We start from the raw sequence: 72,089 nt of genomic DNA, 5'->3' as shown, positions 1-72,089 counted from the left end.
TTAATTATAAGTAGAAGAAATGGTAATGCTGCCAACCCCAGTAATATGCTCCCCAGTATCTATAACCTCGGGTGGGAGGTTGGTATAATGGTTAAGGTGCTTACCTTACAGGCACATGATGCAGGTTTGATTCTTACAGAGGGTAATTGGCTAGGCTGAAAATGGCCCACAAGGGCATTTAGCCTAGTACTAATCTATGAACCTATGAACCTCTAAACCTGATTAAACTTTAGTCAGAATGCCTTAGAAATGGACCTACATTAGATAATTAACAGCTTGAGAAAACCAAAAACTCTCGAGCTAAGTCTCTACCCTGAATACCTCTCTTCAGATTACCTCAGATCTCATTTTCTGCTCTTCTATAAAGATGTGTCAGCCAGAGTATCATCAGCTGTGTGTATTTTTCCTTAGTTTTTTCCTCTTGAGTACTTTAAATATTATCTAATTACATCTGTACTTTATATTTCTACCCAGTTTATACATCTGTACTTTATCTATATTTCTACCCAGTTTAGCTTTAGTGTGTTGAATCAATCCTCTCTTCCAAAATAATTTTTGTAAACAGTTTCCTTTCTGTACCCTCTAGTTCCTTTCTACATGTGAGTGTGCTGATTTTACCTCATGGTATTTCTCTCTACCATCGTTGGTAGTTCTTTTCTTTCCCCTACCTTTTGGTAGTTCTGGCCTACCATTGTTGGTAGCCCCTTTCGCTTCTAGTGTGTGTGTGTGTGTGTGTGTGTGTGTGTGTGTGTGTGTCTATGTGTGTATGTATGTATGAGTGTGCTCTCTCTCTAGGTGCGTGTGTGTCTGCAGTTGATAATTTTCTTCTTCAACATGGCAGAAAAATCTAGGGAAACAACTGGCTTCAAATTATGTCAGGAACGTAGGAGGAAGATGCCCAACTCTGATGGGCACTCCCCTTGCATTTACTGCTTGGGCCCAGTGCATTTGCAGGAAGAGTGCACTATTTGTGAAGCCTTCAGTCACTGGACCATTGCTGAAAGAAAAAAATAAGCTGATTTTAAAAGGTCTAATTAAAACTTCCTTTGAAGAGGCATTATCTAAGTCTGATGTATCTTCATCATTTTCTCCCTCTTTTTCTAAACCTAGACATCGGCATAAGAGGAGTCAGTTGGTGTTGGTGTCCCCTTTGGCCCCAACATCCAAGAAGCACAAATCTTTGGTTCACATGCTTCACTGCAGGACTGAAATTGGCAATTGACAAATCTAAGGATCTGACTTTTTTGGCACCATCTGTGGTAATGACATTTGTGCTGCAGGTCTCTGTGACAGTCACCATGTTACCGATGGTTCCTCCTGCTCCATCAGTGCCAGTCCCCTTGGCAGATCCATCCAAAATTTTGGAACCAATACCTTCCCCGGTGCTGCCTGTAACTTTGACACCAAGTCTCAGGACAAAGTGTTCCCCCTCTATTGATCCCTTTGTGGATCACCTTCAAGCCCCTTTCTAGACAGACCTTAATCTCCCTCAGCCTTTTGCATACATTCCTCCAGGAGTCTGACAGAAGTTGATGGCATGAGGCTGGAGGACCAGCTCCTCATGGGCAGGGGTCATACAGTTTCCTCTTGAGCCTCTCTCCCTCCTGGAGATGGGACTTCCTCTCCTAGGACTCCACCAACTTTTCCTCCTCTAATCTCCTCAGAGAGTTTAGAGATTATGACTCTAATTCCTCTGGTTCCAGCTGCTCTAATGCTGACAGTCTTTCCTTCCTCTGTTCCAGACTCTTCATTGAATTTCACAAATCTTTGGAGCCCATGGACTCCCAGGATCATAGCTGCATTGCCAGATCTGAGGAACTTGGATTGGCTCCAGTTTTTTATTCAGAGCCACACTTGGCTCTTGGAGTTTTAGTTTTGGCACATGTGGGTTCTTCCCCGGTTCCAACTTTGGGGCAGCTTCATCAGACCAGGGTGGGACCATGGTTCTGAGGTTGTCTTTCTCAGTTCTGGGTTCCCATTCCTCTTTGGGGGACCTGTCTTCCAGGTGATGGAAAGGGCATTGGCCTTTGCGGGTTGTCAGCTGGCCCCCTTCCCTATCAGAGTTTCATCCAGAGACCCCACCTTGCCAGAATTTCTTCCAACCTCCACCCCCAGACAGTGAGTGCCAAAGCTGCAGGATTCCCCTGCAGAGGATCTTTCTTCTTCTGAGTCTTCCATAGAGATTCTCACTGAGGATGTGCCCTGGAAGAAGACATATAAGAAGAAACACCTGGATTCCCCAGAAGAATCCATACCAGAGGACACAGTGATGAGGAGGGTTCCACACAGTCACCCCCAGAAGACATCTCATTTAGAGACATTCTGGAAATTTCAAGCAAAGGGGTGATTGGAAGTGCAAAACCCTGCCTCAGAGGAGTCGGTGTGCCTGCAAGCCTTTGGTGCTCACACATGTACTTCTTGGGTGACCCCACCTGCTGATGATCCCAGTATGTTGATCGCACAGTGGGCCTGGAAGGCCCCTGACTCCATAGAGCCTATCCCAGGAGACCAGACAAGATTGTATCAGTGCCAGAGGACCATCAGCACTGGGCTAAGGGTTTAGCAGTAGATGCCATGGTGGTTGCAGCAGCCACTAAGGAACTTGCAGAAGAGAATTCTACTATTCATCTCCCTAACCGAGTCCAGGACGATGGACAGAGTTGGAAAGTGGGTGTATGCCTCATCGACCTTCACTTTAAGGTCCTTGAATTGTATGGCATATTTTACTGGACTCCAAAGGGATTTGATCCAGGAACTGTCAGATACCCTTGTAGGAGCTGTGTCTAAGGAAGATCAAGACAAAGTGGCCTGCCAACTAGCTATCCTGGAGTTTATTTTCAACTCGTTCATGATGCAGCTGAAGGGATGACTAGGGCAGTGGGATCCAGTGTTACCATTAAGAGACATGCCTGGATGCACTTGTGTGAGTTTGTGGAGCCATTTGAGTCTTTGTTCATTAGTGTTCCTTCTGATGGATCGTCTTTGTTTGGCCCCAAAGTCAGAAAAACCCTGGCCAGGTGTGAGAATGAGGGCATACATTCTTCAGCTCCTCAGTCATCCTATTCCAGGAACCAGAGGAGTGGGAAGAGGTGGTTCAAAAAATCCCAAGGGTCTTTCCCCCCCTCAGGGCAGAGGGGTAGCTCCAATGGAAGACACCAACCCCAATGCAGAGGTGGCCCACAAAATCAGCATTCCAGAGATTCTTTCTCAGAGAAGCCCTGCCAGCATTCCTAAAAGGGGGGCCCAATTGCTTGCCTCTGGAGGCAGCTGGGGGAAGGTTGTCCTTGCACTCAAGATCCTGGTGACAAATAACCACAGATACTTGGGTGCAAAGGATTATTGCCAGAGGATACTACATCCCTTTCATGCTCTTTCCCAGATTATACAGAATAATCCCTGATGTTCCACCCAATCAAAGGGATCAGGCAGCACTGGAAATTCAAAAGCTGCTAGAAAAAAGAGTCATCCAAGAAGTTCCACCAGACCAAATGGGTTCTGGGGTAGCTGCCCTGCTAGTTCTTCAAGCCCCGGGGTCCATGGCAGCAGCCATCACCCTGGTCCCACTGGCAAGGTTCCTTTTGGTGCCAAAAAAGACAGAGGACTTGAGACCAATTCTGGATCTCAGCCTTTTAAACAAATGTGTTACACAAACAAAATTCTGGATGGTCATTGTTCAGTCTGTCCTACCATTCTCAGAGGAAAAATGACTGGATGTGCTCCATAGACCTTCAGGATGCATATTACAACATAAAAATGGACCAGCTCTCCAGAAGGTTGCTCCGCGTTTGGCCAGGAGCAAGTCACTACCAATTCAGAGTGCTGCCCTTTGGTCTCACCACAACCCCCATGGTGTTCACCAAGTGCACGGCAGCAGAAACAACTCACTTGAGACTGCACAGATTCTGGGTGTTTCCATACTTAGATGACTGGCTCATCACCACTCCTACCAGGCATCTACTAAATCAAGCAGTGGATTTTGTTCTGCAACTCTTTGCTTGTCTAGGCATTACAGTGAGTCCAACAAAATCACAGCTAAGTCCAATTCAAGATTTGGAGTTTATAGGAGCCCACCTGAATACCACCACTTGTACAGCTTCTCTACCTCTTCACAAATTGCTAAAGATAAGGTCCCAAGTGCAAGCCATTCTTTCCTATGATGGGGTACCTGCTCTACTAGTTCTTCAAGCCTTGGAGTCCATGGCAGCAGCCATCACCCTGGTCCCACTGGCAAGATTTCACATGAGACTTCTGCAGTGGCTTTTGGCATCCCAATGGTCCATTCTGATTTATCCCTTGTTGCATCCCATTTTAATCACCAGTTGTTGCAAGAAGGACCTTTCCTGGTGGATGGAATAAAAGGAAATTCTGTTAGGTTGACCCTTTATTTCACTTCGGTCCAAGGCCATAGTGACCACAGATGCCTCCCAGATGGTGTGGGGGCATTATCTAGACAGAACAGACCAAGACAATTGGTGCCTGATCGAGGCCAGTTTGTATGTCAATATTCTGGAATTGAGGACATAGTGTTTAGCATTGCAGCCTTTCAAGATGCTCTCCCTCTAGGAACTATTGCAATTCAATCAGACAATATGTCAATAGTCTGGTATATCAACAGACAGGGCAGACCCTTTGTCGAGAAGCTCTCAGAGTGTGGCAATGGATGATTTCTTCCAACAATTTTCTAACAGCAACGCACATCATGGGGAGTTCAAATATGACAACAGACAAGTTGAGCAGATGCATTCTCTTGCGTCTAAGTGGTCTCTCAGTCCCATCAGTGGGGCTGGCCTTGTTGCGATCTGTTTGTGTCTCCCCTAAATAAGTGCAGTAGCTAACTCAGGACCATTCTATGCCTTTCCCCCATTAGCATTGATTCCTCTCTTCTTAAAGAAAGCCATCAGGTTGATGAGCAGTGATCCTCATTGCCACCTTCTGGCCTTGACAAGTCTGGTTCACATTTCTGTGGCCTCACCTAATTCACTGTCCGTTAATGCTGGACACAGATCTGGATCTCCTCTTCCACCCTCAGGGACTGGTGCACCCCAATATTCAGACCCTCAAGCTTACGACTTGGTTTCTCCAATTCCACTAATCGCCAGGCAAAATAACCTATCATCACTAGTCCAAAAGATTTTGTTGGCTTCCCATAAATCTTCCACCAGGAAACTATACCACAGCAAGTGGAACAGATTTTATATTTGGGCACTCAATAATGGTCTTAATCTCTTTTCCGCTCCAGCTGAAAATGTTTTAGAATTTTTAGCAATGCTTTTTGAACAAGGAACTTCTGCTTCTACTAACTGGCTGCCATTTTTGATTCCACAATGGCTTGAAAGGCTGCTCATTAATTTTGCATAGGCTGTGTAAAGTAGTTATGAAAGGAACTCTGCAATTAAAGCAACCTTATAAAGATCCTGTGGCTCCTTGGGACCTTACTATGGCTCTGCAATCCTTGGTCTTTTCTCCCTTTCAGCCAGTAGCTACTTGTGACATGAAGTTTCTGTCATGGAAGACCATTTTTCTGGTAGCCGTTACCTCTGCCAGAAGAATTTCAGAGATTCAAGCATTATCTTTAAAATCTCAATATTTAACCTTTCATAAAAAGTAGTTATGTACTCACCATAATGTTCCATCTGAGTAGTTAGACTTCATTTGTCATCAACCTGTGGGTTACGGATCCGAACTGGATCCCATACAGCAGCTTCACCAGCTTCTGATCTGAGCTCCAAGCTCCTCCCCTTACCCATAATACACGTGTCTCTCCTACCTTTCCTCAGATCGAGTTTGCCATACCATAACTGAAAATCCACCTGACCAGAAACCTGACCTGAACACTAACTCAAGACAGACTTGATTAGCTAGATAAATAACTCCAAAAAAAAGGCCAAGGGGAAGGAGGGAGGGATGGTTGATGACAAATGAAGTCTAACTACCCAGATGGAACGTTATGGTGAGTACATAACTTCTTTATCTGAAGTAGTTAACTTCATTTGGTCATCAACCTGTGGGACAGAGTCCCCAGCTACTATATTCTTTGGAGGCCCTCATGGAAGGATGTTTCGGAACACCACGGAGCCAAAGGATGCTCTACTCCTAGAGACCATATCCAATTTATAATGGGTAATGAAAGTGTGAGAAGAGGACCATGTAGCAGCAGAACAAGTATCATCCATGGGTAGCCTGGACCAAAAAGCAGCTGATCTAGCCATAGACCTGGTGGAATGAGCACAAAGTTTCCCAAGAATAGGAATACCTCTATCTTTGTAGACCTGTAAGATGCACAGAGAAATCCACTTGGCAATAGTGACCTTAGAAACTGGTTTACCAAGGAAAGGTTTAGCGAAGGAGACAAACAATTGATCTGATTTATGGCAGGATCTTGTCCTGTGTAAGTAAAACCGTAATTGTCTATGAACATCCAATAAACATAATTTGTATTCCCCCTTGTCTTGAAAATTGGGGAAGAATACAGGTAGGTTAACAGATTGATTTATATTTGATTTAAAGGCAACTTTAGGCAAAAAGGAAGGATTAGTTCTAAGAAAAACCCTGTCTTTATGAAAGACCATGTAAGGAGGTTTAATAGACAAGGCTTGAAGTTCCGAAACTCTCCTAGCTGAAGTGATAGCTACTAGGAAGGCCTTCTTCCAAGATAGAAATTTTAGGTCTACTGAGGCCGCAGGTTCGAAAGGCGGAGCTACCAAAGCCTGTAAGACCAAGGTTAAGTCCCAAGGAGGAGTAGGACCCTTAACTGGTGGCCTCAAAAGGAAGTTGCCTTTAATAAAGGTTTTGCAAAGTCTGGAGGAAGCTAAAGACCCATTCATTTCTCCCACATGAAAATGAGAAATAGCCGCGAGTTGAACTTTAACTGTCGAAGAGCTGGCACCTTGCTGAAAAATGTGTTCTAGGAACTCTAGAACCATCGGGAATGGAGCTGTAAAGGGATCCAAGGCCCTCTGAGAAGCCCAGATAGAGAAACGCTTCCATTTGCTGCGGTAAACCTTACGGGTAGATGCCTTATGAGAAGCCACCAAAATAGATCTAACAGGAGGAGATTCCGGGAGTCCTCACAATCAATGGAACTGGAGCAGCCAAGCTGTGAGCTTCAGATTGTCCAGGTTTGGAAAGGGAATCCCTGATGGGTGTGAAATAAGATCCAGAATGGAATCTAAGATCCAAGGAGGAGCTATCAGATGAGACCATAAACAGGGAAACCAGATCTGATGAGGCCAGAATGGGGCAATGAGGATGATTCTGCTCCCCAACCGACGGGCTTTCTGTAAAAATTTTGTCATGAGGGGTAACGGAGGATATGCATAAAGTAGTCCGGGAGGCCAAGCATGGACCAGAGCGTCTCTGGGGGGGTCTCCCCCCGAGGGGGATCAGAGCGTAGAACTTGCTGCACTTCACATTGGAAGGAGATACAAAGAGATTGCAAGGTTGGCCCCACTCGAGGAAGATCTGCTCCGCTACATAAGGATTCAGAGACCACTCGTAAGGCATTAAGATTGTCCTGCTCAACTCGTCCGTCAAAATGTTGGATCGACCCGGGATGTGCGTTGCTATCAGAAAGCGATTGGTGACGATCACCCATTCCCAAACTCTCATGGCCTCTTGACATAGAGGGCAGGATATGGTTCCTCCTTGTTTTTTGATGTACCAGACCACCGACATATTGTCTGTCTGAACTGCAATAGTTCCCAGAGGAAGAAAAGCATGAAGGGCCTGCAACACCAGAAGAACCGCTCTCATCTCCAGAACATTGATATGCAAATTGGTCTCGAGCCAGGACCACGTGCCTTGGACAGTCCTTCCCAAACAATGCCCCCCCCACCCCAGTCGGGAGGCATCCGTGGTCACCGTGGTTTGGGGAGCATCCATTACAAATGAGCATCCCTCCACAATCTCTTGGGAGTGAAGCCACCAGAGAAGGAACTTCTTGTATGCCTCGTTTAATCAAATCAGATGTGTCAAGGGCTGATGCAGTAAGGACTACTGAACCACCAACATCCACTGTAGAATCTGCATGTGAAGACGTGTGCAAGGAAGGAGGGTGATGTTGGCTGCCATCGATCCCAGAGCCCTTAAGGCTACCTCAGCTAGAGGACAAGAAGATTGGAGAAGGGCCAGAACATGGAGAGTCAAACTTCGAATCCTGTCCGGAGTCAGAAATACTTTGGATTGTAAGGTGTCTATAGGTTCATAGGTTCATAGGTTGGTACTAGGCTAACAGCCCTAGGGCCTATACAAGCCTAGGCATAACAATTCCCTGGCTATTTCTTCCCACATTGTTTACTTTCCTGGACCCCTGTCTAGCAGGGTGACTGACGTGATCCCTGGGGTGAATTTCCTTTCTCCCATCCAATCGTCAAGGTTCCTCTTGAAGAGGTCCAAAGAGGCACTCTGCTTGACATGTATGGGCAATCTATTCCAGAGTCTGGGGAGTCTCTGGGTCAGGAACCTATCCCTCCAGCATGTTTTGTTTATTGTGATGACAAGGTTTAGATCCCTGGAGCGTGTAGCTCTGAGGGATTGGGATTTCTTTAAGTGTAGCATGTCCAACAGCTCTGGGTTTGACATGGCCTTGTATGTTAAGCAGAGATCGCCTCTGAGTAGACGATATGCGACAGAGTATAGCTGGAGTTTTTTAAGGCGGTCAGCGTAAGGCATCCGCTTTAGGCCTGTGATTCTTTTAGTGAGGTATTTCTGAGGCCTTTCCAGTTGTTGCAGATGTCTTGAGAGGTACATACCAAATGGGGCGTTGTATTCTATAATGGGTCTAATGAGGGATGAGTACAGTGGGACAATGACCTCCTTTTTTCTGGATGAAAAGCCCTTCATGATGAGGTGTGCCATATAGAAGGATTTCCTGACTGTTGTGGCGATGTGGTTATCGAAGGTGAGACCACTGTCCACCTGTGTCCCTAAGTCTCTTATCACACTTTCTGTGTTTAGTGTACTGCCACCTATATGGTAATTCATGGATACATGTTTTTTCCCAAAGGGATAACAATACATTTCTTGGCATTGAGCTTGAGCCCATGGCTCTGGCACCAAGCATCTGTTTCTGTAAGGCCCTTTTGTAGAGTATCCACATCATTTGGGGATTCAATAATGGCTCCCAGTTTGCAGTCATCTGCAAACTTTGTTAGCCAGAGTCCCTTAGTGTTGACCTGTACTTCAGAGAAGTAGATGCCAAACAAGAGCGGCCCCAGGACTGAACCCTGAGGTACTCCACTTGTCACTTGTCTGGAGCTGGATTTGGAGTCGGCTACTTTTACAGTGTGGGTTCTATCAGTAAGCCATTTAGCAACCCATTGGGTGACATAGGGATTAATGCCCAACTTAGTAAGTTTATCTATGATTCCAGAGTGGGGGATGGTGTCAAAGGCCTTGGCAAGGTCTAGATAGGCTGTGTGGACCACCTTACCCTTGTCCATGGCTCTGAAGACTGATTCAAAGAAGTCAATCAGGTTCAGGAGACAAGATCAGCCCTTCACAAACCCAAACTGGGTGGGGTCCAGTGTTTGAAGGTTGCCAATGTCTTTGTTTATAAGTTCCATGATAATACGCTCCATGGCCTTGCAGATAAGGCTTGTCAGACTGATGGGACGGTAGTTTCCGGGATCCAAGGTGGATCCCCCCTTGTGGATTGGGATAACTGTAGCTCTGCGCCACTCAGTGGGCACGAAACCTGAGGTGAGGCTATGATTAAACATGACACTTAGGTGAGGTGCCAGTTCATATTGTAGTTCATGTAGTACACAGCCCGGGATGTCATCTGGTCCCATGGATGCTGTATTCTTGGCTTTAGAGAGTGCGTTTTGTACCTGTGTGGCCGTTATTACTGGAATTTGGCAATCTTCTGGTATTGAGATGGGCCATTTAGGGGGTGAGAGGGGAGTGAAGTTGGCACTGAATCGATCTGCCAGGATATTGGCAATATCCTTTGGATCAGTATATTTAATGCCATTCTGTTTTAGCTCAGCGCAGATCTGAGCATTGCCATTTAGATTCTTGACATAGTTATAGAATGCTTTGTGGTTGTCTTTGGAATCTTTGGCAATTTTATTTTCGTAACTAGATGTAGCCCAATACTTGTACAGGTTCCAGAGAGGACTTGGCTACATTTATGGTGATGCTCAGTAAGGTTGTCAACCTTTGAAAGTAGTCCTTTGCTACACAAAGTAGATGCTTGATGGGAGTGGTGAGGAGCCAATCATCCAGATATGGAAAAACCTGTATCCCCTGAAGCCTCAGGTGGGCCGCTGCTACTGCCATGATCTTGGTGAACACACTGGGGGCTGTGGTGAGACGGAAGGGTAGGGCCCTGAACCAGTAGTGATTGGGCCCTAGCCAAAAGCAGAGAAACCTCCTGGATCATCTGTGCATCTTTATGTGACAGTGCACGCCCTGGAGATCTATCGAGCACATCCAGTCATTTGCCTGCAGATAAGGCATGATGGATTGTAAGGTGACCATCTGGAACTTTTCCTTGGCAACTGAGAGGTTTAGTGAGGATAGGTCGAGAATTAGCCTTAAATCGCCCATCTTTTTTGGCACCAAAAAGAACCTGGAGTAGATGCCTGATCCAGGCTGATTTGGGGGGACAGGCTAGATGGCTCTTTTGCTTAGTAGCCTTTTTATTTTGAGTGCTGCTGTCTCCCTCTGCATGGGTGGAATGTCCGGGAGGCATTTTGGGGGTAAGCAACATGAAATAAATGGAATTATGTAACCTCTGGATATAATTTGGAGCACCCATCGGTCTGTAGACATGGACTCTCATGTCGACAAGCGCCTTGAAAAACAACCCCCGACTGCCTCCAGAGTCAAGCAGTTGGGCAGCCCTTCAGGGCTATTGCTTGGGCCTATCCGAGAAGGATTCATGGGGCCCAAAGTTTCTCGGACCCCCCTGCCTCTGGGCCAGTGTCACTCTTGTCCCCCTCTGCCTCTGGGGGAGAAGGAGCCCTGAGCATCCCAGGAGTACTGAGACTTTCAGAACCACATCTTCTTCTGTCCCCGTTGATTCCTGTAGAAGGATCTTTGGGGCCGAGAGAAGCAGATCCCAATGGCAGACAGTGTCTTCCCATCCTTCATGCTGTGGGCTAGCGTGCCACGGACTGTCTTCCCAAACAAAGTAGAACCGTCATAGAGGGTGTTGACAAAGGATGCCTTGAAGGGTTCCAAAAAATCACATAACCTGAGCCAGGCATGACACCTCATAGCAATGCCTGAACCAGCCACCCGTGCTGCTCCTTCAGTGGCATGTGATAGGAGCCACATGGAAGTATTCATCACCGCTCTAAGAGTGGCCATACACAAAGAGAATATTTGCTTATCCTCTAGCGACATGGACTCCAGGGGAGATGCGGAGTATTCCTTGATGAGATCCCTCTGCAGTCTTGTAACATGGGCCATGTAGTTCAGCGCCTTTATGCAAAAGGTAGCTAAAGCATAAGTCCACTTTCCTAAGAGGTCCACTGCCCTGGACTCTCCGTCCAGAGTATGGACTGTGGAACTTTCCTGCACCAGTTCCTTCCTAGTGGCAGCCACTACCATCATGGCATCTACCTTATTCCTGCTTGGTCTGTCCACTGGTGGGGCTCAAAATTTTATCTGGTCTTTTGGGCACTGGCTTTACCATGTTTGGATCCCTCCATGCCCTATTAGTGATAAGGTCCACCATAGGGTCCACAGGGGGGACACGCAAGAAGTAGATGGGCCCACTTTGAATGCCTCTAGAAAAACCACCTTGTCCAAGGAAGGTTTGAGGGCAGACCACCCCCACTTTGGCATAGGATTTCTATGATGTCTCCAAATTAGACATCCTCGGGGTGACCTTGGGGAACCTTCCCCTTCATCCAAGTCAGTATCCTCAGTGAGGAACTCAGGGGAGTCCAGGTGCCTCCTCTTGCACTGCCGTTTGTGAGGAACCTCCTCGGTGGGGTCCTCCCGAGAGGACTCATGAACAGCTGGAGGTTCCAAAGGTGGAACAATCTGTGGCACATTGATAGCAGGCTGTCCCTGAATGGACAAACTAGGAGAAGTCGCATGCAGAATAGAGGTGGTCAGAGCAGAAGCTGAGGAAGAAGCCAGAGATCTAGACTCATGGGCAAGGACCCTCTCCACCACACCGAATGCCGAGGGAGAGTGTGCCCTCCCTGGATCTGACACGGGGATTAGAGTAGAGCCCGAAGGAGCTAAGATTTCGAGGGGCAAGCCTGGCCCCTCAATATAGTTGGAGCCAAAGGGGAAAAGACCAACCACTCAGATCCAGCACCCAGGCTATGGCTCCGCGAGTTCGGATCCGACATCATCAGATCTGACATGCTCAAGGGAATAGTAATCGCTGGCGTCGAGGTAGATGGTACCATCGGCGCTGACACTCTGGCTCTGGATCTCTCTGATCCGTAGACTCTGAAACTGAGAGACGGATCGGAGAAGGAGCAATTGGGGCAAAGAGCAGCAAGGAGCTATCCACTCCAGAGGGAGAGGGTGCTAACAAGACCCCCATCTGGATCTGGGCAGGGTTGAACCTCCTCATCAATTTGTCCAAATCCGTCTCAGAAAGACTTTGAGTAGACCTTGAGGAAGCTACCGATACTGGCCTGGAAGATCGATGGGTAGAAGCCCTGGACAAGGGCCTAACATCCTATGGCTCTGGGGAGAACCCTGGGGATCGGAGTCAAGGAGAAGATGGTCTGGATGGTGCCGGTAGCTTTGGAGGAGGTCCCGCCGGAGCTGACCAATCCGGAGATTTTTTCCTCTTATCCTTCCCTCTTTCTCTCTCCTTTTCTCTGTGTTTTTCTTTCCTTTTCTCTTCTTTATCTCCAGACAGAATAGCTGGAGGTTGAGTCCCAGCCTGGGAAGAAACAGCTGATGCCCCCAGAGGGGAAGACACGGTCACGCCTGTGACAGACACAACCAAAGAAGAGGCAGCCACCTCTTTAGTGGGAAGGAGACCTTTTAAGGCAAGTTTAGCCCTCCAGTCCTTCAAGGCCTGAGGGTTAAACCCAGCACAGATGGGGCACCCTGAGTCCAAATGGGGAACTCCCAAAAAAACCACGCACAGAGTGTGGCCATCCGCCGGGGATAACGTATAGCCATACTCTGTGTACTTTCTAAAGACCAACTTGGGTTGATCTGCCATGGTGGGAAAAGAGATAAATGACCCACCCCAACACACTACAGGATGGGAGGGAAAGGAAGGCCTACACTGAGAATCCCACACAAAAACAAACTACCTTTTTTTTATATATATAAAAGGATAGACGGAAATGTGAGGGGAGGATGAGGGAAATCTAACCGTCACACAAACACACCAAAAAATCCACAAAAGCTAGAAAAATACCTCAAAGTACCTGGAGCTTGAGATCACACTGTCAGGCGAAGCTGCAGCAAATGAGATCTGAGGGAAGGTAGGAGAGACAGGGGCATTATGGGTAAGGGGTGGAGCTTGGAGCTTGGATCAAAAGCTGGTGAAGTTGCCGTATGGGATCCAGTTCAGATCTGTAACCCACAGGTTGATGACCAAATTAAGTTAACTACTTCAGATAGATAGGGTTTCACTAAGAACCAACCCATCTTTTCTTCCTAAGGTAGCCTCAGAAACAAACAATCAATCCATTGATTTACCTGTCTTTTTCCCAAATTTTTCTAACAAGGGTGAATACTTTACATTTATTGGATGTTGTCAAGGTAGTTAAGAGATTGCATAACCTTCATTTACAATAAAAATAATTTCCAATTACCAGGACCAGTGAGGGCACATTCTACTAGAGCAATAGGCACATCTGCTGTCTTTCATTCAAAGGCTTCCATGGATGAAATTTGTGCAGCAGCAACTTGGCCTTCTCCACATACCTTCATCACTCATTGCAAATTGGATCTGATCTCCAGGGGAAGAGTGTCCTTTGGCTCTGTGGTGCTCAGGAAAATCCTTTCATAAGGCCTCCCAAGTTTTATGGTAGCTGGGGACTCTGTCCCATATGTCAAGGATAAAGGAAGACTAACAACATCAGATAAAGAAGTTATGTTTTTACCATAATGTGCCATCTGTGTTGTCGATCATCATTTATCCTTGAATTCCCACCCTCCTTTCCTCTCCTTCAGACTCCTTGGAGGACTGGACTCTTGTCCTGGGTATCTATTACTTAATTTATGACCATGGATATAGCCTCTTCAATTTCTATAGAGCTGTTTCTCTTCCTTATATAGCTGCAAACTCAATCTGAGGTAATCTGGAGAGAGGTATTCTGGGTGCAGTCTTAGCTCGAGAGTTTTTGGTTCTTGCAAGCTGTTATAGTGTCTGAGCCAGTTCCGAGGGGTCGGAACTGATTCTCTTATGTCAAGGATAAATGTAGATCGACAACACAGATGGAATCTTATGGTAAGAACATAATTTCTTTTTTACCAAACTTCTGTGTGGTTTTGTGGAGGGGGTCAAACATTTGATAAAGGAGAATGCCAACCCAAAGAAAGTTTTCTTTACAAAAAGTGATTGTCCTTCGATGTTTTCCAATACTAAACATATCATATACAGAAAAAACATAATTTAATAATTATTCCATTTGTTTTATTTTTGAACTTATTTCTGTTTGCCTTTCTCTCCTGCATTTGCCTCATCATCCATTATACTACTAGCAATGGCAGCGTACTTCGGTTTGATCACTTATTCCAACTACAAAGCCATTAAGAAAACAATGGCTCTTAAACAATGGCATTTAAATGTGCCTTTTCAGCCACAGATTCCAGCATCACACATCCAATAACTTGTATAACCTGGATTCTGAACAAAAGTAAGGCTTTCAAGCTTAGTTTTTGGATGCAAATGAACAGGAAAACAGAACCTACACTTATTTTCTTGTTTTCTTAGTATAAATTTGTTGTCTTTCCCTTAATCAAATTTTGAGTGCCCAAAGAAAGAAATATTTTCTTATGATTTTCTATCAGTATTTGATTTTACATTTGTTCAACGCTGTATTTTCTGTAAAAGTGCATGTTTTTTTCTGGTATTTTGTTAAACCATTTTAGCACTGCATACAGTGTTTTGTTGAGACCTGTCACTGGTTTGGGGGAGAGAAGATTAACATGAAAGACTCTAATTCTAGCTACAGTATTAAAAATTGTGACTGTACCACAACCCAACTCAGCCCAAGTAACACCTGTTAATTATAGAGGTCAGATTAGTGTCTCTTGAAGTACAGTTATTACTTTGAAAAGGACAATTAACTCAGCTACATTTTCACGCTTGTCCTTCAAATATTCCTTAAAATGTATTACAAATGGACTCTACTAAAAATCAATGGAAGCAAAGTAATGAATAATACAGATTGATGCTGACAGTCAAAATAAGGCAGTCACAGTACTGTTGTAAGCTCATCAGAGAGAGAATCACAGTAAATGATCCTCACATCATAGCGGTTTCTCTCTGTCTCTCTAAAATGACATCAGGGACGTGAATATATTAACCATAAAGCAAAATCATGCTATTCATGTTATTTTGGGGGTATAACAAATTATAAAATAAAAACAGCCACTTAATTTGATACAGAGATGTTAGTAATGTAGAATAGGTCAAGATATGCTGTTTTTGAGTGTAGTTTTCCTTTAATTTAACAATGTAATCCAGAGCAAAGCAGAATATTCTATAAGAAAACATTTATCCTGTTGGTTTTCCTTAATGCAGAGAAAACATTCAATAGAGTTATCCAGGATTTTATGAATAAGGCAATCGTAGTGTTTACATTCCCTTATATAATAATAGGATTAATATTGAGACTATTTGTAGGATTGGAGGCCAGGATTAAGGTGGGAGGGCTCATCTCTGAGAAGCTGTGTTTGAACAAAGGAACTGGGAAGGAATTTCCTTGTTCCCCTCTGTTATTTGTTTGATATTTAGCATCATCAACAAAGAAAATAAAGGCTTCACAAATTCAAGGGTATAACTGGTATGGTAATCGAGAAATGTTTGCTTTATTTGCATGTAATTATTTTCTACTTGATAAATCGAAAAACAAAGCATATTTTGGTGTTGTGGAACATTTTCAGACAGTTTCAGTTCTTTTGGGCTAGATTACAGTGTTTCCCAAACTTTTTTGATTCTCGGCTCCCTTGCTGAATCCAGGTTTTCCGAAGGTGCCCCCCCCCCACCTCGGCACGCATAAAGTGCATATTTCAGGGGCTCCCAAAGTGTGAGCTGTGGTGCCCTTTAGAGCAAAAAATCTGGACAAAGCCTAAAATGATGGGGGAACAAATAGGGGCATATTTTAAACATTGCTCTTACAAACTTAGAAAGTTGATAGAATAATAGGTTTTGTATTAGCATGAATTCTTCGAAGGATGTGGAGTCTTAAACTCAAATGTTTGTCATTATTTAATTACTTCAATCCTCAACTATTTGCCAGAAAAGTACAGATTTTAGGAGGAACAGACTAAAAATATAAGGCAAAAATCCGGACATTCAATCACACACACACACAGTCACTTTCTCATTCATACCTGCATTCACTCACACATCGCTCTCTCTCTCTCTCCCGATCAAACTAACACACAGTCATTTCCTCATTCATACCTGCATTCACTCACACATCACTCTCTCTCTCTCTCTCTCTCTCTCTCTCCCGCGCTCTCACACACACACACACACACACACACACACACACACACACACACACACTCACACAGTCACTTCCTCATTCATACCTGCATTCACTCACACATCGCTCTCTCTCTCTCTCTCTTTCTCCCAATCAAACACACACACACACACACACACACACACACACACACACACACACACACACACACACACACACACACACACACACACACACACACACACACACACACATACACAGTCACTTCCTCATTCATACCTGCATTCACTCACACATCGCTGTCTCTTTCTCCCGATCAAACACACACACACAGTCACTTCCTCATTCATACCTGCATTCATTCATGCATCACTCTCACTGTCTGTCACACCCACATGTCACACACCCACTTACGCATTTATTCATACATCGGTCTCACTCTCCCGATCTCACACCCACATGCCACACACCCACTTACGCATTCATTCATACATCCCTCTCACTCTTCCGATCTCACACATGCACACACACACACACACACACACACACACACACACACACACACACACACACAGTCACTTCCTCATTCATACCTGCATTCATTCACACTTTGCTCTCACTCTCCCTATCTCAGACATACACACGCACATCCACTTCCTCATTCATACCTGCATTCACTCACACATCGCTCTCACTCTCCTGATCTCACACACACACACACACACACACACACACACACACACACACACACACACACACACACACACACACACACACACACACACACACACACACACACACACACACACATCCACTTCCTCATTCATACCTGCATTCACTCACACATCACTCTCACTCTCCCGATCTCTCTCACATGCACAGACTCTTTTGCTTTCATGTACACATTAATTCACACAGGCAGACAGACACACACACACTCATACAGGCATTCACTTACCTGACGGCCCATACAATCAGCTGCTAAGCTTTGCAGTGCTCCAGTGAGGAAGCCGCAGCTCCCCAGGGCGCAGCGGCACACAGTTTGGGAACCTGTGGACTAGAAAATAAAAAAAGATAAAACAAAAGCTATACCAGTAAGCTCTACACAGACTGGTCTCCTTCATATGTTCAAACTTTCAAAAGTTCGAATTTCATATGGCCGAGACCATATGATCAAACTTTTGAAAGTTTGAATGGTTATAACAGAGATCTCCATACAGTGCAGAATTGGAAGATTTCCCTTTTCCACACTGTAGTACGCTCTCAGAGTTGGTATATATAAATAGCAGGGGGTATGGGGGGTGCTTGCCTCCCCTGCTTAAACCGTTCAGGTATTTTTTATTTTTTTTTACATTTTTTATATGATGTTCAAACTTTCAAAATTTCGATCATATGGTCTCGGCCATATGAAATTTGAACCTTTGAAAGTTCGATCATGTGAAGTAGACCCGCACAGACATATTAATTGGTTCAGCAATACCCATACTTAATGGGGACATGGAAAATGAAGTATTTAGTTGAATGGAGTAGAAAGGATTCTGTTTTGACAAATAAAGATACGTGGGAAGACACTAAATATAATATAATATAAATATTAAGAAAACAGGCACTCTTGATCATGGTTAATAATTCACCCAAGACATGGTACTTTTAAATTAGTTTTAACAGCATTTTACCACAAGAGTAAAAAAAAGTGACTGTCCCATTTAAAAGTAATTAAAATTCACATGACAGTCATTCAAATCACTTTTTTTCTAGCTTTAAAAATAAATTTCACAGATGAAGTACAATTGTTACCATTTCCTCCAAAGGGAACTTACCCGCCTGCATTGAAACAACATTAGCTGACTGTCAGTCTTCAAATACCATCAAAAGGAACAATCTTCAGTGTCAAGAAAGCTCCAAAGGGTTTGTCACTCAAACCTGACTTTTTAATCAGTTCAGCATGAGCTGCTACTCAGTTTGGTTTGGGAACATGCCAGGTGCCCTGAAAGCTTTGGAAGATTGTTGGCTGTTATATCTTCAGGTGAATACAACCCACATAGCTAAGACTACTGCAGCAGTCATCCACATGAAGAACATCTTGTATTGTGAAAAATAAGAACGTCCTACTCTTTCTGACTCTCTACTATGATTTTAATTGTCAGTGCTATGATTTTTCAATGATTTTGCGTCATATTTTGATCTACTCCTAGTAAGGTTTGTGTTTTTGTGCCAAGTCAATGAGGACTGCATTCATTAAATACTGACAGATTTCAATTTCAGACTTAGTGGGCCCCAGGAAAACTGTACTAATGCAAAGCCTGTTATTCTATGAACTTTTTAAGTATATAAAGGCAATATCTGTCCTTGATTTTGATCATTTGGCCGCCATTATTTTTTTATCTATCTTTTTGATTATTGAGCTAAGAAATTAAAAGGTACTGGGGGATTGCAGTGATTTGAACAACAGTATACTGAGAAGATAAATTCCTATGTGATAGTTACTTACAGTGGCGTAACTACGTTAGAAGCGCCCTGAGGCAAACATTTCCTAGGAGCCCCAACAACCCCCACCCCCCCGGGAAACCCAAGCCATCGAGATGACCGAAGCCAAAGAAATCACATATAGTCACGTTCGCTTGACCTATGACAGTGGCATAAAACACTGAAGACGTGCTATTTCAGCAAAAAGTAAAAAAAAAAACAATTACAAAACAGTACATTATATAGATACCAGAATGTGAATTGTACCTCCATTGTTCAATCCTACTCCTAGAATGACTTCTTGCGGGCTTTGTTATCAGCAAAACTATCAATGATCTTGTCAGTGTCCACGTCTTCCAGGCATCGGCTCTCAATCAACAAAATGGCTAAAGAACTAAGTCGAACCTCAAACATTGTACTACGCAAGAATGTCTTTATCAACTTCAACTTCGAAAAACTTCTTTCAGCGCTGGCAACTGTCACAGGAAGTGTCAGATACAGCAAACAAGCAGTGATTATATCCGGAAAGCTGGAAGATGATTCTGAATGAGTTATCAAGATGAATTCGGCCAAGTCCTTGATAGATTTCAGCGCTGACAATGTGACACTGAAAGTAATTTTGAGCAAGAGCAGTTGGTCAGACAGCTCATCTGAAATGTCATCTGAGTACTCCGTGATCAGACTCTTTGACATCTTCAGCAGTTCGTCATCATTCGTTTCAGTAATTGTCATAGGTTTCAAGCATGTGAAGACTTGGTCAGTATCTCGCAGTGACTTGAATCGTGTTGTTATCTGGACAATGGCATAGTCGATGATTCTGTTGAACACTTCGACCTTATAGTGCTGTTCTGCTGACTCCAGTCTGCACTCATTTGAAAGTTCATCGTGAAACTTCTTGACACGAGAAACCCTCTCTGGACTGTCAAACTCGGATGGCATGCCCCAACTTTGAGCTAGCTCCTTGGCCGAGAACAAAACAGTCTCCCAGTTGTTGCGAAGTTCACTCAGGTCCTTCAGTAGTGATTCCAACAGAACACAAACAGATGTGACATCGGATTGTTGTGACTGCATTTTCTTGGAGATAATGTCTAGTGGTCCCAGAATGCGCGACAGTAAAACAATGTTCATCATTGATGAAAAGAGTTCAAAATATTTCTGCAGTGACGATGCCTCGCCTTTCTCATTACTGTTCTTGCCAGTCAGTGACAACACAGTCAACAGTTTCATCATGTCGACAAACCGGCTGCGAAGAGCTATCAAGGCTTGATTCCGTGATGACCAACGTGTAGGACAAAGTCGCTTTAATGTAATTGAGCAGCAGCTACTATCTTTCTGTAATCGATTCCATCTGCTAATAGCACTGAGGAATACATACAGCTTTTCCAGCATGTCAAAAAAGTTCCGAATGTCCTTCACATTCTTAACAGCATCATTTATGACTAAATTTAATGCATGAGCACTGTAGTGAACATAACGGGCCTTTGGTGCTTTCTGCTTCATTAAAGACTGGACACCCTTGTAAGCACCACTCATGTTGGCGGCTCCGTCATATCCTTGACCGCAAATCTTCTTCAGGTCAGTGACACTTTCAATTTCCTTTGTAATTACGGATGCCAAATCTTGACCCTTCTGGCTTTCAACATCGGTGAACCCCAAGAACGATTCCTGGATATGCAAGCTTACCGGCCTCCCTTTGTCATTCTTTTTGACAGTCACATACCGAAATATTTTGCTCAACTGATCCATCTTTGAGCAATCCACTGTTGTATCCATTATAAGAGATGCAAACGGTGCGTCGGCCATTTCGTCTATGATCTACTGCTTTACCTCTCTTGCCAGAATGTAAATGATTTCATTTTGAATTGACCCACTCAAGTACTTGGTGGTTCCTTTTGGCTGCTTCAGCAAGTTTTCCAAAACAGGATCGTACTTGGCAATTAAGTGAATGAATTCCAGGAAACATCCCCGTGAGCCGGGCCTGTCATCGTTGGTGTAGCTGTCGTTTTCACGGTGACCTCAAAATTCGATGTTGCATTTTGACATGGTAATGATCAGATTCACTATGCGATCCAGAACACAGCGCCAGTACTTACGGTCTTGCATAATCTGTTTGTCGGTCAGAACATCGACAATGACATTGTTCTTCCAATTAGTAAAAATCTGACAAGCTTTTGCGTGGGTCACTGAATTTTCATGTATCTGTATGGAATGCGACAAATTCTTCCAGTTACAAGTACCGTCAGTCCATGAATCACCAGTTCTTGTCGGTGATGCAAACAGCCAACATGGAATGCAGTAGCACTTGTCACCAGCCATGCTGTAGGACAACCATGTTCTTCTGAAACTCAAGCCAGACTTCATTTTGCGTGTGTAGAAATGTTCCTGGAAGCTGTGGCCTTTATTAAGACCTTCTGTCTGTTTCGGGAATGGACCAGGCGGCTGCAATGCACCACCCATCACAACAAATCTCTTTTCAAAAGCGCTTAATGTCTTGCTTCCAAAATATGCTCGGTCAGCAGAGGGCGGTAGCAATTCTGTCGATGCACTTGATTCTGGTAGTTGAGCCTCATGTTTAGGAAAATTCTGTTCATTCAGGGCATCATCGGATTCGGAGTGAGTACTGGCATTCTTCTGATCATCCTCTGGCTGCCAAATATCTTTGTTCGTTATCCCTTGTCCTTCTTCCTGCTGTTCCAAAGTCACACTACAAGACGCTTGTGGAGCAATAAAGTATGCGCTCAGTTTTGGTACTTTTTTCAGCAGTTCACTCTCTGCAACCTCTTTCTGTCTCTCTCGCTTTCTACGCTGAGCACCACTAAGCTTTTTCTTGCCACCATCGCGGGAATTCATACTCATCCTTCTGTCTGGATGCAAAGCAGTCAGAGCAACATACCACTAGCCAAATCAGCTGCTTTGTGAAAGAAAAATACTGTGTTACCACCATACATTTTACTACCAAGGTCCCTGTGCAAAACAGTCAGAGCAACATACCACTATATATATATATATATATATATATATATATATATATATATATATATATATATATATATATACCTGAATGAGGAAATCATGTGTCTCATCCAATATTTTCTGTTGTGTAGAGACAGTGACAGTGCACTGTAGAAGAGAAGCTGGATGATGCAAGATAAGCAGCCCCCCCCCCCCCGATATATACTATGTCACCTCATCTCTGCTCTCTTGTAAATAAAATAATGCAAGGATAATGCAGTTGATGCTATCAGATGCACAAATATCATAAGAAGACTGACCCACATTCAAAGAAAATACATTTTGCCAGTGGCAGATAAATATTAACTCTGGGCTGTCTTCAAAATCATAGGCCCCTTGAACATGAAACATACACATGCTCTTTGATACACCTTCCTGACTGTATTGCATTATATTCCTTGTACAATATAGTACAGTTGTTAGAGGGCATTTTAAGTGTATTGTTTTGAACATTTTTCCAGTAAACAATGAAACAAAATGCATACACCAATGACAAAACTGCCCAATTCAGAACATTTCCATCATAAAAAGTCTACTCAACCTTCTATAGTCCACCAGTATCAGTAAATATGCACAATCTTTGAAGTAGTAAAATCCACATTAAAGAAATCTGTAACTAATAAAGAGATTGCTGCTAGCAAACAACTTTATGTCATTATTTCATCTACAAATAAAGTGCCTGTTGCCCTTGAAGAATAAATTGCCTTTGTTGCATGCATTAAAACATAAGCTAGTAATACCGCAATAGGGAATGGATAGCAAACTGATAACAGGTTCATAGTTACTAGGTATCTTTGCCAAAAAGGACTGCAGCATCCACCCCCCTTTACAACACAGTACAGTATCAGCAATGCATCTACCTACTGTGGGAGTAGAACCCACAGCCTTCAGCATCAAATATAGCCCCCAAACATTCAGTGAATTCAGTTTTCAACACAGCTCTCAACCTCTTAGCAAAAAACACCCGGACAAAGCCAGTAATGGGGGAATATAGCCCCCAAACATATTCAGTGAATTCAGTTCTTACCATAGCTCTCAACCTTAGCACAAAACCTGGATGAAGCCAATAACAGGGGGAATACAGTCCCAAAGATAGGGATAAATTTCAAATATCCATCTTATACACTTAGAAAATTGCTAGAATAAAAGCTTTTGTGTTACCATGCACTTTCTGAAGAATATGAAGTCTGATATTCAAATGAGTGTCATTTGTTAACATTTGTTAACCAGGAAAGTCTGGCTTGGAACAAAAGCTAATTTTTAGCAGAGGCTCAAGGAGAAACACTCCAGACACACACACACACACACACCTCTCACACTGAAATCCCACACACACACCTCTCACTCTGAAATAAATCCCACACACACACCTCTCACTCTGAAATAAATCCCACACACACACCTCTCACTCTGAAATCCCACACACACACCTCTCACTCTGAAATAAATCCCACACACACACCTCTCACTCTGAAATCCCATCTTCCACACATTACTCACTGTGAAATCCCATCTTCCATCCTGTCCGTCCATCTGTTTCAGTTCCCGGACCCGCTCGCAAGTTACTTGAGTAGTCCTCGACTTAACCGAACCGCTTGCTCGCAAGTAGTCCTCAACCATCCATTTCGGTTCCCGCTCGCAAACTTGATGTACTGCACTGCACGCGATGATGTCAGCACGCCCGCGACTACACTTCTTAAAGATGAACGCCCTAAAAAAAAAACTTTTTTTTTTAATTAAATGCCCTGCCCAAAGTGCCCTCTGCCGCTTGGCGCCCTGAGGCAATTGCCTCACTTCGCCTCTCGTAGTTACGCCACTGGTTACTTATGCATTTATTCATTCAATTGATCACAATCAAGATTTTGAGGTGTACTCTCACAGGCATACAAGGGGCTGTAATTGATGGTACATGTGTGTTTGAAATATATGTATATGCCCTACAGATGCTCTCAACTGTCCCTTATTTTGCAGACTGCATCTGATTTTGCTTCATATTTCCAACTGTTCTTGTAACATTTGTGTTTTGTTCTGACAAATCAATAAGGACTGCAGTCACTAAATAATGACAAACATTTGAGAAAAAACATATAACACAAAACCTCATATTCTAGCAACTTGCAAATCTGTGTGTGGTCATTTGTCCATCATTATCTTTTGGCTTTCTGCTTGATTGTTGAGCTAAGATGCTGAGAGATGAGTTGGGGGGAGGGTTCAGTGGGTCACACACTGTATTCTGGGGGGGGGGTTCAGTGGGTCGCACACACTGTACTCTGACAGCAGTGAGCTGTGTCCAAGTTATGTATGATTTTATTCAATCATTTGATTATAATCAATCATTTGAAGATCTGAAGTGTATAGTCACAATCATACCAGTGACTATAACTGATGTTGACGTGTGTGTGTGTGTGTGTGTGTGTGTGTGTGTGTGTGTGTGTGTGTGTGTGTGTGTGTCCATGTGTGTATAGATGGGTTAAATTAATTGCTTTGGCCATTTTAATTGTTTTCTAAACTCATTTCTGAGATGTAAATCAGTCAGTGGATTTGGTTTGAATTGTTGGGTGTGGTGCTGTTGGTGAATACAACTGACTGACCAAGCTGTCATTTAGTTAAGTAGTCATTATTCTGGCTTTGCAACTGTAGTGCACCAGTTGAAATACCTTACTGTGGTTGTTTTTTTTTTTAATGCAGTCATAGATCTCACATTCACAAATTCAGTGAAGTCACTGTAATTGATTGGTTTGGGGGTTGTCTGTGATAAAAATAACTATGTGCTTGGTGTTCTACATCTAAAAGGACCAAATTGATCACATGTTTTTCCCTTTTCATCACAAACATTAAGGTTGTACACAATAAGTGACTGCCAGTGCTGTTATAGGCAAAATATGTATGTCAACTGACGATCATTAGCACAGTGGTAGATCAAGTAGTGTTTCCATCTCACAGGTCTTAGTTCTGTGGTTGGGGTTTGTCTGTGATTTCTTCTGTCTGCATGTACTGCCTCTCTCTGTGTGGGTTTTATCCAAATACATGTACTTCATTTCCCCCCTTTCTCTAGGTTTTATTCAGGTTTTCAGCCTCCGCTGTATAATGTATGGCTGTGGTCATTTGTGCTTTTACTTTCATCCCAATCTCACATAATGGGAATACACAGAAGGTAACTCTTTTTTTCTAGTGGGGTAGACAAACACTTTTCCCATATATGATTAGGTTTATAGGTGAGTACTAGGTTAGCTGCCCTTGTGGGCCATTTTAAGCCTGATCAATTTCTCTTAGTAAGAATCAAATCCTGTATCTCTTGTCTTTGAGGTAAACACCTTAACCATTATGCCATCCCCCAACCTTGCCAACTCCTAACCCTTTGCAAGCATTTGTCATCTCATATTAATGGGATCTACTGTCTGTTACATTTGAACATTACATTTTAGACAAAACTTGTTTTCTTTGAAATAAATACTTTTTTTCCTTACTTATAATTTTTGTTGAAGTTGTAACTGAATCAAAAGGCCCTGGGAATGACAGTAATTTGCTGCACTTTTGAGGTGAATTTCTTGAACCCACATTTAAACCACATAAATTGGTTATGATCAGAAACCTAAAAATAATCCTCTGTGTTAAAGACCAAGAATTAGCTGTTGGGACTCCTCCCTTATTCCAGCCTCAGCTGCTCTCTGATCTGTGACTTGACACTGCAAAGTAACAAAACTAGGATTCCCCAGAGACTTCACAGGATTAAGGCATCAGAAGAATGGAAACAAGGCAGGGTTACAAACACATTGCTCTTCAAAGTAATGGTCAATAAGAGGTAAGAAAAAGGAAACAAATTTCTAGAGAAAGTATTGTGAGATTTCAGGAAGACCCAACATTGTGTGTACTGAAGAAACTGAACAAAATAAAAATGCAGCATAAAGTGAAAAACAGTTATGTAATATTTTTGTTTACATGTGACAATGTTGGAATAATTTTGTAGGAAGGAAAATATCTCGTGGAATGTGATGAGGAAATGTTATGTTCAGGGTCTTGTCCTTTAAGCTAAAAAAAATTAACTTTATTCTGCTTGAGTCACAGCACAGAGCAAACTGGTGAGATTATCTGAGATATAAAAATTGTTTTATTCTAGGTGATTTTAACCTAAACTAACTAGGTCCCCTGAGCAATGACATTTCTGAATTCCTAGTCAGTATCAACCATAAAAAGTTAGTCAGGGATGCTACTTGTCCAAAGCTCCAAACAGACAACCACTCCCTCCTGGATCTGCTCATCACTAACAACTCTACCATCAACTCCAATATATCTGTTCTTCCACCTTCATTCAGTTACCAATGCCCAATAACCTTCCAAATTATCAGTCACCAAAACTGCCCCCCAAACTAGTTAACCCCATACCTAGATCCACCATCAGTATAGACAACCTCAAAAAACACCTAACAACTTTTGAATGGTCTCACATTACCAATTTACAAAACCCAACTTGGCTTCAACAACTTGACACATACCCTTTTTCAGCTTCAAGACGAATTCTTCCCTCTCAGACAGCAGCTTTTCAAATGCTGCAAATCTCCCCATCCAACTACCAAACTGAAAGTTCTGCAAACTTAGGGACAGTGTGTGGCTTTATGGGGACAAAACCCCTCACCAGAAAATCATACTCCCTTTACCATTCTACATAACCTAGCTAAGCAAGCCATAATCAGGCACAAAACAAACTACTTCAAAATCAAACAACTTGCTCTTCTAGGCAAACACAAGCATTTTTGGCAGGAAGTAAATCTCACAATCCGTAAATCCACTGATCCTACCTCCTTTCCTATCACCATCCAGGCCTCTCAAGGCCAACTCTCAACCTCTGACTTTCTCAAAGAATTTATCCACCTCTCTAGTACTGCAACCTCTACCTCTCCCACTAATTCACTTAGCCTCCCTTCCTTTAGCCCCTTCTATTTTAAGAAAATTACACATAAAGGACTTGTTCCCCTTCTAGGAAATGCACCCCCTGGTACAGAAAACATACTCCATCGGTTTATATCAATCTGCAAAGACTTCCTTGTCACACCTCTTCTACATATTTATAACCTCCGTTTAATTCAAAATACAATGCCAAACATATGGAAAACTGCTCTGGTTAAACCCCTTCCCAAACAGCTTCAGCCAGTAAATACCTCACACATTTGCCCTATCTCCATCCTCCCCACACTTGAGAAAATACTTGAAAAACTAATCTAAAACCAACTGTCCACTTACATCCAACATTAGCACCTCTTCACTCTTAAATAGCATGAATTCTGGGCTGGCAAGAGCACAATGACAGCAATGAGGTTACTTACAGATGAGATCATACTCAACATGGATAAGGGAAAACTTTCAGGAGCTCTCCTCATTGACCTTACTAAAACCTTTGATCTAACTGACCACTTCCTGCTCCTTCACACCCAAGAAATCAGGGTTAGCCCCAATACTACCACCTAGTTCCATCGTTTCTTAACAAATAGGTATTTAGGAGTCAAATTAGGCCCATCCCTATTGCCACCAGTACCTTTTACTAGAGCAGTGCCCAAGGGATCCATACTTGCTCCTCTTTTGTTTTCAGTATTTATTAACAAGCTGCCCTTTATTTCCCTAACATTCCTTTTACTCTTTATGCATCTGATATGATTGTTCTATCTAGTCCCTCACATTCAATTATTCAAACCCAGTTTCAGTCTGACTTTCACTCCCTTAAACTCCTAAACCCCTCTAAAACAAAAACCATGATATTTGGAATCTCACAAAAGCTGAAAGACTCCTAAAAATGTCAACATCACAGATCTCAATGGTTGCCCAACAGAAGCAGCCACATCCTTTAAATTACTTAAGTCTATGGCTAGACCAGTCACTTAACTTCCAAAGCAACACTGAAAACACCAGGAAACAGCTCAGTTCTATTTTATTCTAGTCCTGGAAATATCTCCCTTTCTCTCCAGACCAGCTAGAGCTGCAGTAGAAAAAAGGAATCCTTCTTGTTCAGCTTGAATATGGGCTAACCATCATAGCCACAGCCTCTAAAAAATTCATCCACTCTACAGTCTATTGAAAACAAAATTTTCCAATTCATTTCCAGTTCCTCCCCTCAGGAACACCACTGCATAACCCTCTCCAAGGCCAAATGGCTACCAGTCTCTCAGAGAGTTGAGCTACTCCTAGGGTCTCTTGGTTTCAAACTACATAACCCAAGTGCCTTTCCACCTCTTGCAGCCAAACTCCATAATAAAACCACCCTCTACAACTTCTTCCCAATTAACTCCTTCGCTCCAGACATCCCAAACTAAACTGCACAGTACCAACCATTCCTTCTCCTTTCTTGTACCCAAACTCTGGCAATCTCTCTCCCTTCACCTTAAAGAAGTCTCCTCTTTCCCCACTTTTAGAACTCAACTCAAAATATACTTTCATCAAAAATCTGACTGCAAGTGCTTTCCCACTGGATACATAACCTAATTCCCTCCTCACCTGCATCACTTTTACTTTGATCCTCTGTTCTCATCTGCTGCTTCCTACTCATATTTACTACTAAAATTAATTCACATTTGATCTTCTACTCTGCTAATATTATCTTCTTCTTATTTCGGCTTTTCCCGGTTAGGGGTCACCACAATGGATCACCTGTCCGCTCATGATTGGCAGTGGAGTTTTACAGTGTCAAGTTGCCAGCCCGGTGCCCAACCTTCCACAGAAGGCACACACACACACACACACACACACACACACACACACACACACACACACACACACACACACACCTAGGGCCAATTTAGAGTGTCCAATCCACCTACTGCATGTCTTTGGGATGTGGGAGGAAACCGGAGCACCCAGAGGAAACCCACGCGACCACAGGGAGGACATGCAGACTCTGCACAGAAGGCACCCCAGCTGAAGATCGAACTGGAGAACCTCTTGCTGTGAGATGACAATGCTAACCACTGCACCACCGTGGCGCCCACTCTGCTAATATTATCTACATACTGTATAAGTTTTCTATGGGATAATCTACCTTCTGTGATTACTCTGTTTGTGAATTTGTTCTATTTTCTGTTTTTTTTTTAATCTGTTCACCTGGGCTGTGCCTGTAAATGGTCAGTGATCAGTGTACTACCCCAGTAAACAAACTAAAATAAATTAATTGTTGTTGTGTCTTTTGGCTTTTCCCGGTTAGGGGTCACCACAGCGGAACTCTGGTCCGCTAATGATTGGCAGTAGATTTTTTTTTACGTGCTGGCTTGCCAGGCCTAATGCACAACCTTCAATGAAGGAACACCCATTCACGCATGTCGCCACACAGAAGACGCTCTAACTGAGAATCGAACGGGCAATGTCTAACTGTGAGGCGACAATGCTACCGCAGCACCACCACCCAAATAAATTAATAAAATAACTAAATAAATCTGCCCCAAAACGTAAGTGTAATGTAGTATAGAAAGATTAGTGTACTGGTGATTCAGCATGTATACATGCACTGACCTCATAGTATGAAAATAATAGAGGTGTGAAATGTATCATTATACATTATGATGATTAAAGAAATCACAGATATGAACATTTAACTTTTTAAAATATTTTATTTCTAGTTACTTCTTTCTTAAGGCTTCCATCCATTCAAGGAATATTTTGCTTAAACTAAAACTAAATGCTAATTCCTAGAATGTTTTTGTCCAAGTCCAAAGATGATTGCAAAAGTAATCGGCTTTGTCCTGCAAACAGAAAAAAAAAATTATTATCAGTAAACTGTAAGAGGTCCATTTTAAAAATATAACTACTATACACTTTACAATAAACTTTGTTTTTACACTTGTATATTTAGGAATTTTCAAAAGGTGTGAGCAGGCTCTGGGATATAAGCGCTAAAGACTAATGCTAATATCTGAGACAATTAACATAAGGCTCAGGCTTATTTACACCTTGTGTTTGGTTGCATATTTGAATTAAAAGTTAAGTTACCGAGATACTGGTGCCATAAATGACTATAACCTTGAAAACTAACTGATCTCTTTAATATACAGTGTGTATTGCAACTATACAGACCAAGAGCAAAAAAAAAAAAAAATATGTGTCTTTGACAGTAGAGATCCATTAACTTTGACAACCACCAACATAACCATCTGTACATTATGTTATAAAAAACTTCTCCTACAGTGCTATCAGGTGAATTTTCTTAGGGTGTTACTGAACACCTAGTCCATAAGTGTGTGGTTCCATGAGTTTTTAGGCCTTCTTTGCAGTGTTACTATTTGCTTTTATTCGTAACCAGCAATAAGGGCTTCATACGACTAAATATTCATTCAAAACTGCAGCCTTGTATATGTTACTGTGACCAAAAAGTATGATAAACATGAAGTCACGCCTTTCCATATCTTAAACCTTTATATCACATTATTAGCCTGGTAACAAATGTGTCATTAAGACCAGGTGCATAATGAGCGCATTATGCTACCTCCTAACTTTATTATAAGAACCTACTTACCCATAATTTCTTCTTATGCACACTAACTTATTCCAAATTTATGTTGTAGCATCATATCTGTATCTATATCTGTCCACCTATCTATCTATCTATCTATAAGTGTGTGTGTGTGTGTGTGTGTGTGTGTGTGTGTGTGTGTGTGTGTGTGTGTGTGTGTGTGTATCTTTGTAAAAACTAACCATCTTCTTTACCTTGGCCTTTGGTGAAACAGTGGATCTAAAAAAAAAAACTAAAGCAAAATAAATAAAAACATTTAAAAAGTGCAACTAGCTTCTTTGGGATTTTCACTCTTAATAACTTCAGAATTTCTTCTTATTGACTATAACACTTAATTAGGGTTCATTAAATAAAAATGAGAGAAATCCCACAACAAATGGAACCAAAAACAGCATGTAACTTCAGTTTAAATTACACACTGGACAAATGAGTCATTAGTTTTTTTAGTTTTGTCTAATATAAGAGGTAAGAACTGAAAAGAGGCTTTTAAAAAGGGGAGATTGTTATCAATGACAACATGAAGTCGAACAGGAGGTTGGGTACATGTGTGTATTGTTTCAGCAAACAATGCAGATCTGTTAGTAATAGTCCCAATTATTTTGATGCATTATAAAATATGACCTAGACAGTTAAGTGGTGGTACCCCTGCAATTGTCAGAATGTGTAACATGCCCTGGCTTTTATGTTGTTAAGACCATTATGAAGCTTAATTACAGAATTTATGAACACCAGCACTAAAAAAAAAAAAAAAAAAAAAGAACTACTTGAATGTACTTTACAGGTACTCTCTCTCAATGTGGAGATTTTAAGAATGTATTTTTCATGTTGTAGACCTTGTCCAACTCACTGTAAGTCATAAATGGAGAAAGAGAACTCCGGTAACATGTCTTTTTAAATGCTTGTAATTTCCCTGGCATCAACAAGGCTCTTAATTTTGAATATATATATATATATATATATATATATATATATATATGTATGTGTATATATATATATATATATATATATATATATATATATATATATATATATACATATACATATATAAAAATAGGTTTACTATTGAAAGCTTGATTAGTGTTAGGTCGATTAATGTTATGGCCAAAAAAAAAATGCTGTTTTTGGAAAGCATGAAAGAGCAGAATGTCAAATATGGTTTGCACGATTAAGTGCATTTGATATTTTTGACACTCCCCTCTTCCAGCCACGGCAGTTAGCTCACCTCTACTGTTTTGCAGGGTGGCTACGGCCCCCCATGCACCCCACAGCCCCCCACACCCCCTGCACATTCAATATACCAACTCCAAGATTGCACTACAGTGAAGAAATGGGCTGCTTCCCTGTTCCTCACTGAAGCGCGACATCCCTCCACAGTCTCGGCACGTCGCTTGTGAAAAGGTCGAGTGCACCATGCAACTCTACTAACCTCAGTCGACTGCTTTTGGTTCAATTTCCTGCCCCTTGGATATCGTGACTTCGCACATCGGAACCTGCAGTTCGGGTAAGGCATAGTAAACCATAGATACATATATATATATATATATATATATATATATATATATATATATATATATATACATGCGAGAGTAAGTCACTGAAACAATCTCAAACTTGATCCATTTCATTTCATTTCTGAGTGTACTATTTTACTATTAATCTACTCAGAAGTTATAGAATGTGAAAAGTATCTTTACTATGACATGATTCATTTTGAATACATGCACTTTACTGGTATCTTGAAAACAAATACTTACAATTTGGCTGTGGCAATACAGATGTTCTATACTCACACAAGGATTTCATATTATGAAAACAGATGGACACGCTTTATACATCATTTATTATAAGTTCAAGTTATTTGTTTTGAGTGTATTTGCCACATGATTCATATTTAATTTGATCTGGTTAAGTACAGTGTTCAGTGTGAAGAAATTCAGAAATTAATAAGAACGAACACACTTATAACAACACTGTTCTAAATTCTCCTTTCCTGAATAAGCTGGACATTACTGTGGTCATTCAGGGAGGTAGCAATGATGTAGGTTAGTTTGATGGTGAATATCATTAGGAGAGTTTCACCGTGGCAGTACATTGAAGATATTCTCAACATCAGGTGATCTCCCTCATGAGAAAGTCTCATATTATTAAAATAATCCACCAATTCATCAGCAACTGGATGAATATTAGTATGAAGCAGGTACCAGTTAAAATCAGGTTTTATTTAAAAAAGGCATTCAGTATCCAGATAAAAAACAACATGTGCTTCAAATCATTGTACTTGCATCACAAAGTGATTCATTTGAGTACATATTAACTTAGATGTGCAATTTCCTGTGTTACTACACCAGTTACAATATACACAACAGATCACATACTAGTATGATGACAATATTTAAATTTGTGCTTTTCTTTATCTTACACCCTTGCATTTCAGTATTAGCTTGACATCAGATTTATTAGAGAATCAGAGAATGTACAAGGCAACTGGGCCATGTAGCCATTTATGAATTGCCAGTACCATCCTTAGACTTCACCTACCTTTTAAGGACCAATAGGCTGCTCATACTGGAGGGAGAATTTATCAATACCCAAAAAACTGTCTAGTTCCTTCTTAAAAGAAGATAATGTGTCATATTGTTTGATCTGGAGTGGAAGTTTTCTCCACAGAAGGGGTTGTCATTGCATGACAAGTCTGTCTGTCTACCATGATTTGTTTATTTGCTGAAGCAGGTTCAGAACTGCTGTCCTGGTGATCACTGAACTGTTTGATTTGTGGAGAAATACGGCACAAATCACCCCTTGATGATACTATAGGATTTATTTATTTATTTATTTTACATTTGTTGACCGGGCTAGTCTAACTGGATAGGTATCCGTTTTCAGTAGAGGCCCGGGGAGAAAAGCTCCAGTACAGGCAATAAAATAAATAATAATACATTGGCACAAATAAAGCATTGATATGAGTACACCATACAATGTAAAAAAAAGAAAAGAAAATTCAATTTCACCATAGAAGAGATACTAAAAATAGGAGATAAAGTATATGTACCACTGTATTATGAATGCAGGGACAAGGCCTCCAGCCTTTCTTTAGCTCAGGTCTTTTAGACACATGATATTGTTTGTTAGGGATTTTTGGGGTCTCTCCAACTGCTTGAAATCTCTAGTAATATTCATCTCAAAAAGGGCATTTTATTCATTGAGGAGACTGACCAGTTCCGAATTTACAGGGTTAAGGACTTTGGATCTAAAAGAAATACCCTTTGCATTCAGGTGTGCCAGATAGAAGGATTCCCTGATCATGATGATCAAATGAGAGGTGATTTGTTTTCTTGAGTAGTATGCTGATCTCTTTGATCCATTTACAGGCACAGCGTGGGTGAGCATAATCACGCAAGAACTGGGAAAAAATTTTTTTACAAATAAGTGTAATGAATCCCTAAGTATGTGAGCCATTTAGACATAATCTGGGTATGCACATAGACAGTAGCTTTAACTTCTACCACCAGGTGGCCACAGTGGTGAGGAAATCCTTTTATGTTGCAGAATTTATGAGTGAGGGCATGGCATCTAGGTCCAAAGAGGACATTATCCCACTGTACTCTGCCCTTATCAGACCAATCATAGAGTAAAATGCTCTCTTTGGTATGTACCTGACCAGGCATATGCAGCAACTTGAGCAACCTCAAAGGTTCTTTACAAAAATATTACAAGGCGTAACAAATCTGCCTTATGCGGAGTGCCTTAAAGCCCTTTCCTTCTACTCAGTCTCTTATAGATTGCTGATGAGTGATCTGTGCCTTGCTTACTAGTCATAAACCCCATACTTATGAATCTCCTACATATTCATAAGTCAAAGAGTACAAAAAATACAAGGCCTAGGGACCTAAATTTTGTCTGTGAATTAAACAGAACATGCTGGAGAGACAGACACTTGTCTCACAGATTGTCCCTCCTGTGGAACTTCCCATCCATGTGAAGCTGAGTTCATCTATTACCCAGTTTAAGCACAACTCAAACCAGTGGATGGGGAATAGGAAATTTACACCAGGCCTCTCACCCATGTCCCTTATGGAAACAGGTAGCTTATAAATGCTTAGCCCTCAATGCCCTGTTTGTATCTAGAACAGTATTATTCTTTTGGGAAAACTTGGCTAGGCTTAGAAAGGCCCCCGGGGTTGTTAGCCTAGTAACAATCTATGAATTTAAGACTCTATAAGAAGATTCTTAGCCATACAACTATGAGCAAAACTGAGCATTCTAAAAATTTGCATAAAATTGATTCTATGTTGAAGCACTCCAATCAAGTGCATGCTTTGCTAATGCACTTATAATATCTTTTCAGAAAAGCATTAATATATTCCTTAATATATTCTTTGAAATGCCTTTTATTTTTTCCCACACAAAAGGAATAGGAGTATTACAACTGTATGGAGGTAGGTTGTGCAAGTGCTCATAATGCAAAATAGTTATGCTGAAAAACACTTTCTAAAAACCATGAACTTACAGTTTTCTCCACGGTTTTGTCACCATAAAGTTGTTGTATATAAATTAGGGGTGCATGGAGGTTTCCCTCACATCAGGGATACACAAAGCATGACCACTTTACACCGTCAGCAGTCAGAGGAATAGAATTTGCAGAGTCATTATGAACCCACTTATTTTATACCCAAAGGTAGTAACACAAAATATGAAGTTGCCACTTATTTTATATGTTTGCATACCCACATCTACCTCTATGCATTGCTCTCTGTTTTCTTTTTTTAGAGTTTGCCTTCTGCATCTGTAAAACCTTCAACCTGATTTATTTTTGAAAAACAGTTCTTATTTTGTTAATGCAATAAACATTTTTACAATGCAGCATCTCCATCTCTTTATTTAGATCACTTAATTACCCTACATTTATTCAAATTCTGTTAATACTGCAACATTCATATTGACCCTGTGGTGCTGCTATTATCAATGTAATAATGTAATTCTGTAGTTCGCAAGATATCCTATTAACCATTTAACTATTATGTAGAGACATTTCATAACACTTTCATATAAAGTCATTACTCTTACTCCAAAATGTTTTTTTTTCCTCATGATAAACTCTGGATATACCATTTATGCAATTACATTTCTTTACAATCAAATAATTTGCAAAATGTGTAATTGTTTTTATAAATCCTCGTACTTGACATTGAATTAGACCATTTTTGGTCAGTTTCTATGACCTGCATTTCATTACTGCTGTTCTGTATCCCTTATAATGCAGTGTTTCATTGGTTTAGTTTAAGATCTCTTGAAAGTATTAAGTAGAATAAATTAGAGTTACTTTGTTGGAAGATCTGGAAAGGACCATTTTACAGTGGATCTTACAACTGCATCCCTTATGAGTTTTGCAGTCTTTTAAGATTGGAGAAGACATATATTCAAAAGCCCTGACAGCTTGAGAAGTTGAAGTGGAACAGGAAGTCATTGGGAATCTATTATCTACCAAAGGCTTCACTGCACGCTTAAGTAATTCCTACTGAAAGCTGAGAAGTAAAATATTAATGCCAGACAAAAGTAGAACAATCATGAGAATGTGGCTTATTTAATATACGGGCCTACTTCAGTATATCAGAGTTAAATATGGCACAAAATGTCTACAGCAGAAAGTATTACAAAAACCTGGCACATCATCACAAGGCACTTGCCTAATGTTAATTTGACATTAATATATTTGCATGGGTAATGCACCTTTACCTTGATGTGGTAGCTCTACTCCCTACCTCTCAGATCTCTAAATATTCTACCTCTGAAGCTGCACCTCAGAGAAAACACTATTAAGATATTTCCCTTTTCTCACTTTGTGTGATCTTGGATCTAATCAGAGGTGTAGGGCAGATCATCCTCGTCATGGTACAGCCCCCATGCAAAAATTCTGCAAAAGAGCCCTTTTCTTATTTATTGCCACAGCCAGCTGGGGAAGTTGTATGATGTGACTGATAAGTTAGGCTACTATGACACCCCCCCTTCAGTATCGGCAACTAACGGCAAAACCAAAGAAATCCACAAAACAAGAGATTCCCAGTCCACTTTAGAAAGAACGTTAATTTAATGTAGTAAGCGCTTTCGCTCAAAACAATTCTCCAGCGTCTTCAGACTAAAAAATTACATAACAGTTACTCCCAAAACTTTAAAAAACCCACTTAAAAACTACACTTCCAATGAAATTCACAGACTGTAATAATGTCATTCAAGCTCATTCTAATTTAAAGCAACAAGTTAAAAAACATTCTAACCAACTAGATGCTGTTCCTTTATAGAAAACGCTTGTATTTAACAAGTGAAAAATACAAAGATATTTTTCCTTAGTAAAAATAAATTACATATTAAACTTGGTTACAATGTTACTCAGGTTACAAACTATATACAGATGACTACGGACAATTAAATTCGCCATACTTGTTGCCGACAAAATTATTATAAACAATGTTGTTCAATAGAACTCTCTAAAACTCTTAAATTAATACACTAATTGTGCAAATGAGGAACGCTATAAACCTAACCATGTTGATTTTATTCTGATGATGTAAATTAATGCATGCTATGAACCATTGCATACCATTTTACTGTCGCTCGTTGAGCAGCTAACCATAATTACCTGGCTAGAGCTTTCTTTTTTAACAAACATTTTATTGACAGTGCCTTGTTCAACCCTGGGGGTGTGTGGGCACCTGTCCGAATTTGCCATGCTAATTCTGTTTCCTCAAGTGCTAAATCCCAGGGATCCCCTCTTAAGTTCTTCTCTACTTTTTGCAGCACTACAAAAGAGAACCTGTGTAAAGGCAATTCCAAAATGTGTTTTGCTAGTGCATTTGTAATAACGGTGTTGTTTATACAATATAGATGTTCATAAATTCTTTGTTTAATTTTCCTTTCAGTTTTCCCTATATAGAAAGCTTTGCAGCTTTCACAAACCGCTGCATAAACCACCCCCTGGGAATCGCAGTTGAATTTAGCATACAAAGCATATTCTCTAGCTCTAATTTTTATTTTGTTGGTTACTTTGATAATTTACATTGGTGGCATCTGCCACATTTACTCATACCTATGCATCCCTTAGCTGTTTTTTTAGAATTCTCAACCAAGCTTTTTAAATTCAACCCTCTTCTGTAAGTTAAGTGGGGAACTTGGCTAAAGACTTTCCTTAGCCCATGGTCGTCTTGGATAAATACCCAATTTTTACTGACAATCTCCCTAATGAATTGAGAATCTAAAGAAAAAGTTGTCAGGAATCTGATGTCCTGTCTAGGGCTTAATTCACACGTGTGACTGATGTCTAAATCTGACTGTGGTGAGAAGGGTGCTGTGTCATAACCTTTAACCACCAAAGGAGAAAAATGTCCTGAACATCTTTTGTTGATAACTTCATTGAATATAAGTTCAATGAAGGCCTGTGGATAGCCCCTCTTGTTAAACATAGATTTTAAAAGTTCACATTCTGTGATGAAATCTGCAAAATCAGAGACCATTCTTGCTGCTCTTACTGCCTGCCCTTTCACTACCGCTTTCTTTTGGTGCAGCGGGTGGCAGCTTGTGAAATGCAAGAATGCATTCGAATAGGTTGGCTTACAGAAGATGGTCGTCCTAAATCTAGTGTTCGGGCGATCCTTAGACAAGTGAATGTCAAGATAATCTATCTCTTCACACCCTATTTGGAATGTGAAGTCTAAAAAATTAGTAAATGATGTAATTTCGTCTATAAATGATTGAATCACGGATATTTCACCTTTCCAAATTAGAAACATGTCGTCCTGGTATCTCGTGTACCAGGCTACATATTCCCTAAACTTCAGATTTTTAAATAGAAATACTCTTTCCCAGTATGCCATAACACTGTTAGCAAAACTGCTACCACAAGGGGCACCCATGGCTACCCCACTTTTCTGTAGGAAAAACTGGTTATCAAAAAACAAGAAGTTGTTAGGACAATCTCTAGGAGTGTTTCAATGACATAGATGTCTTTGCCATCTACACCTTTAAGGTGGAGAAAATCTCTAACCCATTCTACACCAAGTTGTTGGGGAATGACGGTGTATAAGTCTTTAACATCCACCGTAATAAAAGTTAAATTATCATTGTATTCATTACTGTTGACATTCTCCAGAAAATGCCATGAGTCCTGACAAATTTGAGGCTCAGATCTAATTATTGGCTTTAACTTGGAGTCAACATATTTAGCACACGTGTAAGTAATGGACCCCCTACCATTCACAACTGGTCTAAAGGGTGGGTTAATTAGATCCTTGTGGATCTTGGGGGTCCTGAAAAAGGTTGGAATGGTGGGTGCTGGCATGTTTAAATAGTGTAAGGTGTCAATGTCTATGCTCCCTTCCAAGAACAAGTCATTTAAGGTGTTGTTTATAGTCCTATATGCACCACTGACTTGGTTGAGACTAACCTGTTCATACACAACACTTTCTAAAACAGCCTGCATTCTACTTACGTATTCATGTTGATCCATGAATACTAACCCTCCTCCTTATCGGGTTTCATGACCCGTACTTTACAAACATTCAATAGCTCAATGAATGCAATTTCTTCATTAGAGATGTTCTTGTGCTTATTTGAATGCAAGGTGTTGTTAGCCAACAGCCTTCTAAAGTCAATTTCCCAAGCTTTATCAAATAAAGCTAAAGTTTCTTGCAGGTGTGGATTAGAAAGGCTGGAGTCCCTCAGGTTGTTAGTCAGTATTGAGTTAGACCCCATAAGGTAAGAAAGGTTCAACTTGCGTACAAACAACTTAAGGTCAATAATCATCTTGACCAAATTAGCCCTCTTGTCAGGCACAAAAGTCAGACCTTTGGAGAAAAAGTTGACCATGTCCCTGTCCACCCGAAGGGAACTGAAATTGATAATCTTAGAATCCCCTTCAGTACTTACTAGAATTTGTGGCAGGTCTCTTATTATCTCTTCCTCCGGTTCTGACATCTCCTGTTCTGACCCTGCCTCCTGTTGTTGGTGTGTCAGTTCGGATAATGTTGTACATCATTGTTCAGCCGAAAATCCTGCTGATTGTTAACGTTACCATGAGCAGCAGAATTCATCCCAGCTGTTTGCTCATGTTGTTGGGGGATGTATCGTTGTTGGTTATTTTTGATCCGCTCACTACGGTGGACCAACGAGGGTGAGTTATCAGTTGTACAGTTGGCAGAGTCATCTGGGCTGGTTGTATTGTCTTGTAAACCTGTATGGCCAACATTGTCTCCGCTGTTATAGACATTGGTAAAAGATGGAAGGGCTGGATAAGCAAATCCTTTTGTATATTCATTCAAATCCCTAAAGATTTTCTTCTTTTTAGTCTCAATATTTTTAACTAGGCTGGCTTCGATACTACTAAAAATCCGGGCATATTCGAACCTGTACCTGTTGTAGTCTTCTGCATTAATAATGTTTTATTCTAATGTTTCTAAGTCCCCTTTTAATGAAGTAATTTGCACCAGATAGTTTTTGACTAAGGTGCTGAGAAATTCCAAGCCCTGTTTGTCAAACAGAGCCTTCAACTCCATATGAAACGGGGATCCGTTCACAAGCAATACTGGGTACTGCCACTGGAGCAAACCTTTCGGGATGATTTTTTTATTTATGCATTCCTCCAAGTAGGAAACTTCAAGCTGTAGTTTCCTACATTAAAAAAGTTTCTGATCAAATTCATTTAGATACCTCACAAGGGAGTTGGTGACATTGTTATTATTAATTGCCTCATCATTCGAAATACTGGTGTTCATGAAAAAAGAGGCTTCTCTCAAAAAGCCTCAGTAGTTGGCACATCACCGATTCTGTGTGTGCTGTTGGGTGGGAGTTGACCCCCCCCCCATCGTCGGCCTCGAGCGACCCTCTTCATTCGCCACATTCAATTGGTTTGGGGCTACCAAAGTCATTCTATTCCCACCATTGGAGGTAGTTGCAAATTGCAAAGGCAGCTCAGTTCATTGACTACTAGATGCACCCGCACCTATATGAGCCGCCTGCCCATTGCCCACATCCAAACGTTGCGATAATGTTTCCACTTTCTTTAATAATTCTTGCACAAGAATAGTAAGATTACCTGCAGCATTCGCTTCCAAGGCAGCAGTGAGTGTGTTGTTTGTTCCGTCCTCTTGAGTAAAGAGTAATTGTGAAGGTGAACCTGAGCCGCTCGCCATGACAAAAACAACAACAATGGCAACTAACGTCAAAACCAAAGAAATCCACAAAACGAGAGACTCCCATTCCACTTCAAAAAGAACGTAATTTAATGTAGTAAGTGCTTTTAGAGTTTGCCTTCTGCATCTGTAAAACATTCAACCTGATTTATTTTTGAAAAACAGTTCTTATTTTGTTAATGCAATAAACATTTTTACAATGCAGCATCTCCATCTCTTTATTTAGATCACTTAATTACCCTACATTTATTCAAATTCTGTTAATACTGCAACATTCATATTGACCCTGTGGTGCTGCTATTATCAATGTAATAATGTAATTCTGTAGTTCGCAAGATATCCTATTAACCATTTAACTATTATGTAGAGACATTTCATAACACTTTTATATAAAGTCATTACTCTTACTCCAAATGTTTTTTTCTTCCCCATGATAAACTCTGGATATACCATTTATGCAATTACATTTCTTTACAATCAAATAATTTGCAAAATGTGTAATTGTCTTTATAAATCCTCATACTTGACATTGAATTAGACCATTTTTGGTCAATTTCTATGACCTGCATTTCATTACTGCTGTTCTGTATCCCTTATAATACAGTGTTTCATTGGTTTAGTTTAAGATCTCATGAAAGTATTAAGTAGAGCAAATTAGAGTTACTTTGCTGGAAGATCTGGAAAGGACCATTTTACAGTGGATCTTACAACTGCATTCCTTATGAGTTTTGCAGTCTTTTAGGATTGGAACAGACATATATTCAAAAGCCCTGACAGCTTGAGAAGTTGAAGTGGAACAGGAAGTCATTGGGAATCTATTATCTACCAAAGGCTTCACTGCATGCTTAAGTAATTCCTACTGAAAGCTGAGAAGTAAAATATTAATGCCAGAAAAAAGTAGAACTATCATGAGAATGTGGCTTATTTAATATAAGGGCCTACTTCAGTATATCAGAGTTAAATATGGCACAAAATGTCTACAGCAGAAAGTATTACAAAAACCTGGCACATCATCACAAGGGACTTGCCTAATGTTAATTTGACATTAATATATTTGCATGGGTAATGCACCTTTACCTTGATGTGGCAGTTCTACCCCCTACCTCTCAGATCTCTAAATATTCTACCTCTGAAGCTACACCTCAGAGAAAACACTATTAAGATATTTCCCTTTTCTCAGTTGGTGTGATCTTGGATCTAATCAGAGGTGTAGGGTAGATCATCCTCGTCATGGTACAGTCCCCATGCAAAAATTCTGCAAAAGAGCCCTTTTCTTATTTATTGCCACAGCCAGCTGGGGAAGTTGTATGATGTGACTAATAAGTTAGGCTAATATGACACCCCCCTTCAGTATGCTAATGTAGACCCAACATAAACAGGTGGGTAACAGCTGCTGGCAGGAAATTATATCACTATATTACATTATCTGAGTGCATAATAACCTCCTATTAAGATTCTCCCTTTTGAAATTATGTATTCCTTAAGATCTCTGTCAGACATAGCTATCCAGATCACATAATTATGACAATTATCTGTTAAAATGTACACACATTATAATAGCACAGTCATTGTGTGTGCCTTACAAAAGCCATGTTGCTTCTGATAGAGTAGATTATATGCCTGCAAATTATTCCGAATGTTTATGTGAGTAAGTCTTCCAGCTCATTAATTAGAGGGAATAGAATGGAAATAGGAGTTCTTGTTTTGGGAAGAGCTACGATAGTAACTGATTTAAAGTGCCCATGAAAAATCACTGGATAAATGGAGGCATTTCTAATAGATGCTAAAAGTTTAGCCAGGCAGATATACATGCATAATTAAATTGGGGTAAATTAGGGTAGAGATATCAAACTCAAATCCTCTTTAAATGGGAATTTTTTAAGCATTTAGTTTAGCCAACTTATTAAAATGTACCTTATTAAACATTTTGTTTAGTTAGCATATGAAAATTTACCTCAGTAAGCATTTAGTTTAGCTAGCTTATGAAAATTTACCTTATTAGTATGATAGAGGAGAAATAAATGTCTTTGTGCCATAATGGTATTGCTATGTGTTTCAAGGTAAGCAATGTCTTTCACATTCACTGAAAAGGAGATTGCAAAGCAAAGAAACAATTAATGAGAGCTGCTAAAGTTTTCCTTAAGTATTATACATACTAAAATGTATTATATTTGCATTGCCTTTTAGCAGATTTACATTGTTCCAGAAGGTTATTGGGTCGCATTATCTCCTATAAGGATGTTTTAGCAGAAGAACTGAATTCCCACACAGTTATGTGTCATAATTATTAAAATATTTAATGCCATACCCTTCTTTATCTTATACCTTTACATTTCAATATTCATTTGAAAGCAAAATTATCATTAAGGTTAGGTGTATAATGACTTCAAACTAAGTTGGGATTTGGCATAATGGTTAAGGTGTTTATCTCACAGACACAAAGTGCAGGGTTTGATCCTCAAGGCAAGGCTTAAAGCTAGGCTTAAAATTGTCCACAGGGACAACTAGCCTAGTTAATACCGATGAACCTATCCCTGACAAACCTCAGTGTTACATGAAACTGGTTGTCCACACCTTCATGAAGCAATATTTTCTGGATTAATAAAAAACTGAATTGCTGTTGAACTTCCCAGTCGGGTATGGGTTCTGGTGATGCATTGTTCATATGCTTTATTTAATACAATTAATATGTTAATTTATACATTCACCAAATGCCTACTACTTTTGCTGACATAAAAGATGCTGCATGCATGAGTAGCTATAAATACTACATTTTTAGTGCAGCACCTTACATGCCTTTCCATTTTATATGCAATGTTAGTACTAGAGTGTGTGATATTTTGTACTCCTTTTTATATTTGCTTATCACACATCTATCCCTTTGAATCTGGTTTCAGTAACACATCTACCCACAAACACCCTCTTTTCATTTTGTTCATATATTTTGTTTTTTTTGCATCAGTAAATCTCAAACATCTTTAGCAAGTAATTTCTCACAGGGAGCAAGTACAAGGCAGTTACAGACCTATCCTTCTATAATTCTGAATCTGAGCAAATAAAATTAACTTTAAATTCAGCTTTATCATCACTTCAAGCAACTCATGGAGAAACAAGGTAAACTACTGGTATAAATTATACACCATTATTAAGTACCTCAAGCTTCTCTCACTTCAAAACATTTTTGGGAAGGCTCAGGACAATACTAAGCTTACCTGTGTTTTCTGCTGGCAGCATAACTTTCTTCATGTCGACTTCCATACTGATTCATTCCATGTCTTTCTCATCCAGGCCATACTTCCAGGCTCTAGGCATCTTCCTGCCTTGTGTAATGGTAACCTGGGAAGAACAGGACATTCATTTAGAGTAACTGGTTAGGTAATTCATTAATATCGTCATCTCTATTTTCTACAACACAAATAGCAATAACTGCTAACCCACAGTAACCAGTCAGTAAATAAACCCCATTCAGTTACCACCAGGGATGATGACCATTGTAATTGAGGGAGAAAAGCAATCTGACAAAAGGTGTCCTGTATAATATCAAAACCACACACCAACTATTCTTCTGTTAAGAGTCTGACTATTTAATATCAAGTGGAACCAGTCAAGCCAGATACTTACCATAACAGTAGATGTTTGAATGATAACTGCTGTAGTAGCCTTGGTTGTATGGGCTATATTCTGCATAAAATGTAATGGCCAGCCAGGTTCTAAAGCTTAAGGGTACCTTCCACGAGGCCAAACCATTGACAGCTTGAGCAGACTTGAGGAATATCAATGGTTTGGGCTAAGCTCATCAGAACTTTCTTGACAACTGAAAGAGGGAGGCTTGAGCCCAGAAAAAGGTCAATCCTGTGTAAGTAAAAATCATAGTCCTAACACTGGCAACAAAAATTATTTAAAAAAATAAGTGTTATGGCTGGAGGGAGTAGCTATTGCAGCAGTGGTCATTTGAACATCTACTGTTATGGTGCGTTTACTTAAACAACCGTACTATGTTCATCATTTGATCACTGCTGAAGTAGCCTTAACTATATGGGTAGATTATCCTAACTTACTACATTTGTGAGATGGAAGGGGAAGGGTCCAGGAGCCCCGGGAGAATGGTCCTAGAAAAGTCTGTTCTCAACTTGGAAAATTAATCAAGTACGTAGTGCTTTGCAAAAGTATATACAAAGAACCATGTTCCTGCTACAAGAATATTTATAGAATCAACCCCTTTCCAAAAAGCCCCTGATGAAGCCAAGGCCCTCATAGAGTATGCCTTAACCCTGCCTGAAATTGACTTTTTGTGATGGATAAAACAATATGACATGTCATGTTACAACTATTTGGAGATAGTCTGTTTTGACACAGGTTGTCTTTTTTTATCTTTATAAGAGATGAATAGCCAGTCAGATTTTCTGAGGATTTTAGTTCTGTCAAGATAATATCTGAGTTGTCTGTGGACATCCAAAATGTAAAGAATCCTTTTTCCATCCCTTTTAAGTTCCACAAAGAATGCAAGGAGAGATCTAGCTTGACTCACAGTAAACTCAGATACCACTTTAGGCATAAATGAAGGATTAGTTCGCAAGAAAACTCTGTCTTTGTAGACAATGATATAAAGTTGACCCACAATGAGGACTCACAACTCACACTTTTTGCAGAATTCAGAAGAATTAACAAAACTGTTTTCCATGTTATTTACCTCAAATCAGCCTGATGAGCTGGCTCAAATGAAGCAAGAGTTATTTTTTCCAAAAAAAGTTAAGATCCCAAGGAGGAGTTACCTGACTCCTTTCAAAAACATTTAAACATGGGAATGCATGAAAGTGGTGGGCTGCATGGGCAGACATGCTGAAATGGCTGACAAATGAACCTTGCTAGAGAAGGAGGAAAGGCCAGAAGATAATAATCACACAAATATTGTAGAACCATAGAAATACTAGCCTTAAAATGTCCTGGTTCTTGTCTTGGCACCAACTAGAATAGGAAGTTATGTACTCACCATAATGTTCCATGTGAGTTGTTCATCTTACCTTCATTCTTTACTGATGGGTTCGGAGCCAATCCATTGGATCCAGTATGGCCATATGCAAAGCTCGAGGTCTTCCAGTAGCTCGAGGCCTAGCCCCTATCCCGTGATGCACTGTGAATGACCTCAGATCTTGTTTGCTGCATGTACTATAACCATATAAATGAGCTGTCCTCCTAAGGAGAGGAAGAAGCATTGAGCAACCAGGATGAGACCAACCTCTAGGTCAACTATCAGCCAGGAGGGGGAAGGAGGGAGGGACATAAGAATGAAGGTGAGATGAACAACTCACATGGAATGTTATGGTGAGTACATAACTTCTTAATGTGAAGTTGTTCAATCTCGCTGTTCATTCTTAACTGATGGGTAGTGTCCCTAGCACCATCAATCTTGGGTGGCTCACGGGAGTACATTCTTCAGAACCGTAGACGCAAAAGAAGCCCTATCCCTGGAGGCCTTGTCAGCTTTGTAATGCATGATAAAGGTATGAGGTTTAGACCAAGTGGCTGCTGCACAAACGTTATCAAGGGGCAATTTGGCTTGGAATGCAGAGGATGTAGAAACTGCTCTGGTTGAGTAAGCTTTAATCTTGTGTTGCAAAGGCATATTAGCAGCTGAGTAGACAAAGGTGATACAATCAGTCAACCATTTAGACAGAGTTGTTTTAGCCACTGGTCTACCTTTTCTGGCTTCGGAGAATGAAATGAATAGTTGGTCTGATTTCCTGAAATCTTTTGTTCTATCCAAACAAAATCTGAGCAGTCTGTGAACATCACGTTTGTGCAGCATATACTCCAACTTATTGGAATGATTAGGGAAGAAAACTGGTAACTCAATGACTTGGTTGATATTAGTTACTGAACAAACTTTGGGCAAAAAAGAGGGATTTGTCCTAAGAGATACTTTGTCAGCATGAAAAATCAAATAAGGAGGGCTGACAGATAAAGCCTGAAGTTCTGACACTCTGCGGGCAGAAGTAATAGCTACCAGAAAAATGGTTTTCCACAACAAATATTTAAGGTCACAAGATGAAGCTGGTTCAAAGGATGGAAGGATTATATGAGACAGCATAAAATTTAGATTCCATGGAGAGTAGGGAGTTTTCACTGGAGGTCTCATATGAAATGTTCCCTTGAGAAAAGCCTTGGATAATTTGTGGGACACGATATTTAGCCCATCAATCCTGAGCTGAAAGTTAGATATAGCAACCAACTGAACCCTAACTGTTGCAGCTGCCGCTCCTTTATTAAAAATCATAGTCAAAAATTCTAGTATGGATGTTAAGGGGGCTTGGTAAGGATCAATGTTTTGCTTAGAAGCCCATATGGAAAATCTCTTCCACTTACTAAGATATAATCTTCTAGTGGACGGCTTGTGAGAAGACAAAAGAATCTGTTTTGTCTCACTGGAGAAGTTATGAAGCCTGGCTATGAGGGGAACTGGAGCAGCCAAGCTGTCAGCTTCAGTGACTGCAGAGAAGGATAGAGGTCCCCCGATGGATAAGTCAGGAGGTTTGGAACTGGGTCCAGAATCCAGGGATCCTCCAAGAGATGATGTTGAAGGAATGGGAACCAAATCTGCCGAGGCCAATGAGGGGCTATAAGAATGATGGTCCTTCCCAGGGATTTTGCTTTCTGGGTATCAGTGGGGTTGGCAGAAAAGTATAGAGGAGACCCGGGGGCCAATTGTGTACAAGTGCGTCTCTTGGGACTTCTCCCGGAGGAGGAATCAGGGCAAAGTAGCTTCTACATTTCGTATTGATGTGGCTGGCAAAAAGGTCGCAGCAAGGCTGGCCCATTTGCGGAAAATCCTGTCCACAATGTCTTTCTTGAGGGACCACTTGTGTGGCAACAAGACTGCCCTGCTCAGTTTGTCTGCTATCATGTTGAATCTCCCTCCCCTGCTTGCTCAAGTACCAGACTACTGACATATTGTCTGTCTGAATTGCAATCGTTACAAGGGGAAGAGAGTCCTGGAAGTGTTGCAACACCAAAAGTACTGCTCTCATCTCCAGAACATTGATATGAAAATGTGACTCTTGATCTGTCCATGTGCCTTGAGCAGTCTTTCCCTGAAAATGCCCCCCACCACCCTATCAGGAAAGCATCTGTCATCATAGTGGCTACTGGAGGGGGAAAGACAAAGAGGCATCCTATGGTTACATGAAGAGACGTCAACCACCACTGGAGAGATTTCTTGCAAGAGCTCGTAATAAAAATCGTATGATCCACTGGAAGTTCCTGGTAAGACCACTGAGTGAACAACAGCCATTGAAGAATCTGCATATGCATTCTTGCTAATGGTATGGCCAGGACTGCTGCAGCCATCAAACCCAATACTTTTAGAACTTCTGAAGCTGGTGCTCTGTCTTTCGATACCAATGTGCTGACATGCTGACGAAGAAGGAAGATTCTTTCGATTGGTAGTCTTAGAGTGGTGGTTGAAGTGTCTGACTCTGTCCCGATAAAAACGATATGCTGCGATGGCGACAAGGCAGACTTTTCTGAGTTGACTGTAATGCCTAAATGATTGCAGAGTGCCAGAGTGTATTCCCTTGCCTGAATCAGTTGATACCTGGTGGTGGCGGTAAGGAGCCAATCGTCTAGGTATGGAAACACCTGGAATCCTAGATGCCTCAGGTGAGCAGTGACCACTGCCATGCATTTGGTGAACACTCTGGGGGCCATAGTGAGACCAAAGGGCAGGGCTCAAAATTGATAATCAATGGCTCCCAGCCGGAAATGCAGGTGATCTCTGGATGGCCTGGCCATTTTTATGTGGTAGTATGCATCCTTGAGATCTGTTGAGCACATCCAATTGTCTTTCCCTAAAAAGGGAAGTATAGACTGGAGCGTGACCATCTGGAACTTTTTTTTCTTCACATATTGGTTGAGTCTGCTGAGGTCCAAAATGGGTCTCCAGTCCCCTGTTTTCTTTGGAACCAAAAAGAACATTGAGTAAGTTCCAAATTCTGTTTGGTCTGCTGGGACTGGTTGGATGACTCTTTTTTCTAGCAACTTGTGGACCTCTATGGTTGCTTGTTCCCTGTAACTGGGTGAAACGTCCGGGATTCTCCTTATGGGGGGTGTGGTGAATGGTATGAAGTACCCTCTGGAAATGATACTTTGTACCCAGCTATCTTTTGTTATTTCTTGCCAGGCATCTGGATACAAAGATAAGCAACCCCCGACTGCCTCCAGAGCAGGACAGTCAGGCCTCCTTTCAGGAGCGCTGGTAGGATTGACCAGAGAAGTGATCTCTGTCACACTGATGTTGCGGACCCCCTCTGCTGCGAGGTCGGCGGTTTCCACTATTACCCCCTCCTCTGTCCCTAGAGGGGGGTTCACCATGTGTGTCCTTAAAGGCTCCTTGAGCTTTCCAGGACCACAGTTTTCCTCCCCTTTGGCCTTTGGGATAAAGCCGAGTAGGGGTGGAAAAATGGACTCCAACGGCAGACAGTGTCTTTCCCTCCTGTTCACACCTGGTCAAAGTTTCCTTCAATTTTGACCCAAAAAGGGATGAGTCATCAAAAGGGGTGTTTACAAATGAAGACTTAAAGGGCTCCATGAAGGAACACAAGCGCATCCAGGAACGTCTTCTGAGAGCGATTCCTGTACCCCCTGCCCTACTTGTTCCATCAGTTGCATATGATATGAGACACATGGATGAGTTGACAATAGAATTTAGGGTAGCAAGCTGGGCAACAACTTTGTCAGAGGCCCCTGCAGCTACAGTACCCTGAAGAGTATCTCCCAACTCCTTTGCAACCTAGTGAAATGGGTCAAATATTTCAGTGAACAGAGTGTAAAAGTCATTGAACTAAACATACATTTCCTATATCTATCCATGATCCTAGACTCTCTATTAGGTGGATGAATAGACGGGGAAGTCTCAGACATTTCCTTTTTGGTGGACGCCACCACCACCATGGCATCAACAGGGACTCCTTTGGACAAAAACGTTTTATCTGGTGGGGCTGATATAAACTTATTAGGCCTCCTAGGAACAGGCTCCATGGACCCCGGTGACCCCCACGCCCTCCGAGAGACCAACTGCATGAGCTCATTGAAGGTCCCAAGAGATGGATGGTTGATACCCAAAAGCCTTCAGCAGAACTGACTCATCCTCAGTAGGGCTTTTGGAATGCTCATTACCCCTCTGCCTAAGGATCTCGAGTATCTCAGCAAAGGAGATATCCTCAGAGGGGGACCGCAGGGACCCTTCTGACTCATCCAAGTCAGTGTCAGATGTCAAAGACTCCTGTGGGGAGTCTAAGTGTCTCCTCTTGCACAACCTCTTCCTGGGAACCTCCTCAGTGGGGACCTCTAGGGAGGTCTCGGAAGAGCAGGGAGCACCCTGTGGAGCTACCTGAGGCTCTGGGTCTCTCCGCCTAGCCTGGACGATGGAAGCAGAAGCAGAAGCAGACACAGGTGCTTTGGGGGATGAGGAAGCATGGCTTGAAGTCAAGGATGTCTTGGGGGATGAGGATCTCCTCATGGCCTCGACGGCACAACGGCTCCAATGTGAAGAAGTCGACGGACCCAAAGGAACCTCCAACCCCTCCCGCACCGAGGCCATGGGCTCAGTGCCGGAGGTAGGAGCCGAGCTCATACGAGCCAAAGCCCTGAGAGGAAGAGTCAGCACAAACAAGTCGGTCTGACTATCCTCCCTGGATCCGACTGGAGAGTGTCGGCTCCTAGAGTCCCCGGTCGGCACCGAGGACAACAGAGTGGATGGAGCCGAGGACATTGGAGCATGTCTCAGCTCCAAAGGCTCCACAATCAACAGGTCTGCTTCCTCTGGCTCTGAAGTTCCGGTATAGCTCGGCGGAGGAGTAGTCAAGTCAGGAGTAGTGGTCTTCGGCTCCGAAGCCGCTTGGGTCAGTGCCGATAACAATTTAGCAAGGCCTGGTGCCTGTAAAAGCTTCTGCACCAATCGATCCATATCCAAATCTGACATGCTGACAGAAGACCTAGAAGAATGCACCGACGGTGCCGACTGAAGCAATGGAGATAGAGGTCTTTCGGATACTGGCTCCAAGGCTGGGGGCCGGCTCTGAAAAGAAGAAACAGTCGGCTCCGAAGTCTGTTTTTAGATTTCCTAGACTGCTTAGAGTCCTTAGAGTTCCCAGAAGATCTAGAGGACTTAGAAGACTTTCTGGCCACATCCTGGTCACTCAAAGCTTCTTGAAAGGGATGCTTTAACAAGCCCTTGTCTACCAATTTACTTTTCCTCTCTAGTAATACTCTCGTGGAAAAAGAATGGCAAATGGCACAAGACTCCTGTAAGTGGACAGCTCCTAAGCAGTAAACACAAGTTACATGTCCATCAGTAACAGACATTTTTTGACCACAGTCTGGACACTTTTTAAACCCACACTTTGGGTGTTTATCTTTGTCATCTGCCATTATGCTACTAAGGAAAAATACAGGCAGGTAATCAATAATAACCTAGGCTCTAACATCACACACACGCAAGGAGCCTAAGAAAAATACACACAAATATGGTACGCTACTCAACAAAAAACTTAGGCTCTAATAGAACACCACACAAAAGGAGGTTAAGACATAATGTCACACCAAATATACATAAACTACTAGGCTCTGAACTACACACAGAAGAAACAAGCCTGATAGGAAATTAAGATAACTACTAATCACTAAACTAAGGCCAAAATACAAAAGGCCAACACTAGGAAAGCTAAATATATATATAAATATGTCTGCAGATATACTAAACTACAGCAGAAAGGGACTAGGCAAAAAACACATGAGGCTGATATATAAAAATCTAGACTTCACACACAGGAAGGGGAGCTTTTAAGAAGCTATATCAAGCGAACTACTTATCAACTATTTAGAAAAATTTAGCAACAATTTTTAGAAATAACTGCTAATAAATATGTTTTGAAAAGGTACTGACCCGAGCTTGCACTGGAGCCTCCGATCAGATGCCGCGACAAACTAGATCTGAGGTAATTCACAGTGCATCATGGGATAAGGGCCTGGCCTTGAGCTACTGGAAGACCTCGAGCTTTGCATACAGCCGTACCGGAGCCGATGGATCGGCTCCAAACCCATCAGTAACAAATGAACGGTGAGGTTGAACAACTTCACATCATATTTTTCATTTTGTAATGGCTCCATATTGAAATGTTGGCACTTGTAACACCAAGTACCAACAGACCAAAAAGAAAAAGATTGCAACTCCAGGAGAAGAGTGGCTTTCGAATATTGCTCTTCTTCTTTAAACTTCTTTTTTACAAGGGGCAAGCCTCCTGCACCCCACATCACAAACTTATATATACTAACTCTGAGACAGCCATACCTCTTGCAAAGTATATGATTTCCTAGTAGTAGACTTCTTTGCCTCCATTAACACCCATTTCACATCCTCAGAAAATAGATGACTAAAAGGTATTAAATCTCTATCGTTCAGGCACTTAGCTGAAGTTGTTTCAAGTTAGGGTATATCAAATAACTCTTGTCTTGTGAGTTGGTCTAGTCTGTATGTAAGTAAGTGGTAATGGCCTTTGGCCATTGTTGTTGTTGTCTTGGCCAGAAGAAGTATAGCACCCCAGTGATCTTTGGATAGTCCTTCTAAATCTTTAGAATGACCCTGAGTACCAGTGAAAAGGCTGGAAAGGCATGGAGGAACCTTCCTGTCCAAGAAAAATGAAAATGCATTTTTTTTCAGGCCTGTTTGTAAGGAGTCCTGGAACAGAATTTTGCCAGTTGTTTGCTATGAGTGGTGGTGAAAAGATCTAATTGAGGTATTTCCTTATCTGGATCAATTCCTGGAATACCTTTCTGATTCCATTTGTGATGGTCTTTCTTGGTTCTGCTCATTTTGTCTGCCAAAATATTTCCTCTGTTACTAAGATGTATGTAAAGTGAGATTGTGCTGAATTGCCATATCCCAGGCTACCATGGCAAGTCTGCACAGATGGTAAGATTTGGATCCTCCCTGTTTGTTTAAGTATCACTGTAATCACTTGTTATATCCCTGGGACCATAGATGATTAAGGGAGGTAAGATGCATTTAAGACTACCAACAATTATTTTATGCTTCTGTGTTTTTTCTTCAAAAGACCCTGAACTTGTATGCCAATGGACATCTCTCTCCAAGCAAAGCCTGAGGCATCTGCAGTTACAGACTGTGCTGTCACTAAAGGGAAAATGGGAGACCTTAATGTAGATCAAAGTGGTCTCTCCACCAAAGCAGCTCCCTTTTTGCAAATCCCAAAATAGGTATCTGGAAAGGCAAGGGATATTGATGTTGGGATTATACACATTTTAGGTTCCACTGAATCTTTTTCATGTGAAGTCTGGCTAATGGAACCATGAAAATCATAGAAGCCATGAACCCTAGTATTCTGAAAAATTCCCTTACTGAAGTTCTAGAGTGAATGGAAAACTCAGGCACAAATCTAGATATAGATTTACTTTTTCATGTGAAAGAAAACCTTTGAATTAAGGTATTTAGAAAACACCCCAGGTAAACAATCCTTTGAGAAGGAGTCAAAGAAGACTTCTGAATGTTCTTTTGAAACCCTAGTCTGTGAAAGAGATCTCTGATCCAAGTGAGATATTCTTGACAGTTTGAAAGCGGCTTTACAAAGATTACCAAGTCATCTGAATAAGGAAGATGTGAATACCTTCCAGTCTATAATAGGATATCACTGAGGCTGGATGCTTTATGAATACCACTGGAGCAGTGGATAAGTTAAAGGGTAATGTAGAGAACTGAAAGTGTAATCCAGACACAGAAAACCTTAAGAAATAGTTGACATCTGAGGCTATATGAATGTGATGATAAAAATCCTTTGAGTCTAGAGTTACTAAGAAACTTAAAGGCGGAATCAAAGGTAGCAGGTCATGAAGGGATAGCATTTTGAACTTTGGGACTTTCACAAACCGATTCAGAAAGGAAAGATCTCAGAATGGCCTCCGAGAGGCTTCTTTCTTTGATACCATAAACATTCTTGAATAAAAACATTTCCTTATCGGAGAAAGAGGAACAGCTTCTATTACCATGAATCATCAGATGTTGAATGACAGGAAGGAAAAAAGAAGTTTGATCTAGAGGATGAAGAGAATCTTCTGAAAAGTAGGAAGGGAGTCACACTGTCATCTTTATCCCTGATGTATCATTCTCAGAACCAATTTGTCTGAGATTATCTGCTGCCAAAAAGAGAAATGGAGAGCAAGAATTTGGGGAATATTTAAAGGCTCGGGGTGGGGGATACCCTCTGCAGATAATCATTCAAATTTGCTGGACTGTCTTTGTTTCTGAGAGAGCACTTCCTTCCTTTCTTTTTAGAGAGCCTTACCATGCTTTTTGAATGTCTACTTTCAAGAAGCTTGCCATGTCTGCCTATTTTGCTTTTTATAAATTGGTGAAGAGGTAGGTGTAAAATCTTTAACAAGTTTGGAGAAGGAAGGCTGAAGGATGTAAGTAACACCACCCCCCAATCAGTTTCCCTCTCTCATCACACTTTTTAAAGACCTCAGCAGCAGATGGTCCAAAAATAACCTCACTATCTAAAGAATCCAAATTGCCATCTTTAACATGCTTAGTTAGATTTTGCACATGTAGCCATTCAAACCTTCTCATAACAGTACCAGTAGCAGTTGCTCTGGATGCAGCATCTGCTGACTCATAAGTAGTGGTTGTTCTGGATGCAGCATCTGCTGACTCATAACCACACTTCAAAAAGTGGGCACTTTCGTCACAGAAGCAATAAGATTAGTAATAGCGGATGTTTTCTCAGAAAGAGGAAAAAGTGGCTATAATATTCATCATATTCTCAAATGATGCAAGCAAAAACTTTAACATGTGAGCTTGAACATTAAGAATCATAAAAATAAGGGTGGCAGAAGTATACACTTTTGTTTCCAAATCTATGAAAGACTCTCCCATTTCTATCAGAGGGGAGGGATTAGCATTTCCATATGTTTCTCTGCAGCAGCATATGCCAAGGAAATCACTGCATGGTCAGATCTGGGATTAGAAAATAAAAATCTGTAAACTACCTGCCTTCTCACAGGCTGCAGGATGGCTGTCAAGCATGTTACAGTTAGTAAGAAAAACATCCTAATATCCTGGAAGTAACAGGAGGAACAGGAGTGGGTTAAAGAAATTCCACTTGTAACAATTCATAATTTCTCTTCAGCATCTGATTCAGTCATTGTGGAACAAAAGCAGTTGTCCCCTAAAAATCATTTCAATGTTCATTATAGTGGGAATCTTTAGAAAATGCAGAATTCCATTTTCTTTTACCAGTAAAACCTGAATGAGAAGGGACAAATGCCTGAGCTAAGCCCAATAAATCATTCCTGTCTAAATTAACTGTCGGAGTAAGATACATTTTTTACTTTCTGCTTCTTTTCAACGGGATTTTTCAAGCAAGCAGACTGACTCCTATAAGGGCACATCACCTCTTGGAACAGGCATCCCAGTCTTGCTAGTTTGAGATGCATTCCCTGCTCTTTCTTCCATGACCAACATGAGTCATTCTCTAACCTCCCCTGGTCTATGGTGGCTGAGGGGACTGCACCGGAGGGACCACAAGGTAGAAGATGAATGGTCTAAGGAATCAGAAATGGCCACAACAGAATCTCCCATACGTGGCTGAGTCAAATTTGTGGCCTCCTGAAGGTGAAAACATTGTCTGTAAATTGTCTTTGTTTTGTGTCTGGAGGTAGGAAGAACTGAGGCATCAGTAAGTTGTCCCTGGTAAAGCTGAAAATGAAGCCTGAATCCCATGTAAGACTGACAGCAATAGTCAATAAAAAAGATACATAAAACAATATTTTTCCACCCAAAAACACTGGAAGGCACAACATACACTTTCCCCAGCCCCTAAAAGTAATTTAACAAAAGATTTAAGCAGAAAAACAAATATAAATTTAAATTTATGCAAATATAAATTTTACACAAAGTAAAAAGTCACACTTCACTATTAAAAATGACTGAACGTCACATAGTCTAATAAAACATTTTCTAGCTTGAAATAAGTCATTTCACAGAAAAGGTTAAGTTTCTGACAAAAATTAAAAATGTGGTAGTTATTTTCCCTGAAGGGAACTCATCTGTCTAGTAATGGAGCAATGCTAGCCAACTGCCAATCCTCAACAGCCTTCAAGATGACCACTGCTCAGTGGCAGGAAACTAAAGAGGCTGGCGCCTAAACTGTACATTTTTTCAGCTCTATTCAAGCTGTCAACAGTATGGGTGCATAGAAGGTAACCTTAAGCTGTGGAAGCTGGCTCATTGTAACATTCTATGTAGGACATAACCAATATCGCTAAGGCTACTGCAGCAGTGACTAAATGATCAACATCCAGACTTTCAGGTTGTGGCCATGACCTATTGACCTGCAGGTATGCTTTGCTTGTATATTTCTCATTCTTTTCCCAGTTATTTAGATTTATTTGTACTGTTAGCATTCATTGAAGCTCTTTTAAATTTGTTTGATTATCAAATGGCATGTAAGCTGCTCCAGGGATTAGTTCAGTATCTGTAGAAATATAGAGGTGTACGATAATACAAAGTTAATGTTAAAACAGTGTAAAGTGCATACGAGAATATTTTGCAGTAAATTTTATTATAGCCATCTCAGTGATGTTCACAGCATATTTTTTGAGGCTCAGGCAGATGTAAATTCAGAGGCCCCAAAGTTTGTGCTGTTAAACTGGGGTATTTTCATAATGGACTTTTATTAATTACCAGTTATCAAATCTCTACATTTATATGAGGTTATTGTGCGAGGGAGTCCTTCGGGAAGGCGAGACAAGAGAGCATAATGCTACATCGACAAACTCTGGTTCATGAGAATGTTGCAAATGTAAAATGTACACAGTGTGTGGCAACAGCTAGCTGAAAATGATAGCAGCATATTGCAATATACAAGTGAACAATAACCTTCTGTTAGGATTCTTTCTTGAATTATTCTTTTTAAACTGCCCTCTGGAATCTGCATGCCTAGATTAGATGAGTACCATTATCTGTAAGCTTATATACATGTATGCATATATGTGTAAATATGTGTATATATATATATATATATATATATATATATATATATATATATATATATATATATATATATATGGGTCTACTTCATTTGACCTAACTTCCAATTGACCGATACCCATTTGACCGAGACCACATGACTGAAATTTCATTTGACTGACACTTCATTTGACTGACACTTCATTTGACTTACAATTAGTACTGGCAGTGTCTAGAGCACTGTAAGGCAAGTAAAAGGTATATGCCCTTTTCCCCACTGTAGTGTGACCCTGGAGTTGGTATATATATGATCTTCACAGATCAATAAGTTAAACTTCCAGTTTGTTTATAGTATTAAACTTGGATGTGGTGAATTTAAGTGAGGGTAGATTGCATGACCTGGACATTTTTGCGATGCCATTGTTTTTTTTTTTGTTTGTTTTTTTTTTGTTTTTTGTTTTTCAGATCTCATAGAATGACACATTGTGGTTACTGAAGGAAGTAGCAGTGAGTGCAACTAAAAGATGATGCCTGTTAGTAGAGGTTGTCAGGTGTTGTTTACAAGACAAATTGTTAGCATCATGCCCCCATAAGAAAGTCCTGGACTGATAACCCTGGTCCTGCAGGCCATTAATTAAGGATGGGTATCACCATGGATTGTGTGCCACTTATTATTAGTTTTTACATAAAAGGTACTTGAAAAAAAAAAGATAAAGAAAAATTGTTCTTCTTCCAACAGTATACTGTCACCACTAAGGATTTCACCACAGTTAATATGCATTCTACCTTTCTGGATTACGTATGTTACCAATACAATCAGATAAATTGCATGCTAACATGATTACAATATATAAAATCTTAGACTTCTTTCTCTTATATGTTTACATTTCAGGATTGGTTTGATATCGCATAGATTGTTAAGACTAGGTGCATAATGATCGTGCCTGATATCTACTCTCTGTTACAAGAAGCTGGTTGTCCACACCACTATCCTCAAGCCAAGGTGTGCATTCTCTGAATTAAGCAAGGAATTGTTGCTGAACCTCCCAGGGAAGCATATGCTTTGGTATTACATTGCTTGCACTTTTTCAATAACATTAATACCTTCATTTATACATTTATTAAAATGTCTGCTAGTTTTCCTCACTTAAAAGGTACCACATACAGAGGTAATTAAAAAATGCTGTATTTTCAGTACAGTACATTGCAAATGTTTCCATTTTTTACACTATACTAGTAAAAAGATATGTTAAGTTGTGCAGTTCTTTTATATAGTTGGATATTACACAGCTACTCCTGAAAATTTCCCTCTCTAAGCTTCACACTTTCTGCTTCAGAACATTCCTATTTGCTTTATTTGATAGATTTGGACTTCTGTATCAATAAACATTCTTAACAAGTAGTTTCATACAGGAATAACTGCATGGTGTTCTTGTGGACCTATCCTTATTTCATTGTGAGATTTTTCAGAAAACATTATCTTCATATTCATATTTCTTTTTATTTCATGCAACTCATGCAAACTGTCAGAGTAAAAAGATAAAATGGCTGGTATTAATCTCACACCCTTGTTAAGCACCTCAAGCTCCAAAAGCTTCAAAATATATTTGGAAACACACTGGACACTACTAAGCTTACCTGTGTTTGTTACGGCTAGGAATGCACCATTCTGCATCTCGACTTCCATGTTGATTCAGTTCACACTTTTTTTCCTTCAAGCCCTGCTTCTAGGCTGAAGGCATGTTCCTGCCTGATACTGATGGGGCTTTAGATGTTGCCAGTAGAATAACTGGTTAGGTGATGCTAGCCTGGGAAAAATAAACCAGAGGACATTAATTTGGAGGAAAGCTTCAAGTGATTCATTTACATCAACATTTGTGCACAATGTAAACATTCCTATCTACCTACCCACTGTCACCATTCAGTAAATAAGCCCCATTCAGTTACCACCATGTGGTAACAATTTATGTAATTCAAGGAGAAGGCCAAGCTGAAGAAAGGTTTACAGCATGATATGGAAACCACACCCCCCATTTACTCTTCAGCCAATAGTATATGGCTATTAAATGTCAGAGATAGCTATTGTAATATCTGTTGCAAAATGTTCATCAAGGGCAACAGGGACCAGATTATGAGGTTGTAGCCATGAGAATGGCTGTTTTGTGCATTCGTCATTGTCTTTTAATTGTACATGCCTGCATTTATTGAAGCTGTTTTATACCTTTAGATTATCAATTATCATATATTCTGTTCCATGGCTTAGTCCAATATCTCTTAGAAGTATAGAAGTATAATACTATAAAACAGAACAAAGTCAGGCGTTAATATAAGAGAATGTTTTCAAGCTAGTATTACAACAGCTATCTCATAGGTTCATAGGTAGGTACTAGGCTATCGGCCCTGGGGCCTATACAAGCCCAGCCAGAAAGGTACCCTGGCTTTTGCCACCCAAGAAAATTATTTTCCTGTGCCACTGTCGAGCAGAGCCACAGAGGTGATCCCCGGGGTGAATTTCCTATTTCCCATCTAAACATCAAGATTTTTCTTGAAGAGTGCTAATGAGGAGTTTTGTTTGATATAGATAGGTAGTTTATTCCAGCGTATGGGAAGTCTCTGGGACAGGAATCTATCCCTCCGGCATGTTCTGTTTATTGTGGTGACAAGGTTTAGGTCCCTAGAGCATGTAGCTCGGAGGGATTCTGATTTCTTTAAGTGGAGCATGTCCAACAGCTCTGGGTTTGACATAGCTTTGTATGTTAGGCAGAGATCACCTCTGAGTAGGCGATATGCAACGGAGTAAAGCTGAAGTTTTTTGAGACGGTCTGCGTAGGGCATCTGTTTGAGGCCAGTAATCCTCTTTGTGAGGTATTTCTGTGGCCTTTCCAGTTGTTGTTGTAGATGTCTTGTGAGGTACATACCAAAAGGGGCGCTGTACTCTATAATGGGTCTAATGAGTGATGAGTAGAGGGAACAATGACCTCTTTATTTCTGGATGAGAAACATTTTGTGCTGAGGTGTGCCATGTAGAAGGATTTCCTGACTACTGTGGCGATGTGATTATCAAAGGAGAGACTACTGTCCACCTGTGTCCCAAGGTCTCTTATCACACTTTCGGTGTTAAGTATACTACCGCCTATGTTGTAGTTCATGGGTACAGAGTTTTTACCAAAGGGGATGACAATGCACTTTTTGGCATTGAGCTTGAGGCCATGGCTTTGACACCAGGCATATGTCTCAGTGAGGCCCTTTTGTAGGATGTCCACATCGTTAGGAGTTTCGATTATGGCTCCTAGTTTGCAGTCATCTGCGAACTTCGTTAGCCAAAGACCTTCTGTGTTAGCCTGTACTTCAGAGAAGTAGATACCAAACAGGAGTGGACCCAGGACTGAACCCTGTGGTACTCCACTTGTCACTGGTCTGAAGTCGGATTTGGAGTCTGCTACTTTCACAGTGTGGGTTCTGTCAGTGAGCCAGTTGGCAACCCATCTTGCGATATAGGGATTTATACCTAGTTTAGTGAGTTTATCTATAATTCCAAAGTGGGGGATGGTGTTGAAAGCCTTGGCAAGATCTAGATAGGCTGTGTGAACCACCTTACCCTTGTCTATGGCTTCGGTGACTGCTTCAAAGAAGTCTATCAGGTTTAGGAGACATCATCTGCCTTTTACAAACCCGAATTGGGTGGGATCCAGAGTTTGGAGATTACCAATGTCTTTGTTTATAAGTTCCATGATGATACATTCCATGGCCTTGCAGACCAGGCTCGTCAGGCTAATGGGGCGGTAGTTCCCGGGGTCTGTGGTGGCTCCCCCCTTGTGGAGTGGGATAACTGTCACTATGCGCCATTCAGCAGGCACAACACCTGAGGTGAGACTATGATTGAGCATGGTACTTAGGTGGGGTGCCAGTTCGTTCTGTAGTTCGTGTAGAACACAGCCTGGGATGTTGTCTGGTCCCATGGATGCTGTGTTCTTGGCTTTGGAGAGTGTGTTTTTTACCTGTGCAGCCATGATTACAGGAATTTTGCATTCTTTTGGTATAGAGATGGGCTCTTTAGGGGGTGAGAGGGGGGTAAAGTTAGCACTGAACCTATCTGCCAGGATGTTGGCAATATCAGTTGGGTCTGTATATTTAGTGTCATTGTGCTGTAACTCAGAGCAGATCTGAGTGTTGCCATTGAGATTCTTGACATAGCTATAGAATGCTTTGTGGTTGTCTTTAGAATCAGTGGCGATTTTGTTTTCGTAACTAGCTTTGGAGGATTTTATCAGGGATCACAGCTTCTTATTGATGCTGACCAGGGAGCGCCTCCACTCATGGGATTTTATTCTCTTTTGCAACAGTTTCTTCCTTCTGTTGTACAGTTTGTTTATGGCAGGGGACCACCAGATTGGCTTCCTTTTTTGGAGGATAGCGTCTTGGTTCTGTTTGGGATAGCACGATCCATGCACTCATGTAAGTGCTTATAAAGTGCAATTGTGTAGGATTCAGTAGTCGTAACTGTATTGTCCATCTGCATGGGTGTCATGAAGTTCACCACTTCTGTCTTAAGAAGCATGAAGTTGACTTTGGAGAAATTTTTTACCATGGTTTCCTTAATGGGGGGTGGGGGCAGGATGTGGATATCTAGGGTAATTAGCTTATAGTCAGATCGGACCAATGAGGCATTGACTTCAGGTGTGGAACACCGGTCACTCATGTTGGTAATGACTAGATCTAGGATATTGTTGCTCCTGGTGGGGGTGTGATAAGTTGATCCAGGGCACTGGAGTTTATGAATTCCAGAAAGCGTTGAGCGAAGGAGTTGGTACATGAGTAGTTTTCCCAGTTAATGGCGGGATAGTTGAAATCGCCCATTATTAGGGTGTTTGAAGAAAGGTGATTTTAATATCATTTTTTTTTATGTTGGGGCAGATGTATATCTAGAAATCAGAAATTCTTTACAGTTATATTAGGGTACTTTCATAAGGGAAGTTTATTAAATACCAAGCATCAGAACTGTTATATAAGAATAGTGTGTAAGGAAGATGAGATGTGAGAGTTCTAATGCTAGATCAAAGGACAATGGCTCATGAGAATGTTACATATTTTATATGTACAGGGGATATGGCAGCTGCTAGCAGGAAGTGATCTCAGTCATACCTCTCAACCATACCAAATTCCTCGGTAAATACTGGTTTCAAGGTCAAAATATTGGGGTGCCACAAATTCCTGTGTGGCCCCTTTAATTTCTGAATTTCCAGGGTTTGTTTTGCCTTTTTATTTTAAATGAATGTGTTCCTGATGTCATCACGTGCAGGGCGTTCAAGATGATGTCAGCTTCACAAGGACAGACATGCTGTCAGAAGAATGCCGAGTCATTAACTTGAGGTCCGCTTGTATCTTTTTTCCAGCTAGGTAAAGTAAAAAATTGTAGGATTAGAGCTCGGTTTGAGATACTTGTGTGTGCTAGTTAAGCTTGCACTTTTTAAGTTAGTTGTGAATTCAGATTGTGTTAAAGTTGCATGCAGGCAATCCACGAGAAACTTTGAATGATTTTAATCTTGTGGCTCAAGATACTTGTGCATTTACTGTTATGGCAGCCTGATTTGCTGTTAAGCCAAACTGATCAGACTTTGAATAACGGCATTGCAGAGAAGGGATACTTTTACTTTTTAGAGTGTTACAGCAGCAATTCTGTTAAGCTTATGACAGCTCGATTTTCTGTTAAGACTTTGAATTTGTACAATGGCATTATGGCTTAACTTGAGATACTTGTGCATTTACTGTTATGACAGCAGCCTGACTTGTTGAGATACATTTATTCTTCATTACAAGTTGGATGTGGCCTCCAGAGGTAGAGCATCCTTTGACTCCATGGTGCTCAGGAATGCCCTTCCATGAGGGCCACCCAGGGATACAGGTAGCTGGGGACTCTGTCCCATCAGTAAGGAATGAACGAAGATTAATAATATCAGATAAAGAAGTTATGTCTTACCATAATTTTCCATCTGTGTTGTTGATCTTCATTCATTCATTACTCCCCCCCCGTTCCCCTTCCGGAGGTTGTTGGTTGATCTCATGTACTCCTTTCTTGTAGGTCTGTTATGACCAGAGGTAGCCTCTACTTTTATCTATCAACTTGCAAACTTGATCTGAGGTAAGAGGGAGCAGAGCATTCTGGGTAGGACCTTGGCTCGAGAGTTTTTGGCTGACATGAGCTTGATATTGGCCGTCTCAGTTCCGAGGATGGAACAGATAACCCATCAGTAGTGAATGAATGAAGATCAACAACACAGATGGAATGTTATGGTAAGACATAACTTCTTTTTCAGTTGTGCAGTTATTTTACATATTTGCATATTACACATCTACTCCTGAAAATTTCCCTCTCTTAGCGTCACAATTTCTGCTTCAGAACATCCCTATTTTCTTTCTTTGATAGATTTGTACTTCTGTATCAGTAAGCCTCAAACACCCTCAACAAGTAGTTTCACACAGGAATAACCGCATGGTGTTCTTGTGGACCTATCCTTATTTCATTGTGAGATTTTTCAGAAAACAATATGTTCATATTCATATTTCTTGTTACTTCATGCAACTCATGCAGACTGTCAGAGTAAAAAGATAAAATGGCTGGTATTAATCTCACACCCTTGTTAAGCACCTCAAGCTTCAAAACATATTTGGAAACACACTGGACACTACTAAGCTTACCTGTGTTTGTTCGCTAGGAATGCACCATTTTGCATGTCGACTTCCATGTTGATTCAATTCACACTTTTTTTCCTTCAAGCCCTGCTTCTGGACTGAAGACATCTTCTTGCCTGATACTGGTGGGATTTTAGATGTTGCCAGTAGAATAACTGCTTATGTGATGCTAGCCTGGGAAAAATCACCCAGAGGACATTAATTTGAAGGAAAGCTTCAAGCGATTCATTTACATCCACATGTACACACAATGTAAACACTCCGATCTACCTACACACTGTCACCATTCAGTAAATAAGCCCCATTCAATTACCACCGTAGGGTAACAATTTATGTAATTCAGGGAGAAGGCCAAGCTAAAAAGCATTGACTTCAGGTGTGGAACACCGGTCACTCATGTTAGTAATGACTAGATCTAGGATATTGTTGCTCCTGGTGGGGTGTGATAAGTTGATCCAGGGCACTGGAGTTTATGAATTCCAGAAAGCGTTGAGCGAAGGAGTTGGTACATGAGTAGTTTTCCCAGTTAATGGCGGGATAGTTGAAATCGCCCATTATTAGGGTGTTTGAAGAAAGGTGATTTTAATATCATTTTTTTTTATGTTGGGGCAGATGTATATCTAGAAATCAGAAATTCTTTACAGTTATATTAGGGTACTTTCATAAGGGAAGTTTATTAAATACCAAGCATCAGAACTGTTATATAAGAATAGTGTGTAAGGAAGATGAGATGTGAGAGTTCTAATGCTAGATCAAAGGACAATGGCTCATGAGAATGTTACATATTTTATATGTACAGGGGATATGGCAGCTGCTAGCAGGAAGTGATCTCAGTCATACCTCTCAACCATACCAAATTCCTCGGTAAATACTGGTTTCAAGGTCAAAATATTGGGGTGCCACAAATTCCTGTGTGGCCCCTTTAATTTCTGAATTTCCAGGGTTTGTTTTTTGCCTTTTTTATTTTAAATGAATGTGTTCCTGATGTCATCACGTGCAGGGCGTTCAAGATGATGTCAGCTTCACAAGGACAGACATGCTGTCAGAAGAATGCCGAGTCATTAACTTGAGGTCCGCTTGTATCTTTTTTCCAGCTAGGTAAAGTAAAAAATTGTAGGATTAGAGCTCGGTTTGAGATACTTGTGTGTGCTAGTTAAGCTTGCACTTTTTAAGTTAGTTGTGAATTCAGATTGTGTTAAAGTTGCATGCAGGCAATCCACGAGAAACTTTGAATGATTTTAATCTTGTGGCTCAAGATACTTGTGCATTTACTGTTATGGCAGCCTGATTTGCTGTTAAGCCAAACTGATCAGACTTTGAATAACGGCATTGCAGAGAAGGGATACTTTTACTTTTTAGAGTGTTACAGCAGCAATTCTGTTAAGCTTATGACAGCTCGATTTTCTGTTAAGACTTTGAATTTGTACAATGGCATTATGGCTTAACTTGAGATACTTGTGCATTTACTGTTATGACAGCAGCCTGACTTGTTGAGATACTTTTACTTAATGAGCTCAAGATACTTGTGCATTTATTGTTACTGCAGTCTGATTTTCTGTTAAGCCATACTGATCAGACTTTGAATAAGGGCATTGCAGAAAAGAGAATGAGATACTTTTACTTTTACTTAATGAAGTAGAGTGGCTCAGTAAAGAAAGGTGAATAACTTATTTTGATTGATAGTGATGGTCTGCAGCAGGCAAAAAGTCTTTAGATATTTCATAACTGCAGGGGGCTACAGATACTGAATGCATGTGGTAGGAGGAGGCATGATGAAACAGATAGTTTGGAACTCAATGTCTGCAAACAGCATTTGTAATGTATTGGTGGGCTGTTTAATTGCATTAAATACAGCTACAGTCCTAGTACTACTGTTTGAGCTTATGAATAAATCACTTAAGTGCCGATTTGCCAGTTCTGGTTCTATCGCAATCATGCCTATTACAGCTGAATCAAAAGCCAGTAATGTTGATTACTAATTAATGCTGAGCTCTAAAGTTTGTTGTGTTTATGCATTGCTTTTGTTGCTCTGCCAGCTGCTTTTGTGTTGGTTTTCTTGCAGGTTGTATAGTCAGGGAAATTAAATATTTTAGATACTTTTTGTTGGCTTTTTTTTCCCCTCTCTTTCTGCATAAAGGCAGTAACTGGCAAAGTGTTTTCTTTTTTTTTTTTACTTCTATTTAATACCCATATCTCATAACAGCATCTAAAGACTTTTCAGACTGGCTTCCTTAAACAGTTGACTTGCCAATTAATATTAGGAAGCAGGAGAAACAGAAAGATATAAATAAAAATTAGACTACTGTTGTTAAATCTAGAATAACCTACTGTAGAAATGTTAACTTTTTTTCATTTGTTGTTCATAGTCTGCCATTTATATTCGTATTTTAAAAATAGGTCTGGGAGCGCTACATTTTATTGGGATCATGGTATGAAACCCAGTTGTTGGAGACATAAAAATGCATTGTAAATATTCACTTACAATATACGGGGGGTCTTGTTAATATTTTAGTTAAAGCAATCAAAAGCAAGAGTTGTGTTTATTATCTAATCTAAAAGTACATCTAAAGAATGGTAAATGTAAAGTTAAATAGTTTACTTAAACTGTAAAAGATTCCTGTTTCATAAAATTTCTATCTTAGATTCTTACTAAATACCTTGATATCATGTTTATATCTGTTTTTGTGTTTTATTTCACAGACACACAACAATACTTCTCAGTGACACAATGTCATCACTGGAAGGTCAAATGCATGCTGTAATGCCAGTTAGACTCCTAAAAGTGAGAAGATTAATGCTGCATTTTGATAATTTTCTTGCTGTTGTCAACATTTTTGAATTATCTGAGCTAGTATATATTAATCCATTCATCCATGACCTCGTTTTCCCATTTTTGCAGCTAGGGTCAGGTTGTCACATCAACAGTGACAATTGTCTTTAGCCAATGTTCACTGTGAACGTTGTCTAAAGATGATTGTTACCGTTCTATTAAGATTAATAGATTGCATAGTAATTTTATATATGATGTTACAGTTACTGGTGTGGCCATAATTTGGTTGTCTGTTCTTCAGTTTGAGTTTGAAAGGTGGTATCCCACAGTTCCATTGGAGTGGGGTTACATAATTATGTATGCAAATTTTATGTTAATCAGTGTACAGATTTGTACCTATTTTTCCTGGGCCTTTATCCAGATTTTTGATGTTTCCAGGTTGAGAGGTATGATCTCAGTATATTACAATATACAAGTGAGTAATGACCTCCTGTTAAGATTCTGTACTAAAATCATTCTTTTTCAGCTACCTAGCTGAACCTGCATGTCTAGATTACAGGAGTATCATTATCTCTGAATTTTTTCTCGATATTCTAATGTCAAAGCTCATTCTCTGTCTCATAGTAAAACCATGTTGCTTTTTATAAGTAAGTCATATGGTTGCAGATGAGTCTACTGGTTACCAGTAACCAGCTCTTCAAGCACCTGAGCAGGCAGGGATAGAATAAAGATGGGTTGTTAAGAACTGAGGAAGCTAAGTGAACGTTTTGGAAACAAGTAATATAGTAAATGGTTTCCGCAGATCATGAAAAATCTTTGTACAACTGGAGGAATTTATAGTACACGCTCAGTGTTCAGCCAGGCAGGTGTAAGATACATAATGCATCTGTGGCAAAGATCAACAGCCATAGTTCTTCTATAAATGTGAGTTTCTTTAAACATTTTGGTTAGCTTATGGAATTCTTGCTTATTGAGAAGGTAGAGAAGAAGCTTGGCAACAGGATGGATTAAACAGTTAACAAGAATTTGTTAGAACCAAAATTAAAATGATAAGCACTCTTGTCTGTTAAGTTAGACTTCATCAGATAATGTGCTAGAATCATGTGACCACTATATACCCCCCGCTGGTTATATGATCAGATTTTGAAATCTTTACGAACTTAAAGAAAAACAATATCAGAAAACTTGCCCTAAAGCACAGTGGAACTAAATACATGTATTACACCATAAACCTGAATGCTATATGATCATATCACATCTCCTATACTATATAATATAAAAGATGTAGAAGAATCCTATTTAAAAAAATGAATATGTATTAAAATATATAAATACTGGTCTTAAAATATATATGGTGTATGAACTAATATTAAAAGATCAATAATCTGATACATTACTAAAAAAGAACTTCACTTTTTGAATACGTTCATCTTTAATAGGCTCTCGAAAGAAATTATTTCATTGAGTCCTAGTGGTGTGGTGGCATGCAAATAGATTTGCCAGCGTAACTCAAATTGCTGCAGGATGATGGACCAAGGACCACCTCTTGAACTATTCTCTACTTTTTCCAATACAGAAAATGAGGAACTATGATTATTATAGTGGGTTATATGTTTGTAAAGGACGTTAGTAATGTTTTCTTTTTTATGTCATAGGTGTGTTCATAAATAAGCTGTTTCAGCTTACACTCAGTTTTTCCCACATAAAAAGATGGGCAGTGATTGCATAAAGCAATACAGACCACACCTTGCGTATGACATTTAAAATGCCCTGTAACTTGTAATTTCTTATTATCCACTGCAATGGGATCACCTACATAAATACATTGGCACTACCAGCATGTGCTGCATTTCACCATTTTTCCAACTGAATTTCAAATTTAATTACTGTGAGCCATATTTTCAAAAATGTTTTTGAAACTACTCCCCCATTTATAAATAATTTTAGGGTGGGCTCCAAGTTTCTCACAAATGTCTCTATAATTTGTGATAAATTCCCAGTTTTTGTTATGAAATTAGAAATATTGACACTGTCTGAATTAAAAGTAGTGATGAAAGATTGAATATTCACAGTTATGTCCTGTTTGAATTTGTTTTGAGCCAAAGTTTTGAGTCTGGTCTTATGTGAATTAAATGGCAACAAAGATTGTGGAGTAGATGCTGAGATATTGGCCAAGTGATGATTCATACTCAATAATGGGATTAAATACCCAATTCCCTTTTAGTATGACCTCTTGCTTGATGGAGGTTATCAATGACATAGGATAGCCTCTGTTTTTAAACATGTCACTTAAGGTATTGCATTCAGTGACAAATTCTTCAAATTTTGTTACCATATGTGCTGCCCTTACCGTTTGGCTTTTTGTAACGTCCTGCTTCTGATGGTAAGGTTGATTGCTGCTGAAATACAAAAAGGTATCAGAGTATGTTGGTTTTCTGTATATACAAGATGCCCAACTATCGCATGAATGATCTTTAGTGAGATTGACATCTAGGTATGCAATAGTATCAAGCCCAGCTGTTTGGGTAAATTTGAGGACAAATAGTAGTACTATTGATGCGCCTGATGAATGCATCAATGCCATCATCAGGGACCAACCATGCTACAAAAATATCATCCAGATATCAGGTGGACATTTTTATATTGCTATAGAATGTACCGTTAAATAAATATTTATCCTCCCATGCTTCCATGATGGGGTCTATATAATTTTCTTGAAGAATGACAATATCGAAGCTGATATTGTCGGCACGAGAATAGCGAAAGTGCAGAACATCGAACGGTTAAACGGAAATCTCCGTAAAGGGAGATTTCCATTTACTTCAATGTAGTGTGGTCTTGGAGCTAGTATATTTAAGTAGCAAGGGGTGTGGGGGGCACTTCGAAGTTCGAAGAAGAAGTTTTAATAGTTCGATCACTAAAGGTCAATCTTTAGTGATTCAAACTATTAAATGTTCGATGGTATAATATAGACCCCCATGATGACACTGGCATACAAAAGTCCACAGGCTGCACCCATTGCAATGCCCAACCTTTGTTTGAAATAATGTCCTTCATAATAAATGAAATCATCGTCAAGTGCAAGTTCGATCAAGTGGCGCTCAAAATGTTTATTTTATTCTGATCGATCTTCATATTGTTGGTAAGATAGTGAACCATTCAAGACCTATGTCATGGGGGAGATAGCTAAAAAGATCTTTGTCATCAATGGTGATAGGTGAGATGTCATTAAATTCATTAAGTTGTTGGCATTTAGTAAGAAAATCACGAGTCCCTGCAAAGATGAGGGATATTCATGACTGGCACCTTATGTTGCTGATCAATATCTGTAGCAATAAAACTAGTCTTGGAGTTGCCCGCATCCATGATAGGTCTCAAAGGTGGGTCATCAATATTCTTATGAATCTTAGGCACTCCAAAAATTGGCAGGACCATTGGTGCATCAGTAGACATGAAAGTATATTGCTTTGGTGCTATTTGTCCTTGCATCTGCATGTCAAAAAGGTATGAGTCTATTTTTATAGAAAATATTAATTCCATTTAAAGATGTTTCAACATATGTTTCATCATATAAAATATTAAACATGCATTGGCTGTAATCAAACTGGTTTATAATAATCAGCCCCCTGCCTTTATCTGCATGCATAAATCTTAATTGTTCAGTGGTTTGCATTTGTTGTATTAATTATCTTTGTTTTTTTATCAAGATTATAATGTTGATGTCCAGGATTCTGATTTAACAAATAACAAATGTCCATTTCACAAACATGTTAAAATGTATTCAGTGTTCTGTGCAGTTCTGGATTATAAATGCTGGGAACTTGTATGCCGTTTTTTTCAGCTTCATGACTGTCATGATTAAAAAGAAGTTTCAAATTTAATTTTCTAGTGAACAATTTTAATTTGCTTATAATCCTAGTTATATCTGCACATTTTAAAGGTACAAAAGTATAACCTTTGCTGAATAACTCAGCATATTCACCAGTTATGTCATATGAGCTGTAATTATATATATGAAAACCATGAGTACTGTTAAAGATAATTTTACATGTACCAACATCACTTCCATCAGGCTCATTTGCCACCTCTGTACATACCTTGTGTTGTTGGTCCCATTCCTTCTCTGATATGGCCAAGATGCATGTTGTGGAACTGTATAGGGACTGTAGTTGGGTATCTACTTGTTATAAAGCCGCATTGACTGCCGGGGCATTGAATAATTCAAATGGTATTCATTTTCTTGGTCATTGTTACTGCATTGTGGTTGTTCATCAATTTCCCTGAATTGTTGATCATCTTGTTGTTCACTACACTGTTGTCCTTTAGCCGGTCTGGGGTAAGCAGTATCTTTGAAGTAATCTGATCGATCCCATTGTAGCTTCCTGGTGTTTTGTAGTGTTGGTTAAGTTAGGGAAGAAGTCAAAATTCTATGAGCATTGATGATATCACTGAGATGATGAAGAGATTCATATTTATATAAAAAAATATCTGGAAAGGCAAAAAGTGGATGTAGAAGTATTAAGATTTTTCCTTAAGAAATGCATAGACTGGACTATATTAGATTTGGGTCAGTTAGGTAATTTACTTACTCCAAAAGCCTCCAGGGTCATCCAAAGTATGAATCTTTAGAAAGGCAGCTTTAATAGAGAAAGCAAGATCTGAGCTTCCTGTTGAGATCTTTAAAATACAGCTGGTTGGGGACACAGTTAATTTGATTATATGATGGAGAGTCCTTTCCCTTGCTATAAATGCCTTACATAACTTAGAAGTATTCCACAGCCTACCTAGTGACTAGGGTCCTGCCATTGCAATGGTCTGAAAAAAGACATGTTCTTACCATAATGTTCCATCTATGTTGTTGATCTTCATTCATTCATTACTGATGGGCATCAGTTCTGTCCTCGGAACTGAGTCGGCCATTATAACAAGCTCGCACCAGCCAAAAAACTCTTGAGCTAAGCTTACCCATAGTGCCCCTCTCTCTATCACCTCAGATCGAGTTTGCCTATAAGAAAAGAAGAGAGAAAGTGGAGGCTTTATCTAAGTAGTTTCCCTATCATAAGATAGAACCAAATCCGAACCTCCAGGAGTCTTTCTGAGGGGGATAGCGGGTGGGTTGTATTGAATGAATAAAGATCAACAACACAGATGGAGCGTTATAGTAAGAATATAACTTCTTTATCTGATGTTGTTAATCTTCATTCATTCCTTACTGATGGGACAGAGTCCCTAGCTACTTTATTTCCTGGGAGGCCCTATGGAAGAATATTCCTGAGCACCATTCAGCCAAAGGAAGTTCTCCCCCCCGAAGACCAAATTCAATTTGTAATGCTTGATAAAGGTATGAGGAATGGCCCGTGTTGCTACTGCACAAATGTCATCCATGGAAGCTCTTGCATGGAAGGCAACAGATATTGCGACTGATCTGGTTGAATGCGCTTTGACCTTAGATGGTAGAAGAGCTTTATTTTGTAATAGATAAAGCAAATGCAATGTCTCAACCATTTAGATAGAGTCACTTTGGAAACAGATCTTCCCAATTTTGGTCCTGAGAATGATACGAATAATTGGTTAGATTTTCATAGCGATTTAGTCCTGTCCAAATAGAATCGCAATTGTCTATGCACATCAAGTAAATGTAGTGAATATTCTCCTTTGTTAAAAAAGTTTGGAAAGAAAACTGGCAGATCAGTTGTTTGATTAATAGTCAAATCATAAATAACTTTGGGTAAGAAGGCGGGATTAGTCCGGAGTGATACTCTGTCTTTATGGAAAACCATAAAGGATATTTTATGCACAAGGCTTGTAGTTCAGATATTCATCTCGCTGAGGTAATAGCTACCAAGAATAAAGC

This window comes from Protopterus annectens, chromosome 4.part0, assembly GCF_019279795.1.
Source record: "Protopterus annectens isolate FY-2018-M chromosome 4.part0, PAN1.0, whole genome shotgun sequence".
Lineage (NCBI taxonomy): Eukaryota > Metazoa > Chordata > Ceratodontiformes > Protopteridae > Protopterus > Protopterus annectens.
This window is presented reverse-complemented; position numbering follows the sequence as displayed.